Here is a 60,948-nt window from a genome sequence, read left to right as displayed (position 1 = left end):
TTGTATTCTTAGTAGAGGCGGGGTTTTGCTATGTTGCCCAGGCTGGTCTCGAACTCCTGACCTCAGATATTCCACCTGCCTGGGTCTCCCAGAGTGCTGGGATTACAGGCGTGAGGCACCATGCCTGGCTTCTTTTTAATGCATGCATAATATTCTACTGTATGGTATGTTGGGCAGAAAAAAAGAGTTTTCCTCTACCCTTCTGAGTTTTTGGTTGTGATAGACCCCTATAACAAAAGACAGATTAACAAGAAGAAAACAAATGGGACCAGGCATGGTGGCTCACGCCTGTAATCCCAACACTTTGGGAGCCCAGGAGTTCCAGACCAGTCTGGGCAATATGGCAAAAAACCGTCTCTACAAAAAATGTAAAAATTAGCTGGGCATGGTAGTGGATGCCTGTGGTCCCAGCTACTCTACTCTGGTGGCTGAGATGGGTGGATCGCTTGAGCCCAGGAGTGGGAGGTTGCAGTGAGCCGTGATAGTGCCATTGCACTTCAGCCTGGGTGACAGAGGGAAGCCATCTCAAAATAAATAAATAAAAGAAAGAAAGAAAAAAAAGAAAAACAGAAATTTAAAAACATGTACGTCACGTATTCAAAAGAGAGACCAGGGAAATGAGCAAATCTCCAAGAGGTGGCTTTGAATTCAGGATTATACAGTATCTTCAAAAAAGAACAGTATATGTTCAGAGAAGTGTTAAGAGAGCCAGGCGTGGTGACTCACGCCTGTAATTCCAGCACTTTGGGAGGCCGAGGTTGGCTGATCACCTGAGGTCGGGAGTTTGAGACCAGCCTAACCAATATGGAGAAACCCCATCTCTGCTAAAAATACAAAATTAGCTGGGTATGGTGGCGCTTGCCTGTAATTCCAGCTACTCAGGAGGCTGAGGCAGATGAATTGCTTGAACCCGAGAGGCGGACGTTGTCGTGGGACTGCGCCATTGCACTCCAGCCTGGGCAACAAGAGCGAAATTTTGTCTCAAAAAAAAAAAAAAAAAAAGAAAAGAAAAGAAAAAGAAAAGAGAAGTGTGAAGAGAAGGAAAATGATTTTGAGTCTCTAGGGGTGCCAAATTATGGGAAGGCAAATAAGCGATAGAAAAAGGCTCATTAATGAAGTTTGTCATGTAGACTCCTGGCTGATAAAGGTTTGTCAAAAGACAAAATTACAACTAATTTAGTTTAAAGAGCATAATTGGCTTTTAGTTGCGATTGTAGAATTGCGCAACACCTCATTTTATAAAATCGAATGAGTATTCCTATGAGTTGAGTGGAGGAGATTGGCTTTCAGAAAGGGCTGAAGAAAGCAGAAACAGAAAAGTGAATTGGTTGTTTTGAGGTTACTTTACTTGTGAAGTTTAAAGCAGAGGGTATTTCCTTATCATGCCACTTAAAACTGGTCTGTTGGGAATTTGGCTATTATTTTTCTTTCTCCTGATTTCTTAGAAAGTTAGATCGACAACTTAGTTTTGACCTTGTGATGTGGAACATGAGTGACTTGAGTGACTCCATTTTGATTTAGTCTGTTGGGCCTAGTCTAGTGCAGGAGCTCAGTCCAAACCAATGGCTTCCTATAAATTTTATTTAACAAGTGTAAAATTGTCTTCAGTGATTAACCTTTGTCTTTCCAGGCAGTGTGGGAAGAGGGATACCTTTGCCTTTTAAAATTTATGTCCTGCTTTACTTCAGACATTACACTAAATAGGAGTGTTGAGTATAAAAATGAATTCACAATTAAAGTTGTTAGATAAATTATTTATATATAACTTTAAAATGAGATTTTTTTGAAGCTTTGTAATTACATTGAAAGTATATTTGTTTCCTTGAAAACAATTTTTTGAAAAGTGAATAATAATGTAATACAGCTTTCAAATTACTTTATGCTGTTACTTTATTTCTATTGTATTCACATGTGAAAGTATGTGATCAGTTGTTGCTGTATCAGAGATATTAGAGATTCTTTATTAGTTGGGCATTCTTTATGACCTTTTCTATAAAAGAGTAAGGACATTAAAATGTAAGATGCATGATGAAAATATAAGTAGAGAGGCTCATTGTAGTTAACCTATATTAAGTAATGTTTAGGGTAGGTGTTCAGAGTAATACTTTTCTACATTATACTGACAGAAAGAAATTATAAATTATAGTTAAAGTATATCAAATTATTATATCATTTTACTAATTTTACTTTTATGTAATAAAATGCAATATATTTAAAAATTGTTAAAAAAATAAAATTTATGTCCTGCTTTTAGGCAAATGGAGGAAAGCGGAGAACTTTCCACCCGCGTATCTACATCTTCTCAATTGTCTTCGGCTTGAAATAATCCTTAGGCTAAAGAGGCGTATTTTGGGGTGACACATTCTGGTGTCCTTACAGGTACACTACTTTTATTCATGTCTGTTACTATTATTACACCCCCTTCACCTTGGGCCACCCCATCCTCAGTCTCCCTCATTTTTCTTTTCAATTAGCACCATTTACCCATTCACGGAGAACCTGACAGTTCTCGCAACAGGGTGATCACCCAGTAAGTACTGTTGACCCTTTGGTCTGTTTCTGGCAGCGATTAGCTGTGTGCATTGTTTGAGAGGAGCGACGGAGGGAACAGAAGAGGGTACTAGTGAAGAACTAAGGTGCTTCACCCAAATAGATAGGGAGGGAGGAGGAGAGCTGAGGCGAGCCTCAGCTTCTGCCTTCGATGTCTTCTGAAGGAGGGTGGGCTTCGAGGAGGCAGGATGTGCTTAGGGCACTGAGTGGCCCAGAGTAGGGAGCTCCTGCAGGGTTGAGGGGACTGGCGGGGCGAGGTCGGGGCGGGGCTCGCAGGGGCTGGGCGGCCTGGGGGCGGGGCTGGGCGGAGCGCGCAGCCGCGCAGCGGTGGGAGGACTGCGGGGCTCTGGAGGCCAGCTGCAGAGCTTGTGGAGGCCATGGGGCGCGCCGTCGCGGAGTTCGTCTCCTCGCTGCTGGGGCTGTGGCTGTTGCTGTGCAGCTGTGGATGCCCCGAGGGCGCCGAGCTGCGTGCCCCGCCAGATAAAATCGGTAGGCGAGAAGGGGGCGGCGCGGGAGGGTGCTGGAGCGCGCCCCGCGCCGGGCGGCCGCTGCGCAGTGCGCCCAGATCCCACAGCCGCGGCGCAGTCCAGCGGTACAGGCCGAGCCAGCTGCGCAGGTCGCGCTTCCCCCATTCACACTTTAGGGCGGCTTTCGGCTCTGCTCGGAATAGGACTGTACATTCCCAGGCGTGGAGAGGTGCCCACTTGAGGAATGGGCGTAGACGAGGAGAGGGGCGGGCGGGCGGGCGGGCAGGCGCGTAGCGTACCTGTAGCCCCTGTCTCTTAGGTCTGGGGCTCCGGGGAGGCCTAGGTTTCTCTATCTTTCCGTTGAACACTGACCGTGAAGACTCCAGTGTTCTGGCTTGACCTGGGGCGCCCGGCCAGATTGCAGGCTCACGCAGGCACAGCACAGGGAGGAGTGCAAACAAGTTGACCCTGCCTGCTTCCCTTGGGAGGCTGAACCCACTTCCCCCAGCTCCGCTTTGCTGAGGTCGGCCTGCTCTCAGAGGCCCCTGGCTTGCACAGTTTCTCCGCCTAGGACTAACACAGCTGCAGAAAGAATCTGTTCTCTTTCCAGTGTCAAGAGCTCCAGTGTCAGGAGCCTTGGTTTTTTGCTTCCTGTCTCCCTCCCGCCCTCCTTTAAAGTTGTGTTCTTCGGTATCATTAACCTATCTACATTGAATCTAGACACAACAAAGCTAGGCATAAATGGCCGTCACTTTATTAAAAGTGCGTGCTGGAAAGGTCCACCTCTAATGTGCCCGTGAGTTGGGCATCAAGAAGGTTATGCAGGCCCCTTGGTTCCTCTATAAAGACCTGTGAGACTCTTTGGACATCTGGAAAAAAAATTGAATTAATGTCAATATGTTAATTAATCTACTGCTTTTGTCTGGGGACAGTGTCTGTCCAGATTCAGGGAGTTAGACCTTCGCTGCAGGTGTCACTCTTCCCCCACCAAATTGTTGGTAATAGCTTTGAGTAACAACCTCCGCTATTAATGGTCTTTCAAAAACAAAACAACTCACAGAGCTGGTAAAAGGGGAAAATATAATCTTCTGTTTTTTTCCCTCATAGCGATTATTGGAGCCGGAATTGGTGGCACTTCTGCAGCCTATTACCTGCGGCAGAAATTTGGGAAAGATGTGAAGATAGACCTGTTTGAAAGAGAAGAGGTCGGGGGCCGCCTGGCTACCATGATGGTGCAGGGGCAAGAATATGAGGCAGGAGGTTCTGTCATCCATCCTTTAAATCTGCACATGAAGCGTTTTGTCAAAGACCTGGGTATGTAATTTTGGTCTTGGAGCTCACCAGATTACTGTGTGACATGCCCGGATATTTTTATCAGATGGAGAACTGAAATTTCTGCCTTGTTAATTGCCTTACGGAGACGTTGGTAAAACTGTTTTCCTCACTTTCTTGTTAGTTGGTACTGCCTTAGTTAGGAGCAGTTCTGCTGTAATGGGACACTAGTTATCTGTATCTTCAGTTATCTGGAATTACAGCCATGGGGTGGGGGTGGGAATGGCTGCCATTGTCTTTTTTTTTCTTTTGAGAAAGAGTTTCGCTCTTGTCACCCAGGCTGGAGTGCAATGGTGCGATCTCGGCTCACTGCAACCTCTGCCTCCCGGGTTCAAGTGATTCTCCTGCCTCAGCCTCCTGAGTAGCTGGGATTACAGGCGCACGCCACCACGCCCAGCTAATTTTTGTATTTTCAGTAGTGACGGGGTTTCACCATGTTGGCCAGGCTGGTCTTGAACTCCTGACCTCAGGTGATCCGCCTGCCTTTGCCTTCCAAAGTGCTGGGATTACAGGGGTGAGCCATCGTGCCCGGCCTCTGTTGTCTGTTCTTAAAATTCTGAGTTTGTAGGCCGGGCGCTGTGGCTCACGCCTGTAATCCCAGCACTTTGGGAGGCCGAGGCAGGTGGATCACAAGATCAGGAGTTCAAGACCAGCCTGGCCCAAATGGTGAAACCCCGTCTCTACTAAATATATACAAAAATTAGCCGGGTGTGGTGGCAGGCGCCTGTAATCCCAGCTACTTGGGAGGCTGAGGCAGGAGAATCACTTGAACCCAGGAGGTGGAGGTTGTGGTGAGCCAATATCATGCCACTGCACTCCAGCCTGGGTGACAGAATAAGACTCCGTCAAAAAAAAAAAAAAAATTCTGAGTTTGTGTTAAAGAATCAGAGAAGGTTTGGAGATAGTCACCTCATTGTGATCATTTTGCAGCTGAGTAAATGAGACCCAGAGACTTGAAGTGTCTGGCTCAAAGTCACTCACATATGGCCATGGCCGGGGTCAGTGGCTCATGCCTGTAATCCCAGCACTTTGGGAGGCCGAGGCAGAGGATCGTTTGAGCCCAGGAGTTAGAAGCCAGTCTGGGCAACATAGTGAGACCCTGTCTTTACTAAAAATAAAAAAATTAGCCTGGGGTGATGGCACAAACCTGTAGTCCCAGCTACTTGGGAGGCAGAGGCAGGAGGATCCTGTGAGCCTGGGAGATAGAAGCTGCAGTGAGCCTTGATTGTGCCACTGCGCTCCAGCCTGGGCAACAAAGTGAGACCCTATCAAAACAAACCACCACCAACAAAACAAACTCCCTCACACAGCTATGGATGCAGACATGTGGGACATGCAACTGCTGCCCTGACAGCAGAGGAGCTGGATAGGTCATGGGGAAAGTCTGACAGGCCTCTGCAGGCCCTTTTGGCAGGGAGTATTTTGTAACTTTGGCCTCCTTCCAGTTATCTGAAATATCCAGTTTTGCAAAATAGGATTCTTACAGGAATGGAAGTGCCTCTTTCCCCTCAGCTGCCTTCCACATCCTCTGTAGATGCTGCCTCTGCTTCCGTTTCCTCCACGAGGGCAAAGGTGTACCCAGAACAAATTATGCCACGAAGATACGTGTCTGACATCTTTGTTTTTAAATTGAATTCAGTTGGTACTCTGGCTTTTTTCCTTTGACTATCCAGTTTTTTTAGACTAAAAAAGCCAGGTAAAAATATATCTACTTGGGGCCGGGCGCAGTGGCTCACTCCTGTAATCCCACCACTTTGGGAGGCCGAGGCGGGCGGATCACGAGGTCAGGAGATCGAGACCATCCTGGCTAACACGGTGAAACCCCGTCTCTACTAAAAATGCAAAAAATTAGCTGGGCGAGGTGGCAGGCGCCTATAGTCCCAGCTACAAGGGAGGCTGAGGCAGGAGAATGGTGTGAATCCTGGGGGGCGGAGCCTGCAGTGAGCAGAGATCGCGCCACTGCACTCCAGCCTGGGTGAAAGAGCGAGACTCCGTCTCAAAAAAAAAAAAAAAAAAAAAAAAAAAAAATATATATATATATATATATATCTACTTTTGATATATTAATATTTACATGATCATCTGACCCATCGCCTAGCAAATCTGCTTTTGGACAGTGTAGTGAAAGTATAGTGTTTCACACTGTTCCAAAGATAGAGCTCCTTTATGTGTCTCCTGAGAACTGAGAGAAGCCCCAAATTCACTCAGATTACGTTCTTTCATTTGATCAGCATAGACACCACTGACTTAGCTGTGCTTTATGTTTTTGCAGGTCTCTCTACTGTTCAGGCCTCTGGTGGCCTACTGGGGATATATAATGGAGAGACTCTGGTATTTGAGGAGAGCAACTGGTTCATAATTAACGTGATTAAATTAGTTTGGCGCTATGGATTTCAATCCCTCCGTATGCACATGTGGGTAGAGGACGTGTTAGACAAGTTCATGAGGTAATTTTTTTTCCTTCCATTTAACCTAAGATCTTTTAATGTAGGTTAAATTAAACTTGATGAACTTTAGGAATTATGATTTCTTGTAAGCATTTTCTACCTCACTGCAAGGCCTATTTATAACATTGTTAGGCAAAATGTTTTGTAGAAACTATGCAGACTATTTGCTTGGATATTGAAAGGTTGGTTTATTTTTGCTTCTGAAGTGTATTTTGTGAATGCTTCTTTAGTGTTGCCAGATACTGTTAGATGCCTTGAATTCTTATGACAACTTACTCAGGTAGGTACTGTTTTTAGCTTCTTTAAACAGATGCAGAAGGTGGCAGTGTAGAGAGGTTTTAAGAGGCACGTTCACCCACATAGTAAGTGGTATAGCTGGAGTTGCCACCCAGGCAGTCTGGCCTTTGAGTCTTCACTTTTTTTTTTTTTTTTTTTTTTTTTTGAGACGGAGTCTCGCTCTTTCACCCAGGCTGGAGTGCAGTGGGGCGACCTCGGCTCACTGCAAGCTCCGCCTCCCAGGTTCACGCCATTCTTCTGCCTCGGCCTCCTGAGTAGCTGGGACTACAGGCGCCCGCCACCACGCCCGGCTAATTTTTTGTATTTTTAGTAGAGACGGGGTTTCACCTTGTTAGCCAGGATGGTCTTGATCTCCTGACCTTGTGATCCGCCCGTCTCGGCCTCCCAAAGTGCTGGGATTACAGGCGTGAGCCACCGCGCCCGGCCTGAGTCTTCACTCTTAATCTCTATGCTGTGCTGGTGTTGTGTATATGAATGAGATAATGTGTACAAGAGCTTGTAGAAAGTATCAGAAAACTTAAATGGCCTTTAATAGTGACATGTTTTCAGTGAACCAGCAGCCTGAAGTAGAGTAAAAGTTCCATATTCCAAGAATTTACATTCTAGCACTGTTTTGGGTAGTGAGAATTCAGGTGCCTTTTTCGTCCTTAAGCTTTTCTATATTTAAACAGTTTTTTTAATGTGTGTGAATAGGCATCGCTTTGGTAATCAGGAAGACTGACGTAAAATAGCCAGTCTAATTTTGAAAGGTACAATCTGTTTTTTTAAAGCTGTTGGCATGTGCTAGTTTTTTTGTTTTTTTTGTTTTTGAGATGGAGTTTCGCTTGTTGCCTAGGCTGGAATGCAGTGGTTCGATATTGGCTCACTGCAACCTCTGCCTCTTTGGTTCAAGCGATACTCCTGCCTCAGACTCCCGAGTAGCTGGGATTACAGACGCCTGCCACCATGCCCAGCTGATTTCCGTATTTTTAGTAGAGATGGAGTTTCACCCTCTTGGCCAGGCTGGTCTCGAACTCCTGACCTCAGGTGATCCACCTTCCTCGGCCTCCCAAAGTGCTGGGATTACAGGTGTGAGCCACTGTGCTCGGTTGGCATGTGCCAATTTTTTTTTTTTTTTTTGAGATGGAGTTTTGCTCTGTTGCCGGGGCTGGAGTGCAGTGGCACCATCTCGGCTCACTGCAACCTCTGCCTCCCCGGTTCAAGTGATTCTCCTACCTCAGACTCCCGAATAGCTGGGATTACAGGTGCCTGCCACTGCGCCTGGCTAATTTTTTGTATTTTTAGTAGAGACGGGGTTTCACTGTGTTAGCCAGGATGGTCTCGATCTCCTGACCTCGTGAGCCGCCCGCCTCAGCCTCCCTAAGTGTTGGGATTACAGGCGTGAGCCACTGTGCCCGGTTAGCACGTGCTAATTTTTATGCTGGTTTATAGTTTTAGGTGCTGGAGGCCAGGATTGTGTCATTACACTCCAGCCCGGGTGACAGAACAAGACTCCATCTTGAGGGGAAAAAACAACAACAAAAAAAACCATGTCATATGAGCAGGTATTGAACAGGACAAATATGAGTTAAGCAGGGCTGGGCACAGTGGCTCATGCCACTAATCCCAGAACTTTGGGAGGCTGAGGCTGGTGGATCACCTGAGGTCAGGAGTTTGAGACCAGCCTGACCAACATGGTAAAACCCTGTCTCTACAAAAAATATAAAAAATTAGCCGGCGTGGTTGTGCATGCCTGTAATCCCAGCTACTTCTGAGCCTGAGGCAGGAGAATCGCTTGAACCCAGGAGGCAGAGGTTGCAGTGAGCCAAGATCCTGCCATTGCACTCTAGCCTGGGGGACAACGCCAGACTCTGTCTTAAAAAAAAAAAAAAAAAGAGTTAAAGAGTTAAGCAGGATATGCTCTGGTTTCTATAACTTATGGCAGTTTGGGTGGGGTTTCTTTCTTTCTCAACATCATTCTTAGGTCAGTTCCTTAAATGCCTTTCCCGTGGGTACCTTAAGTCCATCTACAGTGCATAATGTTTTTAAATAGCCATTCATTCATTCACCCAATATTGAGTGCCTGTTAGGTGCCAGGCATTGTTCTATGTTGAGAGTATAGGACCTACAACATGTCCTTGTCCTCAAAGAATATATATTCTAGTGGAGAGACAGGCAATACACAACCAAGGAAATATATAGAATTTGTGTAGAGACAGCCAGTCACTTTATAGAAGGTGGGTGGCATGGTGCTGCATACTTAGCAGGCAGATCAAGTTCCGATGGCATCAGCCCTGCTTGTGTGTATCGTTTTTCTTTTCTTTTTTTTTTTTTTTTTTTGAGATAGAGTCTCGCTTTGTCACCCAGGCTGGAGTGCAGTGGCAGGATCTTGGCTCACTGCGACATCTGCCTCCCGGGTCCAAGCGATTCTCCTGCCTCAGCCTCCTGAGTAGCTGAGATTACAGGCATGTGCCACCATACCTGGATAATTTTTTTATTTTTAGTAGAGACGGGGTTTTACCACGTTGGCTAGGCTGGTCTCAAACTCCTGGCCTCAATTGATCTGCCCGCCTTGGCCTCCTAAAGTGCTGCAATTACAGGCGTGAGCCACCGCACCTGGCCTAAGAAATCACTTTTGAAGTGAATTCAAGGTATTACAGAACTGGGAAAAAGAACCAGTGAGGGGATACATAGGTTATACTGTTTTTGACTTTAAAAAATAATTTATGGGCCCGGTGTGGTGGCACATGCCTGTAATCCCGGCACTTTGGGAGTCTGAGGCAGGTAAATCATGAGATCAGGAGTTCGAGACCAGCCTGGCCAACATGGTGAAAGCCCGCCTCTACTAAAAATACAAAAATTAGCTGGGTGTGGAGGCGCAGCTAATCCCAGCTACTTGGGAGGCTGAGGCAGGAGAATCACTTGAACCCAGGAAGCGGAGGTTGTGGTGAGCCAAGATCAAAGTATACACAGGGTGGAAAAAGACCTAACAGTAGTAAACCATGACACTCGAAAGAGGGCTCAAGCTTGTGGTAGGCAATACTCGAAAATAATGCGTTCATTCATTCTCTGCTGTTGGAGGTACTTGGGTGGAAATCCTGCAGCCCCTGACATCAGCACTAGCTAGCTTAATTTCCAGTTCTGCACATACATTTATGTAGTTGTTCTGGTTGGATGCCATTCTTACTAATTTTTTTTTTTTTTTTTTTTTTTTTGAGATCAAGTCTTGCTCTGTCACCCAGGCTGGAGTACAGTGGTGCAATCATAGCTCACTGCAGCTTTGACCTCCTGGTCTCAAGTCATCTTCCAGCCTCAGCTGGGACTATAGGCATGTGCCATCATGCTTGGCTAATTTTTTAAATTTTTGTAGAGTCAGGGTGTTGCCATGTTGCCCAAGCTGATCTTGAACTCCTGGGCTCATGTGATCCTCCCACCTTGGCCTCCCAAAATGTTGGGATTACAGGTGTGAGCCACCGCACACAGCCGGATGCCGTTCTTTACTCCCAAGTCCAACCTCTTATCTCACTTTCTCAGCAAAGCATTTCCTTAATACTTCAATCAACATTCATCTTTCTTTTCAAACATCCCTTATTATACGGTGCACACCACGTGCTTGTGTTCTATACTACGCACAGTAACTAGAATGTAGTAGATGTTTACTCAGATGTTTGTGGAATATAAATCTCTGGTCCGCTGATGGCTTCCTGTTGAGATATCTTGGCTTGTAGACTAGGTTAAAGCTTATTCTTCTCTCTCAAGTTAGTGCATTTCTGGGGACTTGTAAGATCCTTAACACTTCTTGATCTGAGACTGATAGGACTCACGGGGAAAGGCTTTATAAACACCCTTTCTTCCTTCCAGTTACTCCTACCAAATATTTTGAGTCAGTTTTTGTTCTTTCATTTCCCAAACCCACTCTATCTTGAATCCTGTCAGCCATTAAAATATGTCCAGTATTCCACTACTTCCCTCCAGGATTACTGCTACCACTTTGTTCCAAGTCACCACCACTGTCTCTTGTCTGGATTGCTAGAGTAGCCTCCTATTATAGGCTGAATAATTCTCTCCCCTGCCGCCTGCCATGAGATGTCCATGTCTTAATCCCTGGAACCTGTGAATGTGTTACCTTTTGAGGTAAAAGAGACTTTGCAGATATTGTTAAGGATGGGTAGATTATTCTGGATTATCTAGGTGGGCCCAATATAATCACAAGGGTCCTTAGAGAGGCAGGAGGATCAGGGTGGGTAGTAGGAGATGTGATGGTGGAAGGAAGAGATTGGAGTGATGCTAGGAAGGGGTGTGCATCCACAAGCCGAGGAATGCAGATGGCCTGTAGAGGCTGGAAAAGACAGTCTTCCCTCAGAGCTTCTAGAAGGAACCAGCCTTGTGCACACCTTGATTTTAGCCCAGAGAGACTGACTTTGGTCTTCTAACTTACAGAACCGTAAGATTATAAATTTCTTTTTTTTTTTTTTTTTTTTGAGGTAGAGTCTCGCTCTGTCACCCAGGCTGGAGTGCAGTGGCACGATCTTGGCTCACTGCAACCTCCGCCTCCTGGGTTCAAGCAATTCTCTGCCTCAGCCTCCCGAGTAGCTGGGATTACAGGTGCCCACCACCATGCCTGGCTAATTTTTGTATTTTTAGTAGAGACGGGGTTTCACCATCTTGGCCAGGCAGGTCTTGAACTCCTGACCTCGTGATCCACCCACCTCAGCCTCCCAAAGTGCTGGGATTACAGGTGTGAACCACCGCACCCGACCATAAATTTGTGTTGTTTTAAGCCACTAAGTTTGTGGTAATTTGTTATAGCAGCAGTGGAAAACCAATACACCTCCTAAATCATCTGCCATTAATATTGCTACCATTTGTTCTCAGGTTAGCAGCCAAAGTAGTTCTTTAAAATCTAAGGCTCATCACATCACTCCACTGCTCAGAAACCTTCAGTGGCTATTTCATTAATAGAGATTTATAGCCAAAATCTGTTTTGTGACTGAGAAGACATGACAGGATTCTGTGCTCCCATCACTTATTTTTAAATTTGTTTTCCCCAAAATTCATAGGTTGAAACATTAGCCACCCAGTACTCAGAATGTGACTGCTTATATAGGTAGGGCCTTTAAATATGTGATTAAGTTAAAATGAGGTCTTTAGGGTAGACCCTAAAACAATTTGATGGGTGTCCTTAAGATTAGGACACAGAAGGGAGGCCAAGGCGGGCGGATCACCTGAGGTTGGGAGTTCAAGACCAGCCTGACCAACATGGCGAAACCCCTTCTCTACTAAAAATACAAAAAATTAGCCGGGCGTCGTGGTGCATGCTTGTAATCCCAGCTACTCAGGAACGCTGAGGCAAGAGAATCACTTGAACCTTGGAGGCAGAGGTTGCAGTGAGCCATTGCACTCCAGCCTGGGCAACAAGAGTGAAACTCTGTCTCAAAAAAAAAAAAAAAAGATTGGGACACAGAAGAAACACACAAAGACCATGTGAGGACACAGCAAGAAGGTGGCCATCTGCAAGCCAAGGAAACAGGCCTCAGAAGAAACCGAATGCATCCACACCTTGATCTTGGACTTTTGGCCTACAGAACTATAAGAAATAAAACTTTTTTTGTATAAGCCATCCAGTCTCTGGTAGTGTGTTATGGCAGTCCTGGTGAACTAATACGCTGTTGTCATTTTCAGTAACTGTCCATTATTGAAAATGGGATATTGAAGTCTCCATTATTGTTGAATTATGTATTTCAATTCTGTCAAGATCATTTGATCATATTCATGAAGGTTTATTTCTGGGTTTTCTTATTTGTTTCAAGGATCTGTATGTCTGTTTTTTTTTTTTTTTTTCAGATGGTGTTTTACTCTGTTGCCCAGGCTAGAGTGTAGTATGTTCACAGCAACCTCTGCCTCCCGGGCTCAAGCAATTCTCCAACCTCAGGCCCCTTGAGTGGCTGGGACTACAGATGTGCACTACCATGCCCAGCTAATCTGTTTTTTTTTTTTTTTGAGACAGAGTCTCGCTCTGTTGCCCAGGCTGGAGTGCAGTGGCACTATCTCGGCTCACTGCAACCTCTGCCTCCCGGGTTCAAACAATTCTTGTGCCTCAGCCTCCTGAGTAGGTGGGACTACAGGCAGGCACCACCACACCTGGCTAATTTTTTGTGTTTTTAGTAGAGATGAGTTTTCGCCATGATGGCCAGGCCGGTCTTGAACTCCTAACCTCAAGTGATCCTCCAGCCTGTGCCTCCCAATGTGCTGGGATTACAGGCGTGAGCCACTGCACCCGGCCTTTTTTAAAAAGTTTTTTTGGTCAGTGTCTTGTAGCCTCTATTGATGTCATAGCCTCCGGCATCTGTGATGTTAAACAATTGCCACAGATTTTTTTTTTTTTTGACACGTGGACACGTGCCCTCAGGATGGGGCTGTTGCCTAGAGTGAACTCTGAATCAGGTCGAATAAAGACAAGCCTTCAGGATAGGGCTTTTTGGGAGCTGCCAGATAGGTCAAATATTGACAGTTCTCTGAGGATAGGGCTTTTTGGGAGCTGCCAGATAGGTCAAATATTGACAGTTCTCTGAGGATAGTGCTTTTTGGGAGCTACAAACTCGTTGTGTTCTCTCCAGTGGCTTCTAGCTTGCTGGTTTCACATTGCAGTTGGAAGGGTGCTGGTTTTATTTTTTATTTTTTTTTCTCTCTCTCTTTTTCTCTTTCTTTCTTTCTTTCGGCAGAGTCTCCCTCTTGTCGCCCAGGCTGGAGTGCAATGGTGCGATCTTGGCTCACTGCAACCTCCATCTCCTAGGTTCAAGCGATTCTCCTGCCTCAGCCTCCTGAATAGCTGGGATTACAGGCATGTGGCACCACACCTGGCTAATTTTTTATATTTTTGGTACAGATGGTGTTTCACCATGTTGGGCAGGCTGGTCTCGAACTCCTGACCTCAAGTGATCCGCCTGGCTCAGCTTCCCAAAGTGCTGGGATTACAGGCGTGAGCCACCACGCCTGGCCATACATTTTTCTTGAATAAATACTCCTTGGACTTGGAAAGGCTTTGGTTTATCTGCAGAGCTCTGAAAGAGTCAATGTTGATCATTTTTGGCAGTATTCTCATAGCTTTTATGGAGGAGCAGATTTCCAGAGGTCCTTCCTCTGCCATTCTGGAAGTTTCCTCTCCCCAGTAACATTTCCGGCTGTACCACTCCCTGTTCTCTCAGATCACTGTGCTTCAGCTGCTCTGGCTTCATTGTTTCTTGAATGTGCCAGGCAAGCTTCTGTCATGTGACCTTTGCATTGCTTTTACCTCTACCTGAAATATTTTCCCCCAGGTGTTTGCCTGGTTTGCATCCTCGTCTCCTTCAGGTCTTTGGTCTATATCATCTTCTCAGTGAGGCTTTTCCTGACCACTCTTGTTTTTGGACTGTCTTATTTAGAATTCAATCCTCCTAACCCCATGCATTTCTAGTCATCTTTTCAGACCTATTTTCTCCTTTTTTTTTCCCTTCGAGACGGAGTCTGTCTCTGTTGCCCAGGCTGGAGTGCAGTGGCACGATCTTGGCTCTCCTCGGCTCACCTTGGCTCACTGCGCCACTACGCCCGGCTAATTTTGTATTTTTAGTAGAGACAGGGTTTCTCCATGTTGGTCTCGAACTCCCGACCTCAGGTGATCCACCTGTCTTGGCCTCCCAAAGTGCTGGGATTACAGGCGTGAGCCACTGTGCCTGACCCAGTTATATTTTTTAAAAAATTATTATTTTTTAATTTTTGTTTTTGTTTTTTTAAGACAAGGTCTCACTCTGTTGCCCAAGCTGGATGGAGTGCAGTGGCATGATCACAGCTCACTGCAGCCTCAACCGCCGGGGCTGAAGTGATCCTCGTGCCTCAGCTTCCTGAATAGTTGGGACTACAGGCATACCTCACCATGCCTGGCTAATTTTTAATTTTTTTTTTTTGAGACGGAGTTTCACTCTGTCACCCAGGCTAGAGTGCAGTGGCACGATCTCGGCTCACTGCAACCTCTACCTCCCGGGTTCAAGCGATTCTCCTGCCTTTGCCTCCCAAGTAGCTGGTATTACAGGCATGTGCCACCATGCCCAATTAATTTTTGTATTTTTAGTAGAGATGGAGTTTCGCTATGTTGGCCAGGCTGGTCTCAGACTTCTGACCTCAAGCGATCTGCCTGCCTCAGCCTCCCAAAGTGCTGGGATTACAGGCATGAACCACTGCACCTGGCTAATTTTTACATTTTGTATACAGACAGAGTCTTGCTATGTTGCCCAGGCTAGTCTTGAACTCCTGGCTTCAAGGGATCCTCCTGTCTTACTCTGTCACCCAGGCTGGAGTATATTGGCTGGCTGTTCACAGGTGCAACCATAATGTACTACAGCCTTGTGCCCCTGGGCTTAAGTGATCCTCCCACCTCAGCCTCTTGAGTAGCTCTGACTACAGGTGCGTGCTACCTTACCTGGGTGCTGTTTTTTAGTAGTATTTATTCTGTTTTTTCATTTACTATTTTTTTTTTTGAGATGGAGTCTTGCTCTGTCACCCAGGGTGGAGTGCAGTGGTGTGATCTTGACTTACCACAACCTCTGGCTCCTGGGTCAAACAATTCTCATGCCTCAGCCTCCTGGATAATTTTTGCATTTTTAGTAGAGATGGGGTTTCACCATGTTGGCCAGGCGGTTTCAAACTACTGACTTCAAGTGATGCTGCCCCACTTTGCCTCCCAAAGTGGTAGGATTACAGGCATGAGCCACCATACCCAGCAGTGTATTTATTCTAATGCAATTAGTTGTATCATGAAACAATTAGAGTGCTCTCTGTTTATACTGTGTATATAGTTTCATCTCACCGCTGCCCCCCCCAACCAAGGAGACTTGCTTGAGTGAGGTTGCAGCTCTGGCAGGAGCAGTTGGAGAGTATGTTTTTTATAGCATCATTAGTAGCTTATTTAATTGACTGCTACTTTCTCATGTTGACCATTAGCCAAAGATCACTCTTCTTTGGATATGAGATATCCAGGCTATTATTTTTCTGAAGAATTCAGTGTTTCCATCCTACTTTTTCCAGTCTCCTAAAGACTGGGACCCAAATGCTATGGTTAGAAGGTGTTATTTTAGTTTCTCAGTTTTGGCATAGATATCGAATCAGTTTTTCCAATAAAAATGTGTTTAACATTTTGTACACTTATACTACTACTATGCTTTTAGTAGGTAATACTGAAATGGTTATAATACTGTCCCTTGTTCTGTAAAAAAAATAGTACATTTTGAGAGAAAAAACTTGATGTGAAAGTTTCCCTCCCATGATCAGTGATAGGGATCTTTCCTTGGCTCTTTAATTTCTTATTTTCCTTTTTTTTTTTTTTGAGACGGAGTCTCGCTCTGTCGCCCAGGCTGGAGTGCAGTGGCGCAATCTCGTCTCACTGCAAGCTCCGCCTCCCGGGTTCACGCCATTCTCCTGCCTCAGCCTTTCCGAGTAGCTGGGACTACAGGCGCCCACCACCACGCCCGGCTAATTTTTTGTATTTTTTAGTAGAGACGGGGTTTCACCGTGGTCTCGATCTCCTGACCTCGTGATCCGCCCGCCTCGGCCTCCCAAAGTGCTGGGATTACAAGCGTGAGCCACCGTGCCTGGCCTAATTTCTTATTTTCATATACTTATCTCTGCATGTGCCTTATTACTTATCCCTAACCGTAAGCCCCTTAAGGGAATAAGAGATAAACCCCTTATTACTTATCCCAAACTTAAGCCTGTTTCCCATCTTTGTACTATTTGCAACGTGAAAAATTGTGTTTGAATTACTGAATGCACTAATTTATGTGAATGTTGTTTTAAATCCATAAAATGAAGAGAAATGTTGGGTGATATTTTTCTTTTTGGTCAAGTGATGTTTTCTAAAAAATAATAGAAAGCATCTAATTGTTGAATGAGTGGCATTGGTGCTAAGTTTTACGAGGCTTCAGGAGATGATATAACTGTGGAATGGGAAGTTGAGCAAGACTTTTCAGAGAAGGTGGGCTTCAAGTTCTGTTAAGGAAGAATAGATGTTCCATGGTTAGGAATGGGAAGTGTATTCAGGTTGGAGGGAAGAGCTTGTGCACTGGTGGGGATACAACACGTAGGGCATATTTAGAGACCAGTGAATGGGTCAGGTGTGCTCCAGTGGAGACTGTGCATGTGTGGGTGATTGAGAGCAGAGTGGGCAAGTTGTGATTGAGCCTTATACTTGCCATGTGGCCTTTAGACAAAGTATTTTACTTCTACTTTTTTTTTTTTTTGAGATGGAGTCTCGCTCTGTTGCCAAGGCTGGAGTGCAGCGGTGTGATCTCGGCTCACTGCAACCTCCGCTTCCCGGGTTGAAGCGATTCTCCTGCCTCGGCCTCCTGAATAGCTGGGATTACAGGCGTGCACCACCACGCCCAGCTAATTTATATATTTTTAGTAGAGACAGGGTTTCACCGTGTTGGTCAGGCTGGTCTCAAACTCCTGACCTAGTGATCTGTCTGCCTCTGCCTTCCAAAGAGCTAGGATTACAGACATGAGCCACTGCGCCTGGCCTTAGTTCTTTTATTTTTCCTTTCTCTTCTTCTTTCTTCCTTAGTTTCTTTTCTTTTTTTTTTTCTTTCTTTCTTTTTTTTTTTTTTTTAAGAGACAGTCTCACTGTTTGGCCCAGGCTGGAGTGCAGCGGCATGATCACAGTTCACTGCGGCCTTGAATTCCAGGGCTCAAGCAGTCCTCCTGCCTCAGCCTCCCAAGTAGCTGGGACCACAGGCACACACCATTATGCCCGGTTAATTTTTGTATTTTTAGTAAAGATGGGGTTTCGCCATGTTGGCCAGGCTGGTCTTGAACTCCCGACCTCAGGTGACCCACCCACCTCTGCCTCCCAAAGTGTGGGGATTACAGGTGTGAGCCACTGCACCCAGATGTCAGTTTGATTCTTATGACGCCACTTCCCTTCTTTATACATCCCCTTCCCCACATCTTATTTGGTATTTAATGGATTTCTCTTCTTTTCCAAAGGATCTACCGCTACCAGTCTCATGACTATGCCTTCAGTAGTGTCGAAAAATTACTTCATGCTCTAGGAGGAGATGACTTCCTTGGAATGCTTAATCGAACACTTCTTGAAACCTTGCAAAAGGCCGGTTTCTCTGAGAAATTCCTCAATGAAATGATTGCTCCTGTTATGAGGGTCAATTATGGCCAAAGCACGGACATCAATGCCTTTGTGGGTAAGCCAGGGCTTGGAACAGTGGTGGACATTAGTTCACAAAGGGGCTTACCTGATGCTATAGTGGTTCCTGACTTTAGGCTGTGGATTGGAGGCTACTTTTCTCTGTGAACCTCAGACATTGTTAGCAAAATTGTGCATATGTAGATGTGCATTTTTAGGGGGAGAGGGTCTTTAGCTTTCATTAGTTCAGTAATTCTTAACTGGGGGAGATTTTGCTCCCAGGGGCCATTTAGCAATGTCTAGAGACATTTGGAGTAGAACATGTAATTGGGAAGGGAGAGTGGGTAGAGAGCCTCTTACAAAGTCAGAATTAAAACACATTTTTCCTCTTGTTGACAGGGGCAGTGTCACTGTCCTGTTCTGATTCTGGCCTTTGGGCAGTAGAAGGTGGCAATAAACTTGTTTGCTCAGGGCTTCTGCAGGCATCCAAAAGCAATCTTATATCTGGCTCAGTAATGTACATAGAGGAAAAAACAAAGACCAAGCACACAGGTAAGCTTGAATTTCTGTCTTATTGTTCCTGAATTCCCCTGCAGAAAATGATTGCTCAGGGAGAAACACCTCTCTTCTGTCATCTCTTACTCAGTTCTAAAATGATGAAACTTGAAATTGTATATGTTACGCCATGTAGAAATATTCCCTAATGGGCCGGTCATGGTGGCTCACGCCTGTAATCCCTGTACTTTGGGAAGCCAAGGAGGGTGGATCACCTGAGGTCAGGAGTTCAAGACTAGCCTGGCCAACATAGTTAAACCCTGTCTCTACTAAAAATACAAAAAATTAGCCGGGCGTGGTGACGGGCACCTGTAATCCCAGCTACTCGGGAGACTGAGGCAGGAGAATCACATGAACCCAGGGGGCAGAGGTTGCAGTGAGCCAAGATCACACCACTGCACTCTAGCCTGGGTGACGGAGTGAGACTCCGTCTAAAAAAAAAAAAAATTCCCCAATGTAGTTAAGTGCTGTGGCATGACTCCTTGGATTTGAAAAATAATCTTTTTTTATTTTTTATTTTTTTTGAGATAGAGTCTCGCTCTTTTGCCCAGGCCGGACTGTAGTGGCCTATCTCGGCTCACTGCAAGCTCCGCCTCCCGGGTTCATGCCATTCTTCTGCCTCAGCCTCCCGAGTAGCTGGGACTATAGGCGTCCGCCACCGTGCTTGGCTAATTTTTTGTATTTTTAGTAGAGATGGGGTTTCACTATGTTAGCCAGGATGGTCTCGATCTCCTGACCTCGTGATCCGCCCTCCTCGGCCTCCCAAAGTGCTGGGATTACAGGTGTGAGCTGCCACGCCCGGCCGAAAAATAATCTTATCTTCAAAAGTAAAAATTCTATATTTTGTACTTATTGACTTTCTGAATAATAAATTGGCCTCAATGTAATAAAAATGCAAGGGACAGCTATCTTAAGGGATATAACTTCTTCAATTCTTTAGAATTATAGAGAAATTATGAAGAAGGTATACAATTATTTTTAGAAGGTATGTTAGAAACACTAAACAAATATGTGTCTCCTTATTTCCTCTAGGAAATCCAATAAAGATGTATGAAGTGGTCTACCAAATTGGAACTGAGACTCGTTCAGACTTCTATGACATCGTCTTGGTGGCCACTCCATTGAATCGAAAAATGTCCAATATTACTTTTCTCAACTTTGATCCTCCAATTGAGGAATTCCATCAATATTATCAACATATAGTGACAACTTTAGTTAAGGGGGAATTGAATACATCTATCTTTAGCTCTAGACCCATAGATAAATTTGGCCTTAATACAGTTTTAACCACTGATAATTCAGATTTGTTCATTAACAGTATTGGGATTGTGTCCTCTGTGAGAGAAAAGGAAGATCCTGAGCCATCAACAGATGGAACATATGTTTGGAAGATCTTTTCCCGAGAAACTCTTACTAAAGCACAAATTTTAAAGCTCTTTCTGTCCTATGATTATGCTGTGAAGAAGCCATGGCTTGCATATCCTCACTATAAGCCCCCGGAGAAATGCCCCTCCATCATTCTCCATGATCGACTTTATTACCTCAATGGCATAGAGTGTGCAGCAAGTGCCATGGAGATGAGTGCCATTGCAGCCCACAACGCTGCACTCCTTGCCTATCACCGCTGGAACGGGCACACAGACATGATTGACCAGGATGGCTTATATGAAAAACTTAAAACTGAGCTATGAAGTGACACAGTCTTTTTTCCCCTCCTAGTTCCAAATGACTATCAGTGGCAAAAAAGAACAAAATCTGAGCAGAGATGATTTTGAACCAGATATTTTGCCATTATCATTGTTTAATAAAAGTAATCCCTGCTGGTCATAGGAAAACACACAGTTCTAATTAAGTGTGAAGGTATAGCTATTGCACTTATGCCATCTCCAAAATTTCTTAAGTATTCTTTCATTGTCCATTAGGAGTTTTTCTTAAACTTGTCTGATAATAAGAATCACCTGGAGTTAGGAGGTGGCGGTTGCAGTGAGCCAATCGCACCATTGCACTCAAGCCTGAGCAACAAGAGCAAAACTCCGTCTCAAAAAAAGTAAATAAAAATAATCACCTGGAGTTTGTTAAACCATATGGATTCTCAAGCTCCTCTCTTGAAGATTCTGATTCAGTAGGTCTGGGGGTGGGGCCCTGAATTTTGATCAAAATTGTAGAGCATTTTAAGGTGAGTACCTGAGGGAGAACTTAAAAGACATCTTAGTTGGGGAGTGGTCCTTTTGAATTTTACAGCTAGACATAATCTTCAGTCAGATAAAATTTATGGGAGCTGGTGTCTTATGCCTGACTCTTAGTAATTTCGTACCGGTTTGAAGTACGTGTGCCCATGCCTAAAGCCTTGACTTTCAGAATGTTGTCTTTCGATTCTTCTGTCTTGATTTGATTAGGGGTGAAATTAAGAAGTCTTAGAATGTAACTTGAAGATGTTAAACAAAAATCTCAAGTAAAATGAAAAGCAAATATGGGCTACTGAATTAAGAAACTGGCATTCTATTATTAAATCCTCACTTCAGGAGCTTTTAAAAATATTGAGAGGCCGGGCGCGGTGGCTCACGCTTGTAATCCTAGCACTTTGGGAGGCCGAGGCGGGCGGATCACGAGGTCAAGAGATCGAGACCACGGTGAAACCCTGTCTCTACTAAAAATACAAAAAAATTAGCCGGGCGTGGTGGCGGGCGCCTGTAGTCCCAGCTACTTGGAGAGGCTGAGGCAGGAGAATGGCGTGAACCCAGGAGGCAGAGCTTGCAGTGAGCCGAGATCGCGCCACTGCACTCCAGCCTGGGTGACAGAGCGAGACTCCGTCTCAGAAAAAAAAAAAAAAAAAATTGAGAGACCCCCATAACCAGAGATTCAGATTCAAAGACTGAGGATAGGACCTTAGCATTGTAGCTATTTAAAGTTTCTAATGTGCACCCAGGGTTGAGAATCACCAGTGTGGGTGTGAAAATGCCTACAAAGGGTTTGGTGCCTTAGAAGTCCTAAGAAACCCAATCTGTATCAAAGCAGATCCATTTTGCAAGGATCTTTCTCTTAGTAAGAACTTTCTCTTAGTTCTTTCTCTTAGTAAGAACTTTAGAAGTAATCTTGATAATAAGAAGCACAGACAGCCTAACAGCAGAGGCAACTTGAATAACTCCTGAGCAGTTGGCACTAGAACAGAATACTTGGAATGACACCAAAGTTAGCCAAGTCCAGCATATGTCCAAAGAGTTAAGTGTTTCATTTACTGTAGCATTCTGGGTGAGAAATTGGTTGCTGAAATCTTAAGACAGTGGCTGTCAACCTTGGCTGCACATTGGAATCACCTGTAGGGTTTTAAAGCATCCAAATGGTAATTAACAGGCAGTGAAACTTGAGAACTAGTTCTGCATCTACTGTACAAAGATCATGATTAACTGTCAAGACACTGGTAGAACAGAACAAGCAAAAGATTAAGAATTCAAAAGTAAATGCAACCAATTTAACATGTAGTGTTATTAAAAAATAAAAAGGCCTAGACCAGCCTGGGCAACATGGTGAAACCCCATCTCTACAAAAAATTTTTAAAAAGTTGGCCAGGCATGGTAATGCGCGCCTGTGGTTCCAGCTGCTCAGGAGGCTGAGGTGGGAGGACCACTTGAGCCTTGGAGGTCAAGGCTGCAGTGAGTCATGATCATGCCACTGTACTCCAGCCTGGGCAACAGAGACTATCTTAAAAAAAAAAATCCGTCCATTGAATAGAAACTTAAGTCTATCAGATCATGGCATTAGCTACTTTAGCAAAATAGTGTAAACTTTGGTTCTGAGTAAAAATGACTACTTCCCTACCACAGTTGTGAATGTTAATATGCTGATAAAACTGCCAAGATATATTTGATAGGTAGGGGATTAAACTCATGGTTTGTCAAAAGGGTTTTTTTTTTCTAGTTTTATTCTTAACAGATATGTTGAGGTATTCATATTTGTTTCCTTTTGTGGTTTTAATGAAGACAATTTGTAAAGTAATACTGTTATGTATATGCTAAATATTGGTACATACTAATTAATTCCTATCATTTGTAGACTTGTTTTGCAATGGGATGTATTTTTACTTATAATACCAATTTAGGCTGGGCACAGTGGCTCACGCCTGTAATCCCAGCACTTTGGGAGGCCAAGGCAAACGGATCATGAGGTCAGGAGATCAAGACCATCCTGGCCAACATGGTGAAACCCCATCTCTACTGAATATACAAAAATTGGCTGGGCATGATGGCACATGCCTGTAATCCCAGCTACTGTAATCTCAGCTACTTGGGAGGCTGAGGCAGGAGAATTGCCTTAACTGGGAGGCAGAGGTTGCAGTGAGCCGAGATCGCACCACTGCACTCCAGCCTGGCAACAGAGTGAGACTGTCTCAGGAAAAAACAAAAAAAAACAAAAACCAATTTAGGCTGGGCATGGTGGCTCACGCTTGTAATCTCAGCACTTTGGGAGGCTGAGGAAAAAACAAAAAAAACAAAAACCAATTTAGGCTGGGCATGGTGGCTCACGCCTGTAATCTCAGCACTTTGGGAGGCTGAGGCAGGTGGATCTCTTGAGGTCGGGAGTTTGAGACCAGCCTGGCCAACATGGTGAAACCCTGTCTTTACTAAAAATACAAAAATTAGCCAGGCATGGTGGTGCGTGCCAGTAATCCCAGCTACTTGGGGAGCTGAGGCGTGAGAATCACCTGAACCCTGGAGATGGAGGTTGCAGTGAGCAGAGATCGCACCACTGCACTCCAGCCTGGGCAAGAGTGAGACCGTGTCTCAAAAGGAAAAAAAAAATTAAAAATGTTGCTGGTATTACATCAAACCCTACTCTGGATAAATTTTCCAGTAGGGCATCTGAAATTGCTTTGGCAAAACCAAAACACGTTATCAATACACCAAGGACATTAAGTAGTTTTAATGCAACTACAGTATTGAGTACTTTTTTACTGGGAGAAAAATTCTAGCAGAACCTGCTAACTCCGGGCACATTAGGTAGTTTTATGCAACTATAGTATTAAGAGTTTTATTGGAAGAAAAGACACTGTCAGAGCTCGCTGATCCAGACCACTTTTTTTTTTTTTTTTAAAATAGAAGAGACTGGTAAAAATGATGCAGGGGCTGAATGAAAGCCAGCTGTGCTCCAGTGGTTCTGAGTCGAGCATGCATCAGTTACCTTAAGGGCTTGTTAAAACATTGCTAGGCTCCATCCTGTTTATTCAATAAGTTTGTTGTGGGATATAAGAAGTTGCATTTTATTAAGTTCCCCAGTGATGCTGCTGTTCTACTATAGGAACCACCCTTGAACTAGTTCTACAATTCAGCTGTATGTTTGTTGTAAAAAAAAAAAAAAAAAAAAAAAGGAGTCAATGAAGATTTACAAAGAGCTGCTGAAAAATGGAGTAACAAGTATATGGGACTTCACATCAGTTCTCCTTATTGTGATTGTTAGTTTGATCCCTCTTGTTGTAAACATTTTCTGTAATTAGGAAATGCCATTTAAGAGTGAGAGAGGTATATATCTATGAGCCATTGTGCTTGGTGTTTTACAATAACTTTACTAGTGTGTATTTCGTTCTGTACAGTTTAAAAGTGATTCATGATTTGCAGGCTTTTTATCAGATCACAAAAAAATCAGCCTTAAGCATTTGCTTGGTAAGGTTTCTTAAGATTAGGTTTATAATACAATCATCTGTAATGTATCTCTCGTTTGAGTTTGTAGGCCATACAATTCATTAACTAGATGAATACATTGTGGACAGCATCCTCGCTACCCTTCTCTACTCACAAAGAAAGAACCATGATACACTGGAATGTTTTTCTCTGGAATCCTCTTTCTACTCTTGTATTAAAATTTTTCCCCCACTTCATGATTATGTTCAAAATAAACAACTACATCATTACTTCCTGTCTTTTGCTTCTGTTGTACTATATTTGGAATGTAGATGTACTTGGGAAAGTCAGACTAGATCAAAGTTACTATTCTTAAGTTTTGAAAATTAGTGTTTTAGAAGAAACTCACTCATGTTTGTAACTTCTTTATCTGTTCAGTGTTGAAAGATGGACAAAAGGAATCCTTGCCATGTTTCACATTTAATAAGATTCTTTCACTTTAATGCATAAAACCCTTTGAAATCAGTGTCAACCAGAAAAATTCATGTTAGAAAAAATTGGAATGAGAGCTGCTATTCTATATTCAGAACATCTGAGAAAGCATTTTTGACTATTACAAAAGTTTATTTAACAAAAAGTCTAATATGAAAATGTACATGACCTAATTTTTACATCATAGTAAAACAGGCCCTATGGAGAGAGGACATGGGTTTCTCTGCTGAACAGCCATTATTCATACTCGTTCCAAGGCTTCTAACATGATGATACTATTTCCTCGTATTACCTAAGAAAGAGAAAAATAAATTTGAAAAGAACAACTCAGGTAACAGACATAACTATGATGATTTAAGAATTTTCACCAAATCATTAATGGTTTTTTAATATTACATGTCGGTTTGCAAAGCTTTGTTCAAGCCACAGGGACACCAAACAACTCTAAGCCCTTTATAAGACGGACATCTTTTAGATTTAAGGCTAACAATTTGCTTTATGAGATTCTAATGCCAAGTCTCCGATGACTAATTTCACCTTTTTTTTTGAGACAGAGTCTCACTCTGTTTCCCAGGCTAGTGTAGTGGCACAATCTCGGCTCACTGCAGCCTCTGCCACCCAGGTTCAAGCAATTCGCCTGCTTCAGCCTCCCAAGTAGCTAGGATTACACGAGCCCCCCCTCCCACCATGCCCAGCTAATTTTTATATTTCTGGTAGAGACGGGGTTTCACAATGTTGGCCAGGCTGGTCTCAAACTCCTGACCTCAAGTAATCTGCTTGCCTCAGCCTCACAAAGTGCTGGGATTACAGGTGTGAGCTACTACGCCTGGCCCTAATTTCACCTTCTAAAATGCAGGACTCAAATTTAAATGCCCATCCCTGACTATGGGATCCAAAAATTAATGAGTAAAATATGTACAGTAGAGTATGTTAGGTACAGTTTGGAGGTATGAGATCATTTAGGGAACAAACCAGGATGGGAAATGGTGAAAGGCATGCTTTATGAAAATCACATTTTACCTGGGTCTTGGAAATCAGGCAGAATTTTGAAAAGGAGATTTTAGGAAATTCTAGGCAGAACCAAGATGAAGACAAACTATGAGAGGATAAGGAAGTAATCTAATTTGAATGCAGTAAAAAGTTCATAAAGACAATCAGGAAACAAAGATAGTTGGCGTTCAATCTTGGAAAGCTTCAAATGCCAATCTTAGTGTTTGGAGGACATCAAAAACTAACAATGAGCCAGTGAGAGTTTCACATTTGAGGGAATGACGATCATAAGTGTCCCTGCAACAAGATATTATATAAATACACCAAAGTTTGAATAGGACAGAACCTAGAGGCAGAAAGAGAAGTTATAAAAAAAGGGCCCTAGGACAACAGTGCTTGACCTAGTAGATAAGCCATAAATGAAGATAAGAATACTTATCGGGGGCGTGGTGGCTCACGCCTATAATCCCAGCACTTTGGGAGGCCAAGGCAGGTGGATCACCTTGAAGTCGGGAGTTCGAGACCATCCTGGCCAACATGGAGAAACCCCCATCTCTACTAAAAATACAAAATTAGCCGGGTGTGGTGGCACATGCCTGTAATCTCAGCTACTCAGGAGGCTGAGGCAGGAGAATCACTTGAACCCGGGCAGCGGAGGTTGCAGTAAGCCAAGATAGCGCCACTGCACTCCAGCCTGGGCAACAAGAGCGAAACTGTCTTTTGTCAGAAAAAAAACAAACCAAAACCAAAACAAACCAACAAACAAACTTATCAGAGTATAGATGAATCAGCTGGTAAATGAATTCAAGAGGGGTAGAAAAATAAGTGAAACTGGAAGGCTAGGGGACTAAAAACAGTAAGTCCCTAATAGACCGCAGATCATCATAATTGATAGATCACCCATCAGTCAAGTAGAATTGGACAGGTGAATGGACGGGTATGGGAGGGAAAGGATAGGTAATGTAGGGGAGGGAAAGGATAGGTAATGTAATAATTTGAGGTGTTTATTAGAAATGGAGGCATTCTAAAAAGATTCAAACTGGAGCTATGCTTATAGGCAGCTAGAGTAAAAGTAGTTGTAACTTGTTCTTTTCTCACAGTATCATGCTTGTTTTATTTACACATGCACTATGATTTATTGTGTTCTCCATACAAATGTAAATTTTATGAGGGCAGGGACTTAGGTGCAAAACCCCAGTGCCTAAAATAGTGGCAGGCACACAGAGGGCTCAAGTACCTGGTAAACATGAATAAAATAACTCACATGTGATTACTGCAGCTGACAGAATAGAAGGGAACACAATTGGTAGGAAAAGTGTCTTGGAACCTGGCAGCCAATTATCAGCAATGAGTATGATAAGGTAGTAAAGAGCAGATTTAAAAAAGAATGGCTGGGCACAGAGGCTCACGCCTATAATCCCAGCACTTTGAGAGGCCCAGGTGGGCAGATAGCTTGAGCCCAGGAGTTTGAGACCAGCCTGGGCAACATGGTAAAACCCTGTCTCTACAAAGAATAAAAAATTAGCTGAGGGTGGTGGTGCACACCTGTGGTTCCAGCTACTTAGGAGGCTGAGGTGGGAGGATCAACTGAGCCCAGGGAGGTTGAGACCACAGTGAGCCCCATGCTACTGCACTCCGGCCTCGCTGACAGAGTGAGACCTTGTCTCAAACCAACAACAAAAACCAGTAAGCACAGTGCCCTGAAAATGACAATGGAAACTGAAAGAGTCTAAAGATTCACACTCTTCTTGTAAGTTAACAGAGCTCCCCTCCATTTTTTTGAGACTGGGACTAGCTATGCTGACCAGGCTGCAGTGCAGTGGCTATTCACAGGCACAATCGCTGCATACTGCATCCTCAAACTCCTAGGCTCAAGTGGTTCTCCTGCCTCAGCCTCTTGAGTGGCTGGGACTATAGGTGCACATCACCGTGCCCAGCATAAGCCAGGAGTAGAAACATGCTTACCTAGTTATCAGAATTTTATTTTCATTTTAATTATTATTTTTTTTTGAAACAGGGTCTTGCTCTGTCACCCAAGCTGGAATGCAGTGGTTCAATCACAGCTAACCGCAGCCTTGACCTGGGCTCAAGTGATCCTCCCACTTCAGCCTCTCAAGTAGCTGGGACCAGAAGCATGAGCCACCAAGCCGGGCTAATTTTAAAATTTTCTGTAGAGACAGGGTCTCACCATGTTGCCTAGGCTGATCTCAAACTCCTAGTCTCAAGTGATCCTCCTGCTTTGGCCTTCCAAAGTGCTGGGATTACAGGTGTGAGCCACTGCACCTGGCCAGTTATCAGAATTTTAAATTCTCAATTTTTTTTTTTTTGGCAACAGATATTGAACATCACATCTCATTGACCAAAGCAAGAAAAGCTAGCCTTCCTGCCTAGCTCCCTGCTAAATTTACATATTTCTTTGTCTTGTCACATAATATTTAGAAAATAAGGCTAGATGGTGAACTTTGTCACACCTTATCTGTGGTCCAAAAACATTAAATGTATAATCCCAGAAACAGACATCCGTAAGTTTTACACTGCATGCTGTTCTGAGCAGTGTGATGATACTGTCCCTGGATGTGGATTATCCTTTGTCTAGCATCTCCATGCTGCCCATTAATCAGTTATCTCCGTTTTCTGAGTTTTCTGATTGACTGTTCTGGTATCAAAGGGTTACTTGTGTTCAAGTAACCCTTTTTTTACTTAATATTAGCCTGAAAGTATAAGAGCAGTGATGCTGGCAATATGGAGATGCCAAAAAGAAGCTGTAAAGTGCTTCCTTTAAGTGAAAAGGTACAAGTTCTTGACTTAAGAAAAAGAATCATATGTTGAGACTGCTAAGATTTATGGTAAAGACGAATCTTCTATCTGTGAGATTGTGAAGAAGTAAAAAGAAATTCGTGCTGGCCAGGTGCGGTGGCTCACACCTGTAATCCCAGCACTTTGGGAGGCTAAGGCAGGTGGCTCACGTGGTCAGGAGTTTGAGATCAGCCTGGCCAACATAGTGAAACCCTGTCTCTACTAAAAATACAAAAATTAGCTTGGTGTGGTGGTGTGCGTCTGTAGTCCCGGCTACTTGGGAAGCTGAGGCAGGAGAATCGCTTGAACCCAGGAGGTGGAGGATGCAGTGAGCCGAAACCACACCATTGCACTCCAGCCTGGGTGACAAAGTGAGACTCCATCTCACACACACACACACACACACACACACACACACACCCATTTGGGCATAGGGTTCAGTACTATCTGTGGTTTCTGGTACCTATTCTGAGGATAAAGGAGGCCTATCGCAGTGCTCTTCCTCTTTTGCTATTGTGCTTGAGGCCTAATTCTCCAAATCAAACTCGAACCATCATGTCCAGAATTACATACTGCTCCCTTTTTTGTGCTTCAATGATGCTACAGAAGGACAACCCTAGCAAGAGTGCCTGAACTATGTAACATAATAAAAAGTAAGATAGAGGTGATGCCACTGACAACTCTGGGGATGTCTCAGAAGATAGTTGAGATTTATCATTAGGTAACGATCCAGCTGACAGGTTAAAAACAAACTCACTCCTGAAAACAAACATACCCTTTTTGAGACAGGATCTCGCTTTGTCACACAGACTGGAGTGCAGTGGTGTGATCTCAGCTCACTGCACCTTCGACTTCCTGCCTCAGCCTCCTGAGTAGCTGGGACTACAGGTGCACACCACCATGCCCGGCTAATTTTCTAATTTTTTTGTAGAGATGAGGTCTCACTATATTGCCCAGGCTGATCTCAAACTCCTGGGCTCAAGTGATCCTCCTGCTTCAGCCTCTCAAAGTGCTGGGATTATAGATATGAGCTACTGTGCCCAGCCAACACACACATAACTGCAATAAAACAGTATTAATTTCAATGGCCTCAATGGATCACTGACTTGGACAAAGTAATAATGAAGCCAACTGTCCTTTGTTAAACAACTTCTAACAAAATGAACAAAACCTTAACCTATTTGTTTCCCTTCTTCCAACTTTAGAAAAGTCAAAAAGTTCACCTCTGTTCTTGCCTTTTAAAATGTCTTTTATTAAAGAAGTCTGATGTGTTACTATTTCTTTTTCAAAGTGAAGACTCAGCAGCAAGAATTATTGTCTGCTGATAAAAACTCTTTTTTTTCTTTGGCTGGGGGTTGGGGGTGTGTGTGTGTCACATAAACCTCAGAGATGGAATAGGAGGCTGCCCAACAACACACTAAGTAGGTAATCATTACTTAAATGACTTGGGATGGCAGTGCTTTCAACCAATTTCTGTGCAAAGAAAATTAGGCCCATAAAGTTTAGGGGGAAAATTGCCAGAGGGATGCTCTATTCCTTCTCTGATAAAATTCCAATGAGCAGTGTGTTACCTAATTCTCTAATCTTCTCAAAGCAGAATTGACAATTAGGTGCCAAGTTCTTCCTGAATCCTTTTCAGCAAATTTGTTGCAAGGAACTAAAAACCTAATCTACCTTCTATTAGAAGGAAAATTTATTTGTAAAAATAAGGGCTTAGAGGAAAATCTTGGGGTATCTAGAAAATGTTTTTATAAGGACTTGGCTACTAATGATGCTGGCAGCCTTATTCAACAGAAGCTCACAAAGGAATATACCTGAAAGACAAGTCAATTTACATGAAACTTGGGGGTACAGTGTGGTTATCTGGAGACTCTAAACTGCTTTTTCAGTCATAACTATTCATTTGCTTTTCAAAATACAGTAATGAAAAAGTATCTGAAATAAGTAATAACACAAACCTTGGAAAAAATGGTATGTAAAAAAATTAAACAGGCAGAGATGTCAAAATAGGTCTATCTTCAACTTTACTGCTCAAACTTAAAAATCAAGGTTAATAAATCAAGGCTAATAATTAGCAACTCTTACCACTCCTTGGAGGTCTTTATGCTTAATAATTTGCTAAAAGTAAGCTGTCCTTTTTGGTTCACCTTTTTCAAGAACTTTGGGCTTACCACTTTATTAGGTATGTTGTCCTGTGTTAAACAAAGAGGGACTCAAAGTCTGGGTATCAAAACTCTTCTTTAGCAATCACTAAAACTACGGCCCAATGAATGTAGGAATGTTTAATCCTATGAGGGCTCAGTATGTGCTTTTTTATTTTTTCCTGCTTTTTCTCTCATGTGAATAACTGTCATTGTGATTATCCCTTGTAACTTTTACCTTGGCTACCTTAAAATTTTGGGTGTGGTAAACCAGAAAACCCAGGTTAACTATGTATACAAGTAAAATTGGAAAGTGTTATCTGTGAACTGGCAGATCTGCATTAGGCATTAGCAGAAATGCAAAACCTTAATTAAGTTCCGCCCCATACCTACTGAAGTAGAATCTTCATTTTAACAAGATTCCCTGGGGATTCATATACACATTAAGGTTTCAGAACTACTGCTCTAATGAAGGACCAACAATGAGCCTCTATTGCAGAATAAAGCTCAAAAAGGATTTCCAACAGCTATTTCAAGCACTAGGACCTTAGGTTCTGTATAGTCGAGATCTTACCTACAGGTAACCAGGATATTACCACAGCTGAGTAACTGCCGTATGTTCAACTAAAAAGGAGATGGAAAGTCTAATCTTGCCTGTTATTTGCCATTTCTGGGGGTTACTAACTAGGAGTTAATACACATTCCAAAAGAAAAATGAAATCTCCAAGAGAACTCTTGTATCTTTACTTACCACCATTCCAATATTGTTCTGTTGTCCACTAGTCGCCATCTCCACACATTCATCTATCACAAGGTTCATAAAGGGATCAAATCCCCGCAATATTCCTTGGACATGTCTGCCACCATTTAATTTCACTATTAAAAAGAGAAAAAGAAGTTTTAGAAAAACCTTCCATTAGTTACCAAGCATCACTAAAAATCAGGTGGGATAAAACACAAGTATTTGAGATGTCTGAAACCCACTATCTTTACTGTATGACAAAAACTGGGTTAAACATTTTTGTATTTACTTCCACATTTTAATTTATAAGAGTCCTAAAAAGTAGTAGTATCCTTACTTTATAGGACAGAACTAAACTTCAGAGCTTTTTAAAAATTTTTATAAAGATGGGGGCTCCCTATGTTGCCCAGGCTGGTCTCGAACTCCTGAGCTCTAGGGATCCTCCCGCTTCGGCCTCCCAAAGTGCTGGGGGATTATAGGTGTAAGCCACCGTGCCCAAGCTTTTAAGTAACTGGGTTCATGGTTATACAGCTACTGTACGATAGAAGTGAGATTCAAGCTGAAGGCTGCTTACCTCTAACGCTCATGGTTTTTCCCCCTACATATATTTCAAGTGCTGTGTGGGTCAGATTTTTAGATAAATTGAACAAATGTTATTCCTACATATTCCCAAGAAACAAAATAATTGTTCCTTGTCTAAGTCCTTTGTAGCTTGTTTAAAGAAAAAAGGTTGATAAATCCTGTTAATTTTGCCAAAGTGAGGAAGGGCTTACCTACAATAAACTCTGAAGTGCTGTTAAACTTATTAAATATCAGAAATTAGGTAAAATTGTCTAGTTAGGATTAAGTAACCTGCTTAATTAATGGATGTGAATTAGAGGTCCTGTGTGCTTTTTTTTTTTTTTTTTTGGAGACGGAGTCTCGCCCCGTCGCCCAGGCTGGAGTGCAGTGGCGCAATCTCGGCACACTGCTAGCTCCGCCTCCCGGGTTGACGCCATTCTCCTGCCTCAGCCTCCCAGTAGCTGGGACTACAGGCGCCCGCCACCATGCCCGGCTAATTTTTTGTATTTTTAGTAGAGACGGGGTTTCACTGTGGTCTCGATCTCCTGACCTCGTGATCCGCCCGCCTTGGCCCCCCAAAGTGCTGGGATTACAAGCGTGAGCCACCGCGCCCGGCCCCTGTGTGCTTTAAATTTTTTTTTTTTTTTGAGACAGAGTCTCGCTCTATAGCCCAGGCTGGAGTGCAGTAGAGCGATCATGGCTCACTGCAAACTCCGCCTCCTGGGTTCATGCCATTCTCCTGCCTCAGCCTCCCGAGTGGCTGGGACTACAGGCGCCCGCCACTGCACCCGGCTAATTTTTTTTTGTATTTTTAGTAGAGACGGGGTTTCACCGTGTTAGCCAGGATGGTCTTGATCTCCTGACCTTGTGATCCGCCCGCCTCGGCCTCCCAAAGTGCTGGGATTACAGGCGTGAGCCATCGCGCCCGGCCGCTTTAAATTTTTATAAAGTTGCTCCCAACATATTGCTAAGACACATGTAAAAAGCAATTGAATAATTAAAAAAAACCCCAAAACAACAACAAACTTACATGATAACTTCTTGTCCATAAATCTGAAAAAGGAAAAGGGTAAAGATTATATAACCAATTAAAAAAATTTAAACATAAACAAGTACATAAATAGGTAGTTAATTTGCTAGAATTTATATAATGGGAATAATGAAATCTAAAATAGTAAAAATAATGTATTGCTGTAAAGAGTGAGGGAGTAGGGTGAGGTAGCTCACACCTGTAATCCCAGCACTTTAGGAGGCTGAGGCGGGTGGACTGCTTGAGCTCAGGAGTTGAGACCAGCCTGGGCAACATGGTGAAACCCCATCTTTACCAAAAATACAAAAATTAGCTGGGGGTGGTGGCACATGCCTACGGTTCCAACTACTTGGGAGGCTGAGGTAGGAGAATCACTGGAGCCTGCCACGTTGAGGCTGCAGTGAGCCATGATTGCGCCACTGCACTCCAGCTTGGGCAACAGAGCGAAACCGTCTCAGGGGAAAAAAAGAGTGGGGGCATAAAGGGTTACCTAAATTAGACATTCTACGAAGCGAAGTAATTTGGGAAGAGGAAAGGCAATAAAAATGAAATATATTTAGACAATTTACATTAAGTACAGTATACTAATGTGAATTACATTCTTATTGTTCAATACTATGTTGTTTCATTGACCTAAATTTCTTACTTTCTTTTTTTTTTTTTTTTTAAGATATGGGAATCTCACTATGTTGCCCAGGCTGGTCTTGAATTCCTGGCCTCGAAAAATATGCTCCCCCTCAGCCTCCCAAAACGCTGCTGGGATTACACAGGCATGAGCTACCACATCTGGTCTCACTGACCTAATTTTCAATGATTGGATTTTATAGTCATAAGAGAAAAATAAAGACTTGTCTACGTTTGGTTATTTCCAAAACTAAGTTGTAAAAACAGCAAACAGTAATCAAATCATATCCAATTCAATAGGTATTTTATATTTGAGATACGTAGTGTTCTTTTATTTAATATTAAAGCATCAAGCATAAATGTTCAGGGTAGTCCTCAACATTTAAGTATATTTTAGTATAATAAATGCACATTTGAAACTTCAAACGATATGAATTAAAAAAAAATTCCATTTTAGTGGAATACGAGAATATTAAGCCATGCAGTCAACTCAGTTTTTAATCTCTTCCATTTATAGGCCAGAAAACATAAAATTTCATTCAATTTTAAAAATTTCATTCAAATTTTAAAATATAAAAAAATGAAAAACAAAGTTTAGTATATGGGCCACGAAGTGGGGCACTTATTCAATTTTAATGTATAGGATTATCATGGGAAAATGTAAATATAAAACAAGGAGCATGACTGAAGGAGGGAGTAGATACATTTACAAGTAAAAATATATTTATGGGCTGGGCGCGGTGGCTCATGCTTGTAATCCCAGCACTTTGGGAGGCCAAGGCGGGTGGATCACCTGAGGTTGGGAGTTCGAGACCAGCCTGATCAACATGGAGAAACCCCGTCTCTACTAAAAAAAAAAAAAAAAAAAAAAACCGGGTGTGGTGGTGCATGCTTGTAATCCCAGCTACTAGGGAGGCTGAGGCAGGAGAATCGCTTGAACCCGGGAGGCGCAGGTTGCGGTGAGCCGAGATCACACCACTGCATTCCAGCCAGGGCAATAAGAGCGAAACTCCATCTCAAAAAAAAACCCACATATATATATATATGAGGTAAACTATATTTTAATAAGATACATAAAATGTATCAAATGTAACACACAAGATCTTATACAATCTTTACAATGATTTTGCAATTATGGTCTATCGTTTCCACCGTTTTTACAGATGGAGAACTAGGCTTCGAAAAGCTAAATCAATTTTTCAAAGTCACACAGCGTGAGAGCAAACACAAATAGTTCAGTCTGACTGGTGAACAGAACACGTGAGTATTAGCAGCTATAAGGTTTGGCGTTTGAATGCTGGGTTAAGAATAGCCTCGATTTTGCATACTGTCATAAACTATCAAAGCAGTCACTGGCAAGACTACTGTGGCAGCAAATTTTAAGAAGTGGAAGGAAGAATTCAGTTAAGCCAGTGTATCTCAACTTCTGTACTACTGACATTTGGGACCAGATAATTTTGTATTGCTGGGGGCAGTCGAATAAGCGGTAGGATGTTTAACAGCATCCCTGGTGTCTACTCACTAGAAGCCGGTAGCACCAGATTCCCTACTCCCCATTTAAGAACCCCATGCTAAGCCAGAAGGAGGGCATAATGGTGTAAAAGAAGATGCTATCTGTGAGAAAGCAAAGGAAGAAAAAATTTGAGAGTCATTTTGGCGGCAGATCTGACCGGATTTCACAATTCATAAAACCTACGGATGAGAAGAGAAAGGTATTAAAACTAGCTTCCTTCTCTGAAATTTTCAAAAACTATGTTATGAATCAGAAAGAAAATCTTAGATTACAAGTAGAGAATGGTCTTTTTGTTAAAAAAAAAAAAAAAAAAAACACCATTTCACCAGTCCCTGATGAATCCAGAAGATACTTACATCAACAACTCACCAATAAAATAACTTTCAGATAAAAAGAGTAATTTTCACAATAATTTCTGAGTAACTTCTATTTTTTTTTTTTTTTTTGAGACAGAGTCTCGCTCTGTCGCCCAGGCTGGAGTGCAGTGACTCCATCTCGGCTCACTGCAAGCTCCGCCTCCCGGGTTCACGCCATTCTCCTGCCTCAGCCTCCCGAGTAGCTGGGACTACAGGTGCCCGCCACTACGCCCCACCTAATTTTTTGTATTTTTAGTAGAGACGGGGTTTCACCGTTTTAGCCAGGATGGTCTCGATCTCCTGACCTCGTGATCCGCCCGCCTCGACCTCCCAAAGTGCTGGGATTACAGGCGTGAGCCACCGCGTTGGGCTTATGTTTTACTACTTAATTCCTTAACAGACTTAACTAAAATATACATGGAAGTAGTTTTCATACAAAAGATGGCTTTGATACAAATGCACCTTTAAATGCAAAAATATTATTATTTTTTGAAACAGAGTTTCGCTCTTGTTGCCCAGGCTGGAGGGCAATGGCGGGATCCTGACTCACTGCAACCACCGCTTCCCGGGTTCAAGCGATTCTCCTGCCTCAACCTCCCCAGTAGCTGAGACTATAGGTGCGCACCACCTGCCTGGCTAATTTTTTGTATTTTTAGTAGAGACGGGGTTTCACCACGTTAGCCAGGCTGGTCTCGAACTCCTGACCTCAGGTGATCCACTCGCTTCGGCCTCCCAAAGTGCTGGGATTACAGGCGTGAGCCACCATGCCCGGCCGCAAAATTATTAAATAGGAACCTTTCCTTATGTTTGACTTCCATGGGCCTGGTAATAAATGAACTACACACAAAGCCAACCACATGCTACGCCAGAAAAAACTGATCCCTGTAAAAATTTTGCATCCTTTGTGCAATCCAACTAATACATGTAGAATTCCAGCATCAGGGAGTATAAGCAAAACAGAAACGTACTCAGGAAACACATAACCTGTTAAGTCCACTCAAAAAGTATTTGAGGAGTTCAAAGCTTTACGTTGAGTCCTACCTAAAGTAAGGCTCTCCTACTTAAAGTTGTTTGACTTTACTGGGTGTGTAGAAAAAACTTCAAAAAATTAGCCTTCTCTGACTAGAAAAAATTAATGTTCTTAAAAAAAAGAAAAATGAATGTTCTTACATAGTTTCAACATCAGAGCAAGATAACACATGACATTCAAGCTTAACGTAAAAGAAGGTAAGAAAAAGGAATGAGGTTTCTAAGTAAAAGCTCAAACACCTACAAACACATTTGCTAAGACTAAAGTGGCTTTTGGATTCTGATGCCTCACGTAGTTTTAAAAACACTTCCCTTCCAGCCCCTCCTTAGTTCCTTTAGAGAATTTCCCCCTCTAGCCGTCTATCTAGAACATGGTACTATTCGAGATGCTCAACAAAAGGTGGCATTGGAGATCTTCAAGGAACGAGGGAGAGCGCCGGGTGACCAGGGGCCGGACCGCGGGACCTGGAGACTAATCGGCCGGAAGGAGGTGCCGTGGCTGCCTGCTGTAACCACACCGACGCGCGAGCTCTGCGCGGGCTTCACGTCTCATGCGCGGGAGCCTGGCCGGGATCCCGGCGACCTCGGACCGGAAGAAGAAATGAGGTGAAGCGGCTCAAGACATTCAGCTAATGGAGAGGGAACCAAGGGACTCGCGGGACGCAAATAACTGACCACTTCAGTTTGGCTCTCACACATACTTACTTTTTCAACTCGGGAGGGTGAGCTTTGCTCATGGTGTATACTCCGCGGGCTCACAGATGCCTTGGAACGGAACGCACGGCCTGCCTCACGCTCCCGCAGTAGGCCCGGCGTCTTGCGTCTGGCGTTATCGACCTCGTTAGCCAATGGATTGTTGGCAGTTTTTACATTTCACCTCGCGATATCTGAGCGCCTCGGTCGCGGTTGAGCTTCCGGTTACGTCCTCAGCGATTGGCCAGGACGGAAGGGTGCGTCCTCTAGGCACCTTTCTGAATTCCGTTTTGCGTGTGCAAAATTTAGATAACGGGTATTCCGCCGGTGGGTATCCCTGCTTTTTTTTTTTTTTTTTTTTGGAGACGGAGTCTCGCTCTGTCGCCCAGGCTGGAGTGCAGTGGCGCGATCTCGGCCCACTGCAAGCTCCGCCTCCCGGGTTCACGCCATTCTCCTGCCTCAGCCTCTCCGAGTAGCTGGGACTACAGGCGCCCGCCACCACGCCCGGCTAATTTTTTGTATTTTTTAGTAGAGACGGGGTTTCACCATGTTAGCCAGGATGGTCTCGATCTCCTGACTTCGTTATCCGCCCGCCTCGGCCTCCCAAAGTGCTAGGATTACAGGCGTGACCTACTGTGCCCAGCCGGGTATCCCGCTCGTCTATGGAACAGCCAAAAAAAAAAAAAAAAAAAAGCCGGGCTCCGTAAATCCCAGAACTTTGGATCTCTTGAGCCCAAGAGTTCGAGACCAGCCTAGGAAACATAGCGAGACCCCGTCTGTATTTAAAAAATGAAATTGAGATATTGATATAACGGTCCCGTCTCTAGCTTCGGGGCAAACCCGGCCAATCCCGCATGTCTGTGGATCGTATCGCTTATTTTCTTCATATATACCAATATACCAAATGTTAATGACCCTGGAGGAATGGGCCTCTCTCTCTCTCTCTCTCTCTCTCTCTGTATATATATATATATATATATTTTTTTTTTTTGAGACGGAGTCTTGCTCTGTCGCCCAGGCTGGAGTGCAGTGGCGCGGTCTCGGCTCACTGCAAGCTCCACCTCCCGGGTTCACGCCATTCTCCTGCCTCAGCCTCCCGAGTAGCTGGGACTACAGGTGCCCACCACCACGCCGGGCTAATTTTTTGTATTTTTAGTAGAGACCGTATTTCACTGTGTTAGCCAGGATAGTCTTGATCTCCTGACCTCGTGATCTGCCCGCCTCGGCCTCCCAAAGTGCTGGGATTACAGGCGTGAGCCCCCGCTCCCGGCCGGGCCTCTATATTTCTTTGGCAGGTATCCCTACAGCATACTGTCAGACCAAGTAGGGTTCCGGTAACATGTAAATTAGCAGCCTCTGAACCATTGTAGAGTAAGGTGACTGGGCCTGTCTCCAAGAATTTCAATCTATTTCCCACTGAGGGGTCTCGCAAAAAAAATTTTTTTTTGAGATGAGATCTTGCTCTGTCACCTAGGCTGGGGAGCATGGTGTGATCACGGCTCACTGCAACCTCGAACTCCTGGCCTCGAGCAATCCTCCCACCTCAGCCTCCTGAGTTGTTGAGACTACAGGCGCACGCCACTGCACCCAGCTAATTTTTTTTTTGTAGAGACAAGGTCTCGCTTTGTTGCCCAGGCTGTTCTCAAATTCCTGGCCTCAAGAGATCTGCCTGCCTCCGGCTTCCAAAGTGCTGAGATTACAGGGGTGAGCCAGCATGCCTGGCAGTTCTGAAATTTTTCAAACACTACCTCCAGAATTCACTGATGTGCCATTGCCCCTGTATATAAAACATGAAGTGCAGCACACGAACATTTTCTAATATAAGGTGTTCTTTTTTCATGTCAAGATGTGTAAAAAGTGGTCTCGGACTTGTTCCCAGTTGTTACCCCAAAATTATAGAAGACTAAACCAAAATAGAATGCCTTGTTGATTTTAAATAGGGGATAGTTCTCAAAAATTCAGTTAATTCCTGATATTCTGGAATGGCTCTATATAAATATCAATGATAGTAAAGACTTAAACTCATCACATATTTTGCACTCTCTTAGTAGTCAAAATCCTAGACACTGAATTTTTTCTAGCACGGTCATAGCTTTGTACCTTTACTACCACTTGCTATTAGTGTTTAGTTGTTGAAGCTAGAGACCTGACATAGATAATGAATTTCTCTTTTTAGCCTCATAGACAGTTTCTTTTCTACATTAATGAACTTCAAGTCACAATGTCGTAGTCTCCTCTCAAAGTTTTTCCCATTTACAATGAACCAGTTCTGCATCTGAACCATAACAACTAATTTCCACTCTTCTGGACATTTTAAACTCATTTAACGTGTTAAAAGAAGAAGCATCCTAAGAAAGTTATATATTCACCACCCAGATATAAGGAAAGAAAACACAATAGTGGGGAGAAAATTAAACCTTATTTATTTTTAAAACCAAACCACTAGGAAAACATATCACAGCCTGGAAACAGCAAATGGACAGGCTATATTATAATTTCAAGTAATAAGTTGGTGAAAATACAACGAAGTTGCTATCAAAACAATAAGGTGCCATGCTGGGGCAGGAACACTGCTAGCTGCACAAGCCCCAGGCAAAAATGGTATTTGGTAATGGGGGCTGCCTCTCCTTTGCTCTAAGGGAGTCAGCTCATCCTAGCCCAAGTTGCTTACTTTTTCTCCCTTGAATTTCCTGTTGCCAGGGGTTTGTCTCAATTGGGCTCTGTTAATTCAGGGGGCTAAGTAGGCAATGCTAGGTGTAGGCTTTCATTCCATCTGTTCTAATAAAACCAGGTTTTTCCAAATCCAGTGCTTCTTTACTCTGTTGTCATCAAGTAGCCAACTGCTCCTCTTTTACTGTTCATTCCTAGATACTAGTATATATCACAGTCAAACCCCCCTTCTCTTCAAGGGGAAAGTGTTACTGCAAGATTGTCCTGTCATTTTGCTACACACAGCCTCAGGGCCCATCAGCCAGTAATTCTGCTTCCCACAATTAGTGTGTCGTCACCTCTCATGTTTCTGCACGGTCTCCAGGCTGAAAGATGCAGCATGTAATAATTTTAAGAAATGTACATCCACATCTTGATGACCAGAAATGGGGATCCACAAGGAATATTTCAAAGTTGTTATCCAAACTAGTCTGCCTCCCAGTTCCACATCTTAAAATCAACTTGTATGCCCTTGTATAAATTACCCAAAATCAAGAAAACAAAGACCCAGAAAACTTCCTTTCCCTTCTAAGTTAGTGACCTCATTGATTTTGTTTCACAGCTTATGGAAGATGGTGTGGTGACACTTCTGGTAAACGGGATATTGGCAACAAAGAGAAAATATCTCTCCTCAGACTCCACCAACTCTAACCTGCCAGCCTGTTAGTACCTGTATAGCAAGAAGAGTCTGGTACCTTGGAGGGCTCTGGCTTGTTACAGGGGAGAGCCTTACTGCCAGGACAAGCACTGGCCACAGGAAATAATAAGCTCTAAAACTCTCCTGTAATATCTCTGACCCGATTTAGCACCACTTTTTTCCATTTCATTTTTTAGGGACTGAAACATAAAATAACCAGTGTCCAGAGGCAAGTGACATATGCCTTACACTTGCGGCCATCCTTCATTTCTTCATTCGTAAACTTTGCTTAAAAGACTAAAATTCCCAATTCCTTATAAAAAATATATTCTTGCCCTCAGCCCTGATGGCCACTGGCAAAGACTTTTATTTCCCAATGGATAAGAGAGCCTCCTTCATCTTCTTGGTCATAGTTGGGATGAGGTGCATGTGGTCATCCACACACTTGGTCACACAACTGTCCAGCTGCTGCTTCACCTGAAGCTCCTTACTCCCAGCATCTATTGAATCTTTGGCTTTGTCGTTGCAATGCATGGTGCACCGGGCCAGGCGGTCCTGTGGCAAGAAGGAAGAAGGTAGAAAAAGCTGAGAGTAAGGCCTCCATTTACTGTGTGCTCATTATGTGTTAGGCCCTGTGCTACAGGTTTAATATGTATTATCTTGGTCAATTAAAGGGACATGGTAGTGTGATTGGCCAAGTTTTTTTTTTGTTTTGTTTTGTTTTTTGAGACAGAGTCTCACTCTGTTGCCCAGGCTGGAGTGCTGCGCTGCAGTGGCACAATTATGGCTTACTGCAGCCTCAATGTCCCAGGCTCACGCTGTCTTTCCACCTCCGCTCTCAAGTAGCTAGGACCACAGGCACATGCCACCACTCTTGGCTAATATTTTCTTAAAAATTATTTTTGTAGAGATGGGATCTCCCTATGTTGCCCAGGCTGGTCTTGAACTCCTGGGCTCAAGTGATCCTCCCTCCTTGGCCTCCCAAAGTGTTGGGATTATAGGTGTGAGCCACTGTGTTTGGCTTTCCAAGACTGTCTTGACTCAAACAGAAGATGGCACCAGGAGGGCTCAAACTATTACTAGAAAGCAGGTGAATGACAGAATAAATTGTGCAGAACATTCTTCCAGGAAATGAGAGGTCCCTGGAGGTTATTGTAAGATGTACAAACATCTTGATTCTTTTTTTTTTTTTTGAGACGGAGTTTCGCTCTTGTTGCCTGAGCTGGAGTGCAATGGCACAATCTTGGCTCACCACAACCTCCGCCTCCCGGGTTCAAGCGATTCTCCTGCCTCAGCCTCCTGAGTAGCTGGGATTACAGGCATGCACCACCATGCCCAGCTAACTTTTTTTGTATTTTTAGTAGAGACGGGGTTTCTCCATGTTGGTCAGGCTGGTCTCAAACTCCCAACATCAGGTGATCCACCCGCCTCAGCCTCTCAAAGTGCTGGGATTATAGGTGTGAGCTACTGATTCTTTAAAGTCTGTTCTTTCTACAGGAAAACATTCAATTCAATAAATATTTATTGAGCATCTACTATGTGCCAGGCACTCTTTAAATGTTAGGGAATATAGCAATGAGTAAAACAAAGTTCTTACCCTTACAGAACTTACATTCCAGTGAGAGGAAAGAGACAAAGTAAATGGAGATGTTGAGGAATTAGTTGGATATGTGAATGTGGAGTTTATGAGTGAGCTCTGGCCTACAGATATAAATGCAGGAGCTGTCAGCATAGAGATTATATTTACAGCTATGAGGCTAGAGGAGACTAGAGAAGTAGGCAGAAAGGAGAAAAGAAACAAGGACAGTCCCAGGCACTCTGATGCTCAGAGGCTGGAGTGGGGAAGAGATAGCAAACGAGGCCAAGGAAGGAGGCAGAAAACCATGAGAGTGAGATGTCCTGGTGACCGACTGAATAAAGTGCTTTAAGAAGAGGAGGGATCCACTGTGTCAATGATGCAGACAGAGTAAGATGAAGACTGAGAAATGACCCCTGGATTCGGCCCCACGGAGGTGGGTGGCAGGAGCGGTTCTGGCCCAGTGAAGAGTGAAAGTCCACTTGGAGAGGACTAAAAACATAATGCAAGGGGAGTTACAGAGCAATCCAAGAATCACATTTTCCAAGACCCCATCTATAAAATTAGCTGTCAAAAAGAACACAAAGAAACCCTTTGGGGTTCCATGATCTTGAAGAAGTTATTCCTTCATAATGGCAGTAACTTTGAAGCGTTTTGAATGGAAGAATGTAAAGATGTATCACATTAGGTGTAAGTTTTCCATGTGGATGGAACCTCAGGCTATGAAAGCCTGGCCTGGAAGTAGGCTTGCTTCCCCCAGGTTCCAGAAAAATATACTTAGAAGATGGGAGTAAAATGAAGTTGTGGATACTCTTTGCTCCAGAGAAGGAAACAGGGAGCTCTTTTGGTAACCTAGAGGGGCTTGTGAGCCAGGAATCAGTGAGTCAACAGTAATAATGATTCACATAAATGACTGCTCCTTAGTGTCAGAGGGGCTGCCCTCTGGGTATAGCAAGTAGGGGCAGTCCTGGGTGGGTGTATAAGTCCACAAAATGGTGGAAGGGTGTTCCTCTAATCTGTACCTTTTCAATGCTATCCTACCTTTCTAGAGATTCTGCTGTTTTAAAAATAATATATGTTTTAGGAAACTTAATTTTTTTATTTTTATTTTATTTATTTTTTGAGATGGAGTCTCACTCTGTCGCCCAGGCTGGAGTGCAGTGGTGCGATCTTGGCTCACTGTAAGCTCTGCCTCCCGGGTTCATGCCATTCTCCTGCCTCAGCCTCCCGAGTAGCTGGGACTACAGGCACCCACCACCACACCTGGCCAATTTTTTGTATTTTTAGTAGAGACGGGGTTTTACTGTGTTAGCCAGGATGGTCTGGATCTCCTGACCTCGTGATCTGCCTGCCTTGGCCTCCCAAAGTGCTGGGATTACAGGCGTGAGCCACCGTGCCCGAACATTATTAATTTTTTTTTGAGATGGAGTTTCGCTCTTGTTGTCCAGGCTGGAGTGCAATGGCATGCGATCTTGGCTCACTGCCACCTGCGCCTTCTGGTTTCAAGCGATTCTCCTGCCTCACCCTCCCAAGTAGCTGGGATTACAGGCACCTGCCACCATGTCCAGATAATTTCTGTATTTTTAGTAGAGATGGGGTTTCACCATGTTGGCCAGGATGGTCTTGAACTCCTGACCTCGTGATTCACCCGCCTCGGCCTCCCAAAATGTTGGGATTACAGGTGTGAGCTATGCGTCCAGCCAGGAAACTTTATACTACACAGTATACATACTGTATTTGGTGGTTGTGGCAAAAGGAACAAACAAATGCCTCCTCCCCAACAAACTGCATAAGGGCTCTTGGTCATGAACTCCCCTGGTAACTCCCCATTACATCATTTCTTTTTTTTTTTGAGACAGAGTCTTGCTCTGTTGCCAGGCTGGAGTGCAGTGGTGCGATCTTGGCTCACTGCAACTCCACCTCCCGGGTTCAAGAGATTCCCCTGCCTCAGCCTCCCTAGTATCTGGGACTACAGGTGCGTGCCACCACGCCCGGCTAATTTTTTTGTATTTTAGTAGAGACGGGGTTTCACCATGTTGGCCAGGATGGTCTTGATCTCCTGCTCTCATGATCCACCTGCCTCAGCCTCCCAAAGTGTTGGGATTACAGGCGTGAGCCTCCATGCTCGGCCTACATCATTTCTATAGGAAATGATGTTCAACCTAAGGCACTCGACCGCCAAGACTTTTTCTAAAATTTGAAACCCTGTGAAAACTGGTTGGCCATCACTATCACAACTGTTAACAGAACCAAGACACTAAAGCCAAGAGTTTTGAACAAATGCTTGTCATCTCCTGCAAAAGTCTGTATCAAGGACTAGAGTGCTCTGTCTAGGATATTTCTCACCTGGAACTTCTCCAACTCACTGGTGACCAAAGCCTGGGCTTGAGCTAGAGGCACATGGCAGCGCTCGATGCACTGGTGCACCTGCTTCATGGAGGCCTGGCTGTCCTCACAACAGCTGGCGCTGCACCGGAACATGAGACCCTGGGGAGAAAGGGCAGAGAGAGGTTAGGTAGGAAAGCCTCTGGGGACAGAGATGACTATGGAGCACTACAGGAGTTAGAAGGCCACGTGGATATTTGCACCTCCCTGTCCACCTTCTGCTTTCACCTTCCCTGAGAATAGACACCAGGACCTTAAAACCACCACTGGGGAAAATTATCCTCAATGTTTAGCGTAGTGTTTCATGGTCTCCTTGCTGCTAGCTCATCGGCACCTGTTGCACCGATGGTTGGGTGAACAGAGGTTCGCCCGAGTGGGTGAGGGTAGGGTGGTCTGACGAAGCCAAATTCTGAAAACCAGGTGCCTCTTCCACGGGTTTCAGAGGTCGGCAACCTAGTAAATACAAACTCCACCAGAGGGCAGCCGACCCACTAATCAATGACTCAAGGGGCACTATCTGGGAAACGCACACTCCGTGAGAGAAGCAGGACCGACACACACAGAGGCATTGCGGGGCTCAGAGAAGAACAGTGTAGAAACCCGCGCTGTGTGAAGCGAGGTTGGGCGCAAGAGAAGCGGGCATGACCTGGCCATCGGGGAGGCCGGAAGCCCTCGCCTTTCTGGTCTTTCACGTTGGCAGCGCCTCTGCTGGGCCTTGGGCCACTCACCTGCGGAAGGGGCCGCGTAAGAGGAGAAGGTGGTGGGGCGAGCGCCTGCCGCCAGGGGCTTCCCACCTGCCGCCGGGGACGCTCCTGCCCCGGGCTGGAAGGGGCGGAAAACAGCCTCGCGCACGGCAAGGGCACACGGATTTCATCCGATCCGCCAAAGCTTCCGAAGTCCTGTCCGAGGCCGCTGCGGCGACCCCAGGGCCGCCCACACCCGGTCTGCGGGGACGCGGGCTGCAGTGCCAGGCGTCGCGTGGTGGCTGAGGGAAGGGCCCGGAACCCACCCGCTGAGAAGGAGGTCCCGGTTCGGCCCCAGCCCTGCTACCTGCATCTTCCGGATGTTCTCTCTTTCCAGACTCTTCACCATGGAGTCCACCGCCTCCTGCACCCGGAGCTGCTGCAGCTCCGCCATGGCGACCCCGCGCTGCCCCGCGGCGCTCCGCGCCGGCGCCCATATGGAATCGGCGTACGGGCCCGCCCCCTCACCGCCCTTCGCCGTCCTTCGCCGCCCGCCCTTCCAGGGCCCACGCCCCACCTGGCGGCCGAACGGAGCCACTGCATGCTGGTGTCCGCGAGCCCACCGCCCTCCTCCCGCTTGGGAACCGGTCACCGGGACACCTGCCCTGCGGATGCTGCTTGCCTTTCCTCCTCCCCTCCCTTGATCCCTCCCTTTACATTCTTTAAAATTATTTAATGTAATTTACATACAGATAAATGCCCAGATCTTAGGCGTGCTGCTTGATGAGTTTTAACAAACCCTGTCCGCCGGGCGCGGTGGCTTACGCCTGTAATCCCAGCACTTTGGGAGGCCGAGGCAGGTGGATCACCTGAGCTCAGGAGTTTGAGACCAGCCTGGCCAACCTGGCGAAACCCCGTCTCTACTAAAAATACAAAAATTAGCCGGGCGTGGTGGCACATGTCTGTAGTCCCAGCTATTTGGGAGGCTGAGGCAGGAGAATTGCTTGAACCTGTGAGGGAGAGGTTGCAGTGAGCCGAAATCACGCCGTTGCACTCCAGCCTGGGCGACAGAGTGAGACTCTGTCTCTCAACAACAACAAAAACCCGAACTCTGTCTTGTCCCAATCTCCGTCCTTTCTACGCCATCTCCCCACCCCTGCCCTAACTGGTCTGCTTCTGTCACTGTAGATTACATTTTCTCTTTCTAGAATGTCATATGTATGTTATTATCCAATAAGTACTCCTTTTCTGTCTCGCTTTTTTAGCATATTGCTAAAAGATTCTTAGCCTAATGCTTTCGAGATTGAGCTGTGTTGTTGGTTCTTTTTTTCTGCTGAGTAGTATTCTACTGAATGGACATTTGTCGTTGTTGTTTTTTGAGACAGGGTCTCATTCTGTCACCCAGGCTGGAATGCAGTGATGTGGTCTCGGCTCATTGCAGCCTCCACCTCCCTGGTTCAAGTGATTCTCATGCCTCAGCCTCTGGAGTAGCTGGGATTACAGGCATGTGCCACCACGCCTGGCTAATTTTTTTTTTTTTGGTAGACACGGGGTTTCGCCATGTTAGCCAAGCTGGTCTCCAACTCCTGAGCTCAAGGGATCCACACGCCTCAGCCTCCCAAAGTGCTGAGATTGCAGGCATGAGGCACCGGGCCCGGCCCACATTTGTTGATCCATTCCCCTGCTGATGGGTGTTTGGGTCTTTTCCAGTTAGTAGCTATCATGAATAAAGTGGTGACTATGAACGTTCTTGACCATTTTTTTTCTTTTGGAGACAGGATTTTGCTATGTTGTCCAGGCTGGTCTCAAACTCCAGGCCTCAAGCTATCCTCCTGCCTCTGCCTATCAAAGGGATTACGCGCATGCACCATCACCCAGTCCTGGACCAAGTCTTTCGTAGACAGATTTTTTCTTTTGGGTAAATATCTAGAAATGGGATTGTTGGATCACAGGGTAGATGTATGTTTATGCATTTATTTCTAATAAAAAATGAAGTTCAGAGACAAAGCAGGGGCTACAGATCATCACTGAAGCAGTCATCAATGAAGCACTTATATGCCAGCAACATGAAACTATTTCTGAATTCCTGGAGCAGTTTTTTTTTGGAATGCCTCACTGTCCCACCCATAACAGTACTGTCGTGTGCATTCATTTATCGAATACATTAGCTAGGGGTGCAGGTCCAGAGGGGAGCATCAGTGGAGAAGGGAAACGCACAGTCTGTGGAGAAGGGGAAGGGGCAATGTTGGAAGAGGTGTGGTGGAGGAGGTGGCCCAGGCTGGCAAGGAGGGAGTGAGCCATCGGGTTCCTCAGGAAAGTTTTCTTAGAGGAGATAAGGCTTGAATTGAGGCTTTGAATTGAATTGAAATGAGTGGGTGTTTGCTTGGCATATGGGACTGAAGAGAAAGCCATGTCAGGCATGGGGGTGCAAGGTGGGGGTGGGGGTGGAACAAAGGAATGGGGCCGTCATTGGAATTTAACCATTTTCTGCCATTGGGCGCTAGATGGCAGGAGAACTCTAGTTTGAGGGCAGTGAGGAGTTTGACTCAACCCAAGCTTCTTTGAAGAAAGCTGTGTTCTGATTTGGCGCCGTGGCTCACGCCTGTAATCCCAGCACTTTGGGGAGCTGAGGCAGGTGGATCACCTGAGGTCAGGAGTTTGAGACCAGCCTGGCCAACATGGTGAAACCCCGTCTCTACTAATAACACAAAAGTTAGCCAGGCGTGGTGGCAGTCACTTGTAGTGCTGGCTACTTTGGGAGGCTGAGACAGGAAAATCGCTTGAATCCGGGAGGTAGAGGTTGCAGTGAACTGAGATCACGTCACTGCACTCCAGCCTCGGCAACAAAGTGAGACTCTGGCTCAAAAAAAAAAAAAAAAAAAAAAAAAAATGCAAGCAAGCAAACAAGCTGCGTTCTTCCAGCGCCAGGCCCTCTCTAGTGAGTACAAATGTGAGTATCTCCTCATAAATCACAGTTCAGGGTCTTGAGACAGCCTGTTCACTTCAAGCTTGACTACAGGTGACTCCCAGCAGCAGCTGGAATCAGGGTGACGCCAACTATTAAATAATGTGCCAGACAGTGTTTTAAGTGCCTTCCACGGGATGATCTCATTTAATTTCCATGACAAAGCACCCTATGAGGTGGGCACTTTCCTCTTTTCTCTCACTCAGGGCAGAAAACTGAGGCCTAGGGAGATGAAACTACTTGCCAGAGATTGCACATTTATAAACTGGTGGAGCTAGAATTCCAATCCTGATGGGCTAACTCCAGACTAGAAAAAGTAGGACATCTCTATTGTGACTGACAATGTTTATACTTAAGTCCCATATTCCACAGAAAGATCTTTCTTTCTTCTTTACAGCACAATCTGAAACTACTCACTTTTCCCTCTTATTCCTCAAATGCCAGACAGAACCTCTCCAACAGCTCCTACTTGTAGGAGCCAAGTTAATCACGCTAAAATGAGTTTAAAAGTCCTTGAGTAATTCAGCCTTATTAGTTTATATACACAAATTGAATGGTACTTTTAGTATTTATGAAAAATGATTCTTGGCTGGGGCGGTGGCTCACATCTGTAATTCCAGCACATTGGGAGGCCGAGGCAGGCAGATCACTTGAGGCTGGGAGCTTGAGACCAGCCTGGCCAACGTGGTGAAACCCCCATCTCTACTAAAAATATAAAAACATTAGCTGGGCATAGCGGCACACACCTGCAATCACAGCTACTCAGGCTGAGGTGGGAGAATCACTTGAACTCAGGAGGTGGAGGTTGCAGTGAGCTGAGATGGTGCCACTGCACTCCAGCATGGGTGACAGAGCGAGACTCTGCCTCAAACAACAACAACAACGACAAAAAAAACGGAAAAGAAAAAAAAAAAAAAGAAAAATGATTGCTGACTTCCAGTTAGTTGGCTGTGGAAATCCCATGTGAGTCATGGTGGAAGCAGAGTTTAATCTCATGTTAGGAAGCTCAGATACTTGTCTGTGCTATTACCCTGGTGCTTTGATGGTGGGAAATGAGGTTTCAGGATTATCTGGCTCAAGCCTGGGCTGACTCACTGGAAACAAGTCACAGCTCTTTCAGGATCCTGGGTAGTCAGTTCTGTCATCTTTATTCCTTTCCCACCTCTCCTGCATGCCATCCTGTGAATGCAGGCCCTGCAGTGGTAGAAGCACTCCCAGCCTCTCTGCCAGAGACAAACGGTGGCACAAGAGGGACTAGGACTCTTTCTTATTTGCTCATGTTCAGGATGTGGGTGAGATAAATGGGGGCCAGGAGGCCCGGGATGAGGGGAGGAAGTGAATTTTGCTAGATGCTGCTACCTTTTCTAACCCTCAGGTTAGCTATGGGTGATAGCCAGAAACCCAGCTATGGCCAACCTTGGTTAAAGACTTCCAGATGAACCTTTATCAATCAAACTGATAATTCAGAAAGCAATTCTCATGTTATCACTTTTTTAAAAATTAATGCCAACAAGAATGAGCTTGAAGTGTTATCACTCTCTAGTCATGATACTCCTTGCTTGATTATGATGCCTTGCTGGGGAAAAGAAAACTCACAAGCAAAGAACACTGTCTTCTGCAGAATGAAGAATTCAGTCAACTTTTTGGAAGTCACAAGTACTTTTTAAAAATATATTCAATTGCTGGCTGGGCATGATGGCTCACGCCTGTATTCCCAGCACTTTGGGAGGCCAAGGCGGGTGGATCACTTGAGGCCAGGAGTTCGAGACCAGCCTGGCCAACACGGCGAAACCCCGCCTCTACTAAAAATACAAAAATTAGCTGGGCGTGGTGGCGAATGCCTGTAATACCAGGTACTCGGGAGGCTGAGACATGAGAATCACTTGAACCCGAGAGGCAGAGATTGCAGTGAACCGAGATCACTCCATTGCACTCCAGCCTGTGCGACAGAGACCGTGTCTCAGGTTAAAAAAAAAAAGAAAAAAAAAAAAAAATATATATATATATATATATATATATACACACACGCACAATTGCTTCAGAGCTCTCTGCCAAAAAAATACATAAATATTCAAAACTTTGGTTGAAAAATTATTTTATATATGTATATTATTAAATATAAAATAAAGCAAATGTTTTATGATTATAAATATCCAATTATGTAAATATCTCTTGAATCTATTCACATCTCTCTAGCTTACTGTTGTCACCCTAAAGCCACTATTATTATTATTATTGCCTGGCCTACTACAGTTGATCCTGTTTAAATCTTCCTATTGTGGCTAGGTGGTGGCTCACGCCTATAATCCCAGAACTCTGGGAGGCCGAGGCAGACGGATCACTTGAAGCCAGGATTTTGAGACTGGCCTGACCAACATGGTGTAACCCCGTCTCTACTAAAAATACAAAAATTAGCCAAGTACGGTGGCACGGGACTGTAATCCCAACTACTCAGGAGGCTGAGGCAGGAGAATCGCTTAAACCTCGGAGGCAGAGGTTTCAGCGAGCTGAGATTGCTCCACTGCACTCCAGCCTGGGTGACAGAGCAAAATTCCATCTCAAAAAAAAAAAAAAATCTTCCTATGGAGTGGTCATTTACTTGTTGGCTTGTTGAAAATATATATATATATACACACATACATATATATATATACACACATACATACATATATATATACACACACACACATATATATATATTTATTTATTAATTTTTTTGAGGTAGAGTCTCGCTCTGTTGCCCAGTCTGGAGTGCAGTGGTGCGATCTTGGCTCACTGCAACCTCCACCTCCCGGGTTCAAGCAATTCTCTGCCCCAGCCTCCCGAGTAGCTGGGATCACAGGTGCGCACCACCTGCCTGGCTAATTTTTGTATTTTTAGTAAAGACTGGGTTTCACCATCTTGGCCAGGCTGGTCTTGATCTCTTGACCTTGTGATCCACCCGCCTCAGCCTCCCAAAGTGCTGGGATTACAGGCTTGCACCACCGAGCCCGGCCTGTCGAATATATTTATATAGTCTTGTAATGACTCTTTGTCAGTTATATGTGTTACAATATTTTCTCCTACTTCGTGGACTTTTCAGTTTTTAAATGGTATTAATGAAAGAAGTCCTTAATTTAAATGTAATCCTATTTATATTTTTTCCCTTTATGGTTAATTCTTTTTGTGTTTTTTTTTTTAAAAATCATTCTGGCTGGGCAGGATGGCTCATAGCTGCAATCCTAGCACTTTGGGAGGCCGAGGAGGGAGGATCACTTGAGGCCAGGAATTTGAGACCAACCTGGGCAATATAGGGAGATCCTGCCTGAACAAAAAATAAAAAAATTAGCCGGGCATGGTGGTGCATATCTGTTGTCTCAGCTACTCAGGAGGCTGAGGTGGGAAGATTGCTTAAGCCTGGGAGATGGAGGCTCCAGTGAGCTATGATTGTGCCCCAGCACTCCAGCCTGGGTGACAAAGTGAGACCCTGTCTCAAAAAACAAAATACAAGTTTCTTAACTCTAAGATTTGAAAATATTCTTGAGATGTTAAAAAATTATATTTGGCTGGGTGCGGTGGCTCACGCCTGTAATCTCAGCCCTTTGGGAGGCCGAGGTGGGCGGATTACCTGAGTTTAGGAGTTCGAGACTAGCCTGGCCAACAAGGCGAAACCCCGTCTCTACTAAAAATGCAAAAATTAGCTGGGCGTGGTGGCAGGCGCCTGTAATCCCAGCTACTTGAGAGGCTGAGGCAGGAGAATTGCTTGAACCCAGGAGGTGGAGGTTGCAGTGAGCCGAGATCACACCATTGCACTCCAGCCTGGGTGACAGAGACTCTGTCTCAAAAACAAAACAAAACAAAACAACAACAACAACAAAAAACTGGCTGGGTGTGGTGGCTCATGCCTGTAATCCCAGCACTTTGGGAGGCTGAGGTGGGTGGCTCACCTAAGGTCAGGAGTTCGAGACCAACCTGGCTAATATGGTGAAACCCCATCTCTACTAAAATACAAAAATTAGCCAGGTGTGGTGGCTGGCGCCTGTAATCCCAGCTACTTAGGAGGCTGAGGCAGGCGAATCGCTTGAACCTGGGAGGCAGAGGTTGCAGTGAGCCGAGATCGTGCCACTGGGCGATAGAGCAAGACTCCATCTCAAAAAAACAAAACACAAACAAACAAAAATTTTATTTATTTATTTTTATTCAGCCTTTCTTCTAGTATTTGCATTTTATGGTTATAAGTGTTCCTTTTAGTACTGCTTTAGCTTTACACTGCCACAAGTTTTGACATGTAGTTTTTTAGTTCAAATGTTTTCTAATTTCCATATGAATTATTTGACCCATGGGATTTTTTAGAAATACACACACATACACACACACACACATACACACACACACACATATATTTTTTGAGATAGGGTCTGGCTTTTCTCCCAGGCTGGGGTGTACTGGCACAATCTCAGCTCACTGCAGCCTCTGCCTCCTGGGCTCAAGCGATTCTCCCACCTCAGCCTCCCAAGTAGTTGGGACTACAGGCACATGCCACCACGGTTGGCTAATTTTTGTATTTCTTTTGGTAGAGATGGGGTCTTGCCATGTTGTCCTGGCTGGTCTCTTCCTGGGCTCATGTGATCCTCCCACCTTGGCCTCCCAAAGTGCTGGAATTACAGGCGCAAGCTATTGCGCCAGACCAAAATATATTTCTTAATTTCTAAACATATGGGTATTTTTAGGTAACTTTTTATCTAATTGCAGGCGTGATTGCATTATGGTCAGTAAACACACTCTGTAATTTCAATCTTTTGATTAGTGGGAACTTGCTATATGGAATCAAAAAGACTTTTCTTATGGCATAATTTTTTTTTTTTTTTGAGATAGAGTCTCACTCTGTTGCCCAGGCTGGAGCGCAGTGGTGTGATCTCGTCTCACCACAATCTCTGCCTCCCTGGTTTAAGCACTTCTCCTGCCTCAGCCTCCTGAGTAGCTGGGACTAAAGGTGTGCACCACCATGCTCAGCTAATTTTTGTATTTTTAGTAGAGATGGGGTTTCACTATGTTGGTCAGGTTGGTCTCTAACTCCTAACCTCGTGATCTGTCCACTTCTGCCTCCCAAAGTGCTGGGATTATATGTGTGAGCCACCACACCCTGCAGGCATAATGTTTTTTAAAAAAAGACTTCTCTGATTGCCCCCTTCCCACTCTGTATGCTCCCCTGTCATTTTCTTGGCACTCTGTACTTGTCTGTGATGGTGCCCATCACTATTATTCATTACTTGTCCCATGTTTATTTTCTTTGCTAGATTAAAAACTCTATGAGGAGAGGGACCATGTCTGTTTTGTTCATTGCTTTTCACTAATTCTTTGCCTAATGTCTGGCACATACTAACCCCTCATTAATTTCATTATACAGGTAATCAGATTACTAGAAATATTTGGAAACCAGAGAAAAGCAACAATGAATAGATAAAAATGTAAAAATCCATAATACTACCCTACAACTTTATTTATTTATGTATTTTTATTTATTTATTTATTTATTTTTTAGACGGAGCCTCACTCTGTTGTCCTGGCTGTAGTGCAGTGGCTCAATCTTGGCTCACTGCATCCTCCACCTCCTGGCGATTCTCCTGCCTCAGCTTGCCTAGTAGCTGGGATTACAGGCATGTGCCACCATACCCAGCTACCCTACTACTTCAAATACTACTGTTAAATTTTTGATTTCTTTCTTTTGTTGAAACGTGATAAATGTTTGTTTCTCATATATCATCTGAAGGTAAGAGTTCTAGAGCTCATATGGCAGCTCCATGTCTCATTTTTCTAGGTGTTCTGTCATCTCCAGGGTCACACTTTCATCTATCTGGTCTTGATTTCTTTCTTTCTAGTCTTTTTTTTTTTTTCTATATGGGTTTTTAAAAACATTGTTGTAGGCCGGGCATGGTGGCTCTCGCCTGTAATCCCAGCACTTTGGGAGGCTGTGGAGGGCAGATCACGAGGTCAAGAGTTTGAGACCAGCCTGACCAACATGATAAAACTCTGTCTCTACTAAAAATACAAACAAATTAGGGCCGGGCGCAGTGGCTCATGCCTGTAATCCCAGCACTTTGGGAGGCCAAGGTGGGCGGATCAGAAGGTCAGGAGTTCGAGACCATCCTGGCCAACATGGTGAAACCCCATCTCTACTAAAATACAGAAAATTAGCCAGGCGTGGTGGCACGCGCTTGTAGTCCCAGCTACTTGGGAGGTTAAGGCAGGGGAATCGCTTGAACCCGGAAGGCGGAGGTTGCAGTGAGCCGAGATCGCGCCACTGCACTCCAGCCTGGTGACAGGGCAAGACTCCATCTCAATAAATAAATAAATAAAAATTGTAGTAATAAAATATATATACTTTGGTATCTTGCTTTTACAATTATATTACAAATGTTTCTATGTCATATACAAATAAGAGGAAACATCGCATACAGCCAGTGACCAATGTTAAGCAGAAAAGGACTGAAATTATAATTCAAGTGTAAAGATTTGAGTAAGTCCTGGGATGGCGGTTGATAGAATCCCCCAGGTAGGCTGAGCAATCCAGGAGCAAAGGGGTCATGTCTGCCTTTGTAGAGTCCCAGGGAGTTGGCCAGGCTCCAGAGGGGTGATGGCTGCATGGTGGGTCTAGGCAGAGAGGGCCTTAGGCAGTCCACAGGGTTCTCCAAGGCTCAGTGTGAATAGGAGCTGCCCTAGAGTAGCATGAAACTAGATAGGGCCACAGACAGCCCGACGGTATCTCATTCCCATGGCCCAGAATGGGAACTGCCCAATGATCTCCAGGCAGCTGAGAGGAGCCCAGAGCCCAGAAGTACCTGAGAGAACTGGATCTGGAGAAATCTTGTCATTGGGAAGAGGAATGACTCTGAGGCAGCTGGTGTGAACCAAGAATGGAGACCTTTTCTCTCACAGATGCCAGTGTGGACAGATGATCCTACTCACCTTCTCACCAGATGAAACTCGAGGATGAACTCCCAAATTGATTGAGATTATGTCCTTGTCACTCAGCAGAAGGGAGCTCACATTAGAAATTCTTTCCCCTCTTTTTGGTTAGTTTTCAAACTTAACAACTAGGTGTGCGGGGGGGTGGGGGGGCAACTCCAATATAAAGAATGGATGATGTTATTTTAACAATCTCAATTAATTTTATAAGTTTACATTTCAAAGATTTGTTTATTGTAGATAGACTATCTACTGTGCCATCCAGGATGGCAGCCACTTAGCTACATGTTGTTACTTAAATTTAAATGAAAAGTAAAGGCAGACATGGCAGCTCATGCCTATAATTGTAGCACTTTGGGAGGCTGAAGTGAGAGGATCCGTTGAGCTTGGGAGTTTAAGACCAGCCTGGGCAACATAGTGAGACCCCATCTGTATTTTAAATATAAAAAGTTTTTGGCCGAGCGCAATGGCTTATGACTGTAATCCCAGCACTTTGGGAGGCTGAGGTGGGTGGATCACTTGAGGTCAGGAGTTCGAGACCAGCCTGGCCAACATGGTGAAACCTTGTCTCTACTAAAAACACAAAAATTAGCCAGGCATGGTGGTGCTTGCCTGTAAACCCAGCTATTCAGGAGGGTGAGGCAGGAAAATTGCTGGAAACCAGGAGGTGGAGGTTGTAGTGAACTGAGATTGCACCACTGCACTCCAGCCTGGGTGACAGAGCAAGACTCCATCTCAAAAAAAAAAAAAAAAAAAAAAAAGGGGGTGCCAGGCACAATGGCTCACTCATGTAATCCCAGCATTTTGGGAGGCCGAGGCGGGCAGATCATGAAGTCAGGAGTTCGAGACCAGCCTGGCCAATATGGGGAAACCCCATCTCTCTAAAAATACAAAAATTGGCCAGGTGTGGTGGGGCACGCCTGTGGTCCCAGCTACTCGGGAGGCTGAGGCAGAAGAATCGCTTGAATCCGGGAGGCGGAGGTTGCAGTGAGCTGAGATCGTGCTAGTGCACTCCAGCCTGGGTGACAGAGTGAGACTCCATCTCAAAAAATAAAATAAAATAAAACAAAATAAAATAAAATAAAATTTTTAATATAAAAAAATTAAAGAATTCAGCTTAGTCACACTAGCCACATTCTAAATGCTCACTAGGATATGTGGCATGTGGCTACTATATGTAGATACACAGCATTTCCATCATTGCAGAAAGTTTTATTGGCCAGTATAGCTCTAGAACAACAACGTTGTTTCAATCAACACAAAAAATTGAAATTGGGTTATGAATGACATACCAGTTCTAGGACAGTCTCAGCTTCCATTGTACATCTCAGCTATGCTTTATTTACACAGAATCAAGACAACCTTGATTTTACCAGGTAAGTAGTTACATATGGTGGCCTCTTCCCACCACTTCCTTTTTCAGTCTTGAGATACTCTTTTACGAAGCAGAAGTGGCAGGAGAAGCTTCAGTCTAAGCCTAGACTAAAGCAAGTTAACCTGGTAGCACAAGAAAATTCCCCAATGATGTCTCCTAGGCTAAAACATGGCATGTAATATACTTGAGCAGGTGTTTTTTGAAGGGCAGATTAAAAAGAATTTTAAAACATTAAAAAAATTAAAATTCTCAGATATCTTGTGGAACCCTGAATGCATCTCTATGGAGCCCCAGAGTGATGTGGGGCAGAGCTTGAAAACTCTTTAAAAAAATAATTTGCCGGGTGTGGTGGCTCACGCCTGTAATCCCAGCACTTTGGGAGGCCATGGAGGGCAGATCACGAGGTCAAGAGTTTGAGAACAGCCTGACCAACATGATAAAACTCTGTCTCTACTAAAAATACAAACAAATTAGGGCCGGGGGCAGTGGCTCATGCCTGTAATCCCAGCACTTTGGGAGGCCAAGGGGGGCGGATCAGGAGGTCAGGAGTTTGAGACCAGCCTGGACAACATGATAAAACCCCATCTACTAAAAATACAAAAATTAGCTGAGTGTGGTGTTATATGCCTGTAATCCCAGCTACTCTGATGGATGAGGCAAGATAATTGCTTAAAAAACCCGAGAGGCAGAAGTTTCAGTGAGCCGAGATCTCCCCACTGCCCTCCAGCCTGGGTGACAGAGCAAGACTCCATCTCCAGGAAAAAAAAAAATAACCGGGCATGGTGGCACATGCCTGTAATCCTAGCTACTTGGGAGGCTGAGGCAGGAGAATTGCTTGAACCTGGGAGGTGGAGGTTGCAGTGAGCCATGATGGCACCACTGCACTCCAGCCTGGGTGACAGAATGAGACTCTGTCTCAAAATAAATAAATACAATAGAAAATACTTATTTTGGCCGGGTGCGGTGGCTCACGCCTGTCATCCCAGCACTTTGGGAGGCTGAGGCTAGCGAATCATGAGGTTAGGAGTTCGAGACCAGCCTAGCCAACATGGTGAAACTCCGTCTCTACTAAAATTACAAAAAATTAGCTGGGCGTAGTGGCGGGTGCCTATAATCCCAGCTACTTGGGAGGCTGAGGCAGGAGAATCACTTGAACCCAGGCGGTGGAGGTTGCAGTGAGCTGAGATTGTGCCACTGTACTCCAGCCTGGGCGACAGAGTGAGACTCTGCCTCAAAAAAAAAAAAAGAAAATATTTATTTTTAGTAAAGACAAGGTCTTCCCATGCTGCCCATGTTGGCCTTAGGCTCCTGGCCTCAAGAGATCCTCTTGCCTTGATCTCCCAAAGTGCTGAGATTGAGGCAGGAAAATAGGGTCTGGAGGCTGGGAACATAAGGCTGATTCAGACTTCAGCTATGAGAAGAAATATTCTCTACATAGGGTGTACACCGAGTAAATGACTTTGTAACTTTACTTCATCCTCTTCATTTACATCGGGCGTACCCCAAGCAGAGAGTATTTAAACTCACAAAAACTCTGTAACAGGACCTTTGAGTCCCTGTGCTCAGGTCTGCTCCTACACTGTGGAGTGTACTTTTATTTTCAATAAATCCCTTCACTCCTTCCTTGTTTTGTGTGCTTTGTCCAATTCTTTGTTCAAGACGCCAAGAACCTGGACACCCTCCACTGTTAACAAGATTATAGGCGTGAGCCACCATGCCAGGCCTGAGTTTGAAAATTCTTGATCCAAATCAACCTTCTCATGAAACTGGGCCCTAGAAAGACATGGGTTTCATGTCATCACACAGTGAGTGTCAGAAATTAGAATACACATGGATATCTCTGACTGTCATCCCAGTATGTTTTCTATACACCTCTGAAATGACATGGCTTGAATACCCCGGCCTCTGTCCCCGCCATCCTCTGGGTCACATTCTCTTGAAGCCACTTCATGATAACACTCCTTGTTGCAAGGTAGGCTGTGGAGCTGAGTGCAAGTGGGGGGCTGAGTGGGGCCTCACTTTTCTCATCTGGGATTTTACTTTCAATGATAATAACAGTAGCTTCTGTTTACTGAGCACCCACTGTGCACCAGATATACCAGGCACTTAAAGATAGGACTTCTAACCCTCTCCACAGCTTTGCAGATGTTATTGTTATCCTTATTTGACAGACAAGTGTCAAAACCACATTCAGACTTAGTAAGGAGACACTTTAATTCAAAAGGATTGCTGCAGCCGGACATGGTGCTGTACACCTGTAGTATCAGCTATTCTGGAGGGCTATTTGGGAAGCAGGAGGATCACCTGAGCTCAGGAATTCTAGTTCAGCTTGGACAACACAGCCGGATCCCATCTTTAAAAAAAGAAGATTGTTGCAATAGGGGAGGGGACTATTGCAATAGAGGGAGAAGTACTGTTGCATTAGGGGGAGGGTACAATTGAGTAGGAGGAGGGGAGTATCGCACTGGGGTAGGGGACTGTTGCAATGGGGGAGAGAGAATATTGTAATAGTGGAGGGGACTAATGCAGTGGGGGAAGGGACTACGTCAGTAGGGAGCACCTTGTGATCGTAACATCTGCAAAGATCTTGAGAGTTAGACAAAGAAGAGAAGTTTTTTCTTTTTCTTTTCCTTTTTTTTTTTTTTTTTTGAGACAGAGTCTTACTTTGTCACCCAGGTTGGAGTGCAGCAGTGTGATCTCTGCTCACTGCAACCTCTGCCTACCGGGTTCAAGTGATTCTCATATCTCAGCCTCCCGAGTAGCTGGGATTACAGGTATGTGCCACCACGCCCATCTACGTTTTTTTATTTTTAGTAGGGATGGGGTTTCACCATGTTGGCCAGGCTGGTTGAGACCTCAGGTGACCTCCTGACCTCGAGTGATCTGCCCTTCTCAGCCTCCCAAAGTACTGGGATTACAAATGTGAGCCACTGTGCCTGGCCGAGAGTTTTTTTAGAGGAGTAAAAAAGCTAGAAAAGAACCAGGTTTTGGGAAGCGGGAGAAGAGGATGATGTGACCAACAAGATAGTAGATCACAGAATGTTTTACTGTGAGGCTAGCATATTTTCTGGGAGGAACCTCTCGGGAGTGTTGTGCTGGCTCTGGCTCAGGCTGAGGGTGGCCAAACCTCAGAGGTCTGGAGAGAGGAGGAAAGCTCTCAACCCAAAGATTGGTTAACCGACATCTTGTTCCTATTGATCAATGGGAGCAAGCAATTCAGGTAATTATTTATAAGGTAAAGAATGGGAATTTGGAATCTGTGTCTGGCCTGGTCATAAGTAAACAAGGGAGGCATCTGTGAGTTTTCTCTAAGTCATATGGAGAAGTGTGGGTCCTTGCAGTAAGTGTTTTCCAGAACACAAAGCGTTGGGGATTTCTTAACCTTCACCGTTTTTCAGAATCACTGGGCTCAGGTAAAATTCAACATTGTCAAGAGGAAGTGCTTTTAGAGGTAAGTACATTGTTTAAGGTCACACTGCTAAGACACAGTGGAAAAGGCACTCAAATGAGATGTGATGGACTCCAAAACTCACATCCTGTCCCCTGCTCCTGCTGACCTCGCAAGTCTAAAATTGTATTGTCAACCAGAGCATTTCTCACAGCATCTGGTGGAGGGCTGGTCAGATGTACCTGGTAAATACTTATTGAGTTGAACTGTCCCATTTTTCCAGGGTGGTGAGGGTAGGGTGAGAATGTGAGAATGTGTGGGTTGGTTCATAGCTATTATATCTTTTTTTTTTTTTTTTGAGGTAGGGTCTTGCTCTGTTGCCAAGGCTAGAGTGCAGTGGCACAATCATGGCTTACTGCAACCTCCCACCTCAGCCTCCCAAGTAACTGGGACCACAGGCATGCACCATCATCCCCAGCTAAGTTTCATATTTTTTTTAGAGACAAGGTCTTGCTATGTTACCCAGGTTGGTCTTGAACTCCTGGGCTCAAGCAATCTGCCCACTTTTGCCTCTTAAAGTGCTATATGCATGGGTGTAAATGTGAAATTATATTTCCTACTGTGGATAATGATCAAAAGAGTTTGGAAAGTCCTGAGCTGAAGTACTGTGCAGGTTGCAGATCTAGTTTCTGTTGAAAACATTGGTTTACAGATTCAATCTTGGGCTGAGCATCAAACTCTTCTGTGTTCTTAGCCTACTTCTGCCAATTTGTCCTTCAGCTAACTCAGTGATAGAGCCACTCCCTTTTCTCTCCCTTCCTTCTCCCTTTTATAAATTGTGGACAATACTATTAATCTCAGGGGTGTGGTGGCAGGCAGTGAGTTAGTGTCTCTGAGGTATGAGGTAAATAA

General features: G+C 44.4%; 3 protein-coding genes across 4 annotated transcripts; 1 reads left to right on the top strand and 2 right to left on the bottom strand.

Moving 5' to 3' along the window:
* The first annotated feature begins 2,886 nt into the window (after nucleotides 1-2,886).
* PCYOX1 (prenylcysteine oxidase 1) lies at nucleotides 2,887-21,336 on the top strand. The gene is made up of 6 exons (XM_032179176.2): nucleotides 2,887-3,039; nucleotides 4,125-4,331; nucleotides 6,622-6,796; nucleotides 18,086-18,297; nucleotides 18,639-18,791; nucleotides 19,827-21,336. The coding sequence occupies exons 1-6, from the start codon at nucleotides 2,928-2,930 to the stop codon at nucleotides 20,483-20,485; spliced, it is 1,518 nt and encodes a 505-aa protein (XP_032035067.1). The 5' UTR covers nucleotides 2,887-2,927; the 3' UTR covers nucleotides 20,486-21,336.
* A 3,542-nt stretch (nucleotides 21,337-24,878) lies between these two features.
* Nucleotides 24,879-37,528, bottom strand: SNRPG (small nuclear ribonucleoprotein polypeptide G). 2 transcript variants are annotated; one of them, XM_032179180.2, is made up of 4 exons: nucleotides 37,386-37,528; nucleotides 33,159-33,181; nucleotides 31,577-31,701; nucleotides 24,879-25,190 (listed from the first exon to the last, which is right to left on the bottom strand). In XM_032179180.2, exons 1-4 carry the CDS (start codon nucleotides 37,415-37,417, stop codon nucleotides 25,140-25,142), a joined length of 231 nt encoding a protein of 76 aa, XP_032035071.1. In that variant the 5' UTR covers nucleotides 37,418-37,528; the 3' UTR covers nucleotides 24,879-25,139. The 2 variants fall into 2 exon arrangements, with proteins under 2 accessions (XP_032035071.1, XP_032035072.1); XM_032179181.2 differs by lacking the exon at nucleotides 33,159-33,181 and having other exon boundaries at nucleotides 37,386-37,522.
* A 2,245-nt stretch (nucleotides 37,529-39,773) lies between these two features.
* Nucleotides 39,774-45,881, bottom strand: FAM136A (family with sequence similarity 136 member A). The gene is made up of 3 exons (XM_032179178.3): nucleotides 45,731-45,881; nucleotides 44,642-44,782; nucleotides 39,774-41,274 (listed from the first exon to the last, which is right to left on the bottom strand). Exons 1-3 carry the CDS (start codon nucleotides 45,815-45,817, stop codon nucleotides 41,086-41,088), a joined length of 417 nt encoding a protein of 138 aa, XP_032035069.1. The 5' UTR covers nucleotides 45,818-45,881; the 3' UTR covers nucleotides 39,774-41,085.
* Between the last annotated feature and the right edge of the window lie 15,067 nt (nucleotides 45,882-60,948).

This window comes from Hylobates moloch, unplaced genomic scaffold (assembly GCF_009828535.3).
Source record: "Hylobates moloch isolate HMO894 unplaced genomic scaffold, HMol_V3 SCAFFOLD_15, whole genome shotgun sequence".
Classification (NCBI taxonomy): domain Eukaryota; kingdom Metazoa; phylum Chordata; class Mammalia; order Primates; family Hylobatidae; genus Hylobates; species Hylobates moloch.
This window is presented reverse-complemented; position numbering and strand designations above follow the sequence as displayed.

What these genes read in the sequence shown, in the direction of transcription:
- FAM136A (XM_032179178.3), bottom strand. Translation starts at nt 45,817, where the DNA reads ATGGCGGAGCTGCAGCAGCTCCGGGTGCAGGAGGCGGTGGACTCCATG. An exon ending in AGAACATCCGGAAGATGCAG is followed by an intron (nt 44,783 to 45,730) that starts GTAGCAGGGCTG and finishes CTTTCTCCCCAG; the next exon opens with GGTCTCATGTTCCGGTGCAG. An exon ending in GTGAGTTGGAGAAGTTCCAG is followed by an intron (nt 41,275 to 44,641) that starts GTGAGAAATATC and finishes TTCTTGCCACAG; the next exon opens with GACCGCCTGGCCCGGTGCAC.
- PCYOX1 (XM_032179176.2), top strand. Translation starts at nt 2,928, where the DNA reads ATGGGGCGCGCCGTCGCGGAGTTCGTCTCCTCGCTGCTGGGGCTGTGG. An exon ending in GCGTTTTGTCAAAGACCTGG is followed by an intron (nt 4,332 to 6,621) that starts GTATGTAATTTT and finishes ATGTTTTTGCAG; the next exon opens with GTCTCTCTACTGTTCAGGCC. An exon ending in GGACATCAATGCCTTTGTGG is followed by an intron (nt 18,298 to 18,638) that starts GTAAGCCAGGGC and finishes TCTTGTTGACAG; the next exon opens with GGGCAGTGTCACTGTCCTGT.
- SNRPG (XM_032179180.2), bottom strand. Translation starts at nt 37,417, where the DNA reads ATGAGCAAAGCTCACCCTCCCGAGTTGAAAAA. An exon ending in TATGGACAAGAAGTTATCAT is followed by an intron (nt 31,702 to 33,158) that starts GTAAGTTTGTTG and finishes TCTTTTTAATAG; the next exon opens with TGAAATTAAATGGTGGCAGA. An exon ending in AGAACAATATTGGAATGGTG is followed by an intron (nt 25,191 to 31,576) that starts GTAAGTAAAGAT and finishes TCTCTTTCTTAG; the next exon opens with GTAATACGAGGAAATAGTAT.